The sequence below is a fragment of the Lygodium microphyllum genome, chromosome 24 (genome assembly GCF_053477565.2).
Source record: "Lygodium microphyllum isolate KBCC chromosome 24, Lygodium_microphyllum_v1.1.10, whole genome shotgun sequence".
Classification (NCBI taxonomy): Eukaryota; Viridiplantae; Streptophyta; class Polypodiopsida; order Schizaeales; family Lygodiaceae; genus Lygodium; species Lygodium microphyllum.
In genome coordinates this window covers 81,499,096-81,571,184 of record NC_141158.1, presented here as the reverse complement: position 1 = coordinate 81,571,184, position 72,089 = coordinate 81,499,096, and positions in this window count along the sequence as shown.

Below are 72,089 nucleotides of genomic sequence, written 5' to 3'. Positions count from 1 at the left end.
CTTATCACTAAAGGCGTTGCATCAATATTTACTTAGGCACGCTTATTTATTAAATCGCTTGACAAACATTTATTATTTTGTATGCACATAGGCACTCGGTTTAAATATTTCATTATTGGACATTGTATTTGGACACTCGTCTGACTTTTTGGATGCCCAAACACTTTATTCTTTATTTGGGTAAAAGAAAACACAAAAGCCAAAGCATGCTAATTGTAAATCAGGCTATTTTTTAGCTTGGAGATTAATAAATATATAAATACATGCCGTGTGAAGCACTCACACAAGGCATGGGGGGAGATTGTACCCAATTTGTCTTTTTGTCTCATGTCGTGCAAACCTCTCTTCTTGCTTTATGGGCTTTTGTAGAGTTCTTTGTTCTTGGGGACCTTCCGATGTTCACTACGCGTCCATATAACATTCGTCAATACCAGCATGTTCCTGGCGGCGAAAAACCCCCTACTGTGATGTTAGATCGTGAAGGACCACTCCCAGGAGGCGAAGGACCATCTCTCAAGCTCCTTTCTCAAAAAAGTTTTTTTTTTTCTTAGAGAAGCAAAGAAGGAAGATTGTGAATTTTATAATCAATAAGCTTTGTAAGCTTAAAAGAGCTTAAGCTCTTCGAAACGTGATGATCTGCGGCAGAAGGATGATGTACTCACGGTCGTCAAAGTCATCCACGACATGCCACCATCCTGGTCAATTAGATAAAAACCATTAATTTCACTCTTAAATCTCATTCTTAGCGGGTGTTCACACTGAGCTAATCGAACCCGTTTCGAACCTTTAACAAGCCTCTGTTTCTATCTACACTTTGGTAGAGCTGATTTTCAACAAGCAGGCTATCAGACGCAATCTATTTTTCGCTTGGAAGAAGACCGTTATCAATTACCGTACCTGCAAAAGAAGCAAGATCGCAAAAATCCATATTTAAAAAAAAAGTAAGCCTTGTAAACCCAAACTTGACCTACGCTCATCCCTCTAACGAGACTTCGAGTGTGTGAGGTTGTTTGAGATTTTACAAGATATCTTATCAAAACATGAAAGATTTTATGGCCGAAGGTGATTTTCCAAAACCAACCATGGAGTAAAAATTGAGCCTAATCATCATGCAACTTCAAGAAGAGCAAAGAGCACGTCAAAATTTGCAAGCACAACTGGCTACACTTCAACGATCCCCTATCAATCAAGATAGAGTGCAACTTGAAGATGTTATTCGACGTACAATTGATGCGACGCTCGATGCACAGTCTCTCAAGAAAAAATCCAAGATAAGTAAAATAAATTTCAAATTTCGTACTTTTAATGGGCAATGTGATGGAAAAATTACTCTCGCTTTTATCAGTTAGTTTGATGATTATTTCCATGAAGAGCAGTATGAAAAAGATAAACTTAAATGTGTCACTAACCATCTAGTAGACAGAGCATCGTTATGGTGGATTGTTGTCTGCAAGAGTGTTGATTGTCCCACTATTTGGGAGGCCTTTCAAAAGAAATTTTTGCAGAATTTTCTTCCAGGTCAATTCCATGAAAAGCAATCAAATAGTGGGATCTTCTGCAAAACAAAGAGATTGTGAATCCATACTACAATACATTGAGCGTTTCTGGTGTACCTTACCATAACTTTGAATGCTTGAAGATGTTCCTGAGACGATCCACAAGCACAAGTATATGTCCGGTTTGCTTGGTCACTTCTATGCGGAATTGAACATGTTCAAGCCAAAGACTTTGGAGGATGCGATTTCTCTAGCATATGAAGCTGAAGATAGAATTCATGGATGAGAAAAGTGACCGCAACAATTTCCGATTAATGGTAACTTTGGTACAAAGCAATTCAATTCTAACTTCCGAAGATTCAATCAAAATTACTTTGTTCCTTATTCTTTTCATAAACCATGGACTCGACCCCTTGCTTTACCATCAAACACAAATTCAAACCCTAAGCCTTCTCTCCAGCCAAATCCCAACATACCCAAATTTCCAGCCCTTACTAATAATGTTTCCAAAGCAAAGCCTATAGTTTGCTACAAGTGTCAACAACTTGGACACTTAGCAGTGAACTGTCAATCCAAGAAGCCAACTATTCAAATCAATTACTTGGGAGCGACTGAAGACGAAGACCATAAAGATATCCCAGATTTCACTAAAGGTGATGATGATATTGATGATGCTTCAGATACTTTACCACGTATGCCAAATCTTCATTCATTATTAATGATAAAATGTTTTGTGCATGGTCAAGAAAAGATTGTTTTGCATGATGATGGAAGCACGCATGATTTTATTTCTGCAAAATTGGTAAAAGAACTGAATTTACCTACTGTTCCAACTCATTATCGCATAACGGCTGCACTCTTAGGCACCAGATACAATGGTACACAAGAAGTTCACGATTTATAAATTAAAATTGGTGATTATGTTGAGCGCAAAAATTTCTTGGTTGTGCCTTTGCAAGCTAGTGATATTATTTTAGGAATGCCTTGGCATCACAAATATAATCTTGACATAGATTATTCCACACATTCCATGAAAATTTATTCTAATGGAAAACAAATCACATTACATGGAATCCACACCTTTGATAATTTTTCGTTGCTGAGTCACACACATGTTAAACGTGCATTGAGAAAGGGTAGCAAATCATACTTAGTATGGGTGAATGAAATTGATGCTAAGGAAAATCAGATGTATCCTAGGCATGCACAATTTTTTCACAATTTAAAGATTGTTTTGTTGCCCCCTGGTTTACCACCTACACGTCCTAAAGACCATAAAATAGACTTAATCCCAGGTTCTCAACTACTATGTAAAGCACATTATAGACACAATCTGATCTAGCAGAAAGAAATTCAAGCACAAGTTGAAGAATTGTTGAACCAAGGACTCATTAGGCCTAGTAGTTCTTCTTTTGGTGCACCTATCCTATTAGTTAAGAATAAAAGTAATACCTATAGGATGTGCATTGACTATCATGCCCTAAACAAGATCATTGTTAAGAATAGATATCCGATCCCTAGGGTATATGACCTCATAGATAAACTATAAGGAGCCTCTATTTTTAGCAAGATAGATCTTAAATCTGGATATCATCAAGTACGATTGGATAAACCTGACATTTTCAAGACTGCATTTAGAACTCAGTTTGGTCATTATGAATTTCTTGTTATGCCTTTCGATTTGACCAATGCACTAGCTACATTCAGTCTATGATGAATTGTATATTTTTGAAGTATCAGAATTGTGTAATTGTTTTCTTTGATGATATATTGGTTTTCAATAAGAATAAGAATGAGCATTGTGAACATCTATCTTTGGTTTTCAAATTGTTGAAAGAGAATCAATTATATGCTAACCCTTACAAGAGTGAATTTTTCCAAACCCAATTTGAATACTTAGGTCATATTGTTTCTTCTGATGGTATTCGTGTTGATCCTAAAAAGATAGAGGCAATTTTGAACTGGCCAATCCCTAAAAATGTGCATGAGCTACATTCTTTCTTAGGTCTTGCCAGCTTTTATAGAAAATTTGTCTGATTTTTTTCATTACTTGCATTATCTTTGACAAAAGTGTTAAAGAAAGGTGTTGTATATCATTAGTCTGATAACCAACAAAAGTCTTTTGATTTATTGAAACATGCTTTAACACATGCACCTATTTTGCAGTTACCTGATTTTAATCAATCATTCTTTCTAATAGTCACTGATGCTAGCGGATCAGGAATAGGAGCTGTCCTTATGCAAGATTCACATCCCATAGCCTATTCTAGTTGCAAACTTAAACCCTCTCAATTGAAGTATTCTATCTATGATAAGGAATTGTTAGCTATAGTTCAAGCCTTACGTCAATGGAAACACTATCTAATGGGATCTGAATTTATGATCAAAATTGACCAACAAAGTATCAAACATCTCCTTAGTCAGCCACAAATTTCTGACCATCATATTAAATGGGCTACTTTCATTCAAAGTTTCCATCCACTTATCCAACATCAACCTAGAAGAGAGAATGTTGTTGCCGATGCATTGAGTAGAAGACCAAGTATCCATAATATTTTCGTTCTATCTTTTGATTCCCTTATTCCTATGAAGGATACCTATGACTATGACCCCAGTTTTCAAGCTGATTGGAATAAATTGATTGCAAATAATTGGATTCCAATTGATTCATTGTCTTATTCTGATGGATTTATATTTTACAAGAAAAGATTTGTGTTACTATTCCATTTAGATAATTTGTGTTGCACGAAATTCATTATCCTCCATATCAAGGCCATAGAGGTATTATTTCTACTTTAAGAACATTGGTTGAAGATTTTTATTGGCCACGAATGGAATATGATGTTTCTAACTTTGTTTCTAAGTGTTTAATTTGTCAAAGAGTCAAGCGACACCATGGTAAGCAATATGGTTTGTTAATGCCTTTACGAATTCCTAAACATCCATGGGAACATATTTCAATGGATTTTATAACTAGTTTTCCTAACAAACAAGCAATCATGATATGATTTGGACTATAGTAGATCGATTTAGTAAACAAGCATATTTTCTACCATGTAAGAAAACATTAATTGCATCTCAAGCTGCACAATTGTTTTTGAAGACTGTTTTCACTAACCATGGTTTGCCAAAAATTATTATTTCTGACAGTGATTCTAGATTTTGCAATCATTTTTGGACTACTTTGTTTGCTAATTTAGGTACTAAGATTGATTTATCATTTGCATTTCATCTTGAAACCAATGGGCAAATGGAAGCTACTAACAATACAATTCTAGATCTTTTGCATGCATATACAATTTCAAAACCACAAACATGGGATACACACTTGCATCTACTTCAATTTGCATACAATAATACACCACACACAGCTACACAAAAAGCACATTTTGAAATCATTTATGGACATAGAATACCTACACCTGTTACATAATTGTTGAACAAAGTTAAAGTTGCTAATGATATTGCCAATACGCATGCTACTATTTTTGCTAAAGTTAAAGATATGATTGCAAAATCCCGGAAATCATACACTAAACAAGCTAAGAAAAGAAAAGCCATGAGTTTCAATGTTGATGATTATGTTTGGTTATGCATTGAAAAGAGAAGATTGCAAAGTGTTGAGAATCACCTTGTTGTTAAATTAGCATCTAGGTTTTATGGACCTTTCAAAATAATTCACAATATCAATGACAATGCATTCAAATTAGAACCACCCCAACATTGGAAGATCCATAATACTTTTCATATCACTTTGCTTTGACATTTTAGAGGCCAATTACCTATCCACCCTGTCTATGAAAACCCTCCTTTGTTAGAAGAAGAAACTGAGCTTTTATAGAGTTCTTTGTACTTGGGAACCTTTCGGCGTTCACTACGCGCACATACAACATCTGATTTACGCACCAAGTCCGTCCTACGGCAGGGTGGTCCTAGAGAACTAGGAGGCTTCTCACAATGTTTTACCGTCGTTTGACCCTTAGATATGGTTAGGTTAGAACCCGATTCCTATTGTTTTAGGGGAATGGAATGGGAATATGCCCTATGAGCAGAGAGGTTGAGCAGCGCATCCCTCTCATTTCCCATTCTCTTTGAACCAACTGCGGTATGGATCCGCTTCAGATTGGGTATCTCTGCATAAAGTAAGATGTCCAAAATCCGACGCTAGGATGTTGTTAGGAGACCTTGTCCACTAGGAACCCAAATTTTAGGTCAATCCTAGTGGGTTTGGCCGCGGACATTCCATTGCGAGGTGGACTCGAGAAACCCTAGGTGACAAACCATGTGACATTCCATGGGAGTGTTGGGTGGCGTCACTTAGATTGCTAAAAATGTGCACGGACAGTCGATAGGCATGCACATTAGAGAGGAAGGATGAGAATGAGAAGCATAAATATGGATAGTTTTAACTTTCATGTGGTGATATGAAGGTGAGTTCATTTATTTGTCATATTAAAAGTGCTAGCTATATTCAAAACTCAGCTATCTTACAACTATAGTAATGCTACATGTACTATTAAGTGTGAATGCAAAGAAAAAAATATGAAAGACGCAATTTTTGATCTTGTCAATTATCCACAAATTACCATTAACCAAGATGGAAAAAGAGAACTTATTTTCATTAGTGCTATAGGTAGTAGATGAAAAGAGGTTATTAAAAAAAACAATGTATATGTTGACTTCATACAACTAAAGAATAGGGGAAGAGCATTGTATCTAGTTAATAGTGAAAAGATACATAGAGGCAACAACGAAGGGGGTCGTACAAAAAGTACTATCAACATATTCAGTTAGCCAAAACACTTACTAAAGAAAAAAACTCATTTGAAAGTAGCATTATGCGTAGAGAAAACATAGAGAAAATGACTCAAAACCTTGAGGAAATGGACAATCTAGTTGTCGTATTAAATCGGGCACCATAAGAGAATAGGAAGTAGGTTAAGCACTATTTCCAAATTTGAGAGTTATGAAGGAGAAGGGGATGCACATAAGACCATCTAAAGGTATCAAAGAGCCTTGCCCAGTTCCCAGAGCTAAAAGGGATATGAATGGAAACTAATTTATGGCAAATTGCCTCATGAATATGTTGTTTTATCCATATTAAAGCTTACACAGCCTATAAAATGAGGTTGGAGCCATAGAAAACATCATATAATGAGAATAAGAGGGGATGAAAAGCATAAGTAACTTGATGCATCACCCTTTTCTTAATTTTGTTATGGTATAATGATATACTCAGGGATGGAGAAAAGAACTTGATGGAGAAAAGGAGCAACTTATATAGAGAGCAAAATCCTAGTGCCAAGGAGAGCCCAAAAATAGGATCTAAGGCCACTATTTTTCCAATCGTTCCAGTTCTAGTACCTATATCCATGAAAAATGGATAATATCGACTAAAATATTCCCAATTAATAGCGTTTGTGTGGAAAGACACAAAAATTCATCATATGAATATCACCTATAATGTATTAGACTTGCATTGTATATTTCAACATGTAAAGTAGAGAGAGAGAGAGAGAGAGAGAGAGAGAGAGAGAGAGAGAGAGAGAGAGAGAGAGAGAGAGAGAGAGAGAGAGAGAGAGAGAGAGAGAGAGAGAGAGAGAGAGAGAGAGAGAGAGAGAGAGAGAGAGAGAGAGAGAGAGAGAGAGAGAGAGAGAGAGAGAGAGAGAGAGAGAGAGAGAGTTCCAATCGTTCTAGTTCTAGTACCTATATCCATGAAAAATGGATAATATCAACTAACATATTCCCAATTAATAGTGTTTGTGAGGAAAGACACAAAAATTCATCATATGAATATCACCTATAATGTATTAGACTTGCATTGTATATTTCAACATGTAAAGTAGAGAGAGAGAGAGAGAGAGAGAGAGAGAGAGAGAGAGAGAGAGAGAGAGAGAGAGAGAGAGAGAGAGAGAGAGAGAGAGAGAGAGAGAGAGAGAGAGAGAGAGAGAGAGAGAGAGAGAGAGAGAGAGAGAGAGAGAGAGAGATGCATGTGTGTGTGTACATGCATGCATGCGTGTGTGCACATGTGTGTTTCAATGAGACAATAAACAAATAAAACAATGTATCATTAGAAAATTGAAGAGACCAAAGAGTAATATTTATATGTATTGACAAATGGCCATAAAGGAACCATTATCAAACTTAAGTTTAAACAATAGTTAGAATACAATGACATTAACAAGCTTGAGAGGAAACGACTGTCAAGATTGTGGGAGAGAAGGAAGGAGTCTCACTTGTAGCTTTCTTGCTTGCACAATGGGGGAATACACACAAAGGTGGAGGCTGAAAACAGTTTTCCTCTTCTTAGTTGTGTAAGCCAAAAAGAACTCTCATACAAAGAAATAGAAGAACCCTATATATGGGTCTCAAACCAAACTCAACTAACTAAGGTGGCATACTAACTAAGCCACGAACTAGAGTAGATAAGGATAGCTGTCATCTAGCTATTATTCATGGGCGGTGTACCAACCGCATCTGTAACAACTGACAAGTCGGTGACATAAATGCACAACGGTCACCCTGGCATATCACGAGTGGAGATCGATATCTCAACACTCCCCCTTGAGCTCAATCCCAATTCCTGCACACCAAGCAGGTCTCTGAACTTGCGCAGCTTCTCTGCGCCCAATGCCTTCGTAAATATGTCAGCTACCTGATCCTCTGTGCTGACATAAACTAGATCAATAAGACCTAGTAAAACCCTCTCCCGCACATAGTGATAATGCACCTCAATGTGCTTTGTTCTAGCATGATAGACTGGGTTATTTGCCAAGTGTATACTGCTCATGTTGTCAGAATAAATGACAACTGGCCCATCTGTAGGCTGATGCATATCATAAAGTAGCTTATGCAACCAAGCTACCTCACATGTAGCCATTGCTGCACCCCTGTACTCAGCCTCTATGCTCGACAAGGCAACTGTAGGCTGTTTCTTGCTACTCCAAGTGACTGCAGCACTCCCAAAAGAGAACATATATCCACTGGTAGATCGTCTATCAGAAATACTACCAGCCCAATTAGCATCAGTGTATCCATGCAACTGTATCTGAACCCCAGTCTCATAAAATAGTCCATACTGCAATGTGGACTTCACATATCTGAGTATGCATCTAGCCGCATCCAAATGTGGTTTCCTTGGAGCCTGCATAAACTGACTTACCAATCCAACAGCATAGCTCAAATTTGGCCTGGTAATAGTAATATAAATCAAACTTTCTACTATGCTTCTGTACATAGTAGGGTCCAGAAGCTCACCTGCATCTGCTATTCTCTCGGCCTCTTCCACCACAATTGGGTTTGGGCTAGGATTTTGAGGATGGTTAGGAAAATTTGCACTTAGGTGTCCAATCTTTTCGCACTGGTAGCATTGCCTGATTCCTATTTCATTTGGTCCTTGGATGATTGCATTAGCTCTATCATTTCCTTTGGCATTGATCATATCGATACCATGGTTTGGATAGCCCCTTCCATAGTTGTTTAGTAGATGGTTCTCATCTCATCAAAAACAACATCTCTGCTCACTGTAAACTTACGAGTAGAAGGGTTATAGCATCTATACCCTTTCTGCTGCAAAGAGTAACCAATAAAGATGCACTTCTTAGCTTTTGGATCCAACTTGGATCTCAACTCATCTGGCACATGAACATAGGCAATGCAGCCAAAAATCTTCAAATGAGAAATATCTGGTTTCCTACCAGTATACCTCTCCTCTGGAGTCATCCCATGTATTGCTGCAGTGGGAATCGTGTTCATTATGTAGGCTGCTGTAGCAACTGCCTCAGCCCAATAAAAATCTGGCAGGTCTTTTTCATTGAGCATGGCACGAGATACCTCTCCAATATGCCTGTTTTTCCTTTCTCCAATTCCATTTTGTTGTGGGGTATGACTGCATGAATATTGCTGCTTTATGCTATGCTCCTGCAGGAACCTTGCAAACGCATTTGAGAGGTACTCTCCCTCTCCATTTGACCTTAGGCATTTTATTTGCAGGCCTGTTTCTTTTTCAACCATAGCTTTAAGAGTTTTGAAATGCCCAAAAACCTCACTTTTCTTTTTCATAAAATACACCCAAACTTTTCTGCTATAGTCATCAATAAAAGTGAAAAAATAATGATGGCCTCCAAGAGATGCAGCTTTAGTAGTCCACACATCAGAGTGGATTAATTCCAATGGCTTCTTACTCTCTTGAACATGTCTAGGAAATGGTTTCCTTGCATGTTTTCCAAATTGACAGGCTTCACATCCCTTATGCATTTCTGCAACCTTGAATTTAGGCAATCCTGCAACAATATTTTGGGCCTGCATTGATTTAAGTCGCTGTACATTAACATGACCAATGCGTTTATGCCAGATATCAATATCTGCAACTACACCGGTCCCATGTGCAAACATTGCTGTACTCAATTCAGGCATGTCTGCATCCAACGTAAACATTCTGCCCTTCTTCTTTCCTTTTGGTATCAAGCAACCTTTATTTTTCATATCCTCAACAAAGCATCCATAAGGATTAAATCTGACCTGCAAGCCCTGCTAAACCATTTGACCAATAGAAACCAGATTCTTGGTGATATTCGGGACATGAAATACATCGGACAGGTATTTCTTTTTCCCATCCTACATAGACAAAGGAATTTTTCCAATCTGCACAATAGGGTGTGCAGTATCATCACCAGTCTCCACAAATCCTGGTTTTTTCATTTTCCTTGCATCCTCCATCCATTCTGCATGACCTGTCATGTGGTTTGATGCACCTGAGTCAACATACCATACATCATTGCTTTCTTCTGCACTTGTCACAGAATTGTTCATGTGCTGCACCATAAACAAATGCTCATTTCTGTCATCACCCTGTCTACTAGAAGATGCATAATCCCCTTGTTGCAATTTTCCATTCATGATGTCATTCTACTTTTTATAGCAGTCCTTAGCCATATGACCCATTTTACCACAGTAGTAGCATTCAACATTGCTGTTTGCATTTTGGCCTCTTTGCCTTCCACCATGACCTCTTTGGCTCCCCCTGCCTCTAGAGTTACCACATCCTCCTCCATAGGACTGGTTTTCTTGAGTTTGCTGCATATTCTGATTTCTACCACGGCCTCCAGATCGGCCTCCTCTACCTCTGCCTCTACCTCTTCCAGCATTTGAGTAGAAGATAGCTTCCTTTGAAGTTCCTCCTGAAGAAGATGCACCACCATTTCTCTGCTCCTCAGAAATTAGAAGAGTAATCAACTCCTCAAAATCAGGAAATCTTTCACGAACTGAAATGGATGTCCGAAACTGTGCATAATCCTTTCCTAGACCATTCAAGGTCACATAAACTAAATCATTATCTTCCACTGGCGACCCAATGGAAGCAAGTGCATCTACAATCTTCTTCACCTTCATGTGGTAGTCATTGATGCTCATATTTTCTCTTTGCACATTATGCAACTCTTGCTTGAGCTGCATTTTCCTGGCTTGCGTATTTGTGCTATACATTTTTGACAAAGTATCCCATGCCTCCTTTGGCGTACTTGCATCTTGAATATGCACAATCATAGAGTCTGAAATGCTGATAGACAGCCAATACATAACTTTCCTGGCTCTCTCATGCCATGCTTTAAATGCCTGCATTTGCAGTTGATTGGGAATATCAGGAAGAGCTGGTTCTTCTTCATTTCCTGCAACAAATTTCCAATATCCTTTTTCCATAAGGAAATTCGTCATTCTAAATTTCCATGCTTGGAAGTTGTTCTTGTCAAGCTTTTCAGTTACAATCTGTGAAAGAGAATCAGACGCCATTATAGAACACTGCAAAAAATTCTGTCACTGCAAAAAACACAGCTTCACCCTCACAAGGGCAAATCTAAAAAACTGGCGAAAGTGGTATTTGACCACACAGTCACTTCCTAGTGACGATTTTGCATATACAGGAACCAAGGATGATTTTGTAACTCCCAATGTCTCTGCACACAAGCATACGATGCAATTTCTGTGGTAACTTTTCACCAACCTGTAGAACAGTGGTCGCACAGCATAAAACATGGCTTTTTCCTGAGTGCGTGCAGAAAACTTCCGCCTCCAAAACAGGCCCCGAAATGGCCTCAAATAAAAAAAACAGGGTCACCGCGATGGGCGTCTCAACCTGAGACAATGCACTCTTGCAATTTCCGGTTGTGCTACCTGTAGAGATCTGCTCCCAAAATAGAAAATGAAAGAAACACTGCTCCTCTTACTAGAACACCGCGAGCTTGGCTTGCTTTCTTGAGCTCCTTACCACGAACAAGGCTCTGATACCATGTCAAGATTGTGGGAGAGAAGGAAGGAGTCTCACTTGTAGCTTTCTTGCTTGCATAATGGGGGAATACACACAGAGGTGGAGGCTGAAAACAGTTTTCCTCTTCTTAGTTGTGTAAGCTTAAAAGAACTCAAGTACATAGAAATAGAAGAACCCTATATATGGGTCTCAAAACCAAACTCAACTAACTAAGGTGGCATACTAACTGAGCCACGAACTAGAATAGATAAGGATAGCTGTCATCTAGCTATTATTCATGGGCGGTGTACCAACCGCATCTGCAACTGACAAGTCGGTGACATAAACGCACAACTTCCTGGCATATCACGAGTGGAGCTTGATATCTCAACAAAAACAAGGCAAGGAGAGCTTTGATTCCTACAATCAAGTGCATTCGGAGGCTATAGGTGAGTTGTCTTGATTGATGACACCTTGTTGTTTGATTTTGGAACTTGCTAGAGACTAGGAGGAAGCATCAAGTGTGATACGTTGAATTTTTGTTGTTTGCGCACGTTTTCGTCGTCCTAGTTGGGTAGTTAGATTCTCAGAATTGGACAATCCAGAATCGAACAGCCAGGATCGGACGCTATTGTAGAATTGGACAGCCAAAATTGAACAGCCATAATCGGACACGAATAGAGTCTAGAATCAGACACCTAGAATCGGAGAAACCCAAAATCCGATAGCCAGAATCAAACAACTAGAATCGGACATCCGATTTTGGGAATCAGATGGAAACACCTGCAAATTGGATGGGAAACACAACATCAAATTTTGACAAACTTTGACCTCACTAGATCATGTAGAGGCCAAGCCCTAGCTATAGGACACTCAAATGGATTCCAAGTGAATGAACGGGACAATAAATCCAATTAACTTGAGAGCTAAGATCCGACTGTCCAGAAAACGACCACAGCATTGACCCTTATCCTTGTATCCTGATAGAGACCTAGACTAATCAACCAAACCTGCTACCCCTCAAACCACATTTCTAGAATGCTATAGAGACCAGAACAAATTAGCTAGAGTGGTTGTTAAACCCATGAAAGAATCAGGAAAGTGTATGATGCATTGTATTGTTTTCATTGGATTCACACACTACATCAATTAAATATTTGACGTGCAAAAAAAAAAACCTAAAAGCCTGATTTTTCATAGCACATCTTGAAGAGAGCATACCACTAGCATACGAGTGCTCGTAACATTGAGGATTGCTTTAAATTACAAGGAACTCACCCAAGATAAGAAAAGCTAAACGAACCCACTAGTAGGAGGAGACACCAAACATTGAACAGTGGCCAATGACCCCAACCACTGAAGATCGAGAGACTTGAATTGTCAAGCCAATTAGGGAGCAACAACAACAGGCATGATTAGGGACACAACTCTATTTGACTTGATCATCAATTTGATCGATGCCCTAGTTGCTCAAAAAGTCAGCAATATGTCAGGAACCAACTCCAACTTGGAAAATAATGAGCTTGACTTGGGAGAATTCCCAGTCGACCAAGAGATGATCATCAATTTGATTGATGCCCTAGTGGCATCATGATAGACCAATTGAGGATATCTTAGCCGATCTAGAGGAGGAGAGAAGGTTGGCAAGGGAAGCACTACAAAGTATGGCTGCCTACAACCGAGACCAATGAGCTCAAAAAGTCGAGACAAGACATAGAAATACGTGGTCTAATGCGTCTTAGCTCTCAACAATAGAGCCAGGACAGGACCGAATGTTGAGAGGGAGAGAGGCTTAGAGGATGATCTTACACTAAGTGAGCTTCTCATGAAGTGACTCTTAGATGATACAGCTATAGAGCAAAGCATAGTAACTTTAGCGACTACGTTGCTAGTAGGACTAGGAATCACCCTAAACTCTAGGAGCCAGACCAAGATACCTGTGGTTGTTAAGAAACTTGACAAATATCATCCCGTACATATTTGTGGAGTAGTTTGAGAAAGTATGCGAGGTGGATCCATACATCTTTGTGGAGTAGTTTGAGCAAGTATGCAAGGTGAACGACCTCACGGACCTTGCTCAGCGTGCACAAGCTTTTGGACTTTGCCTAGGAGACAAAGGACGGATGTGGTACACTAGTTTAGACAATGCAAAACACAATGACTTTAATACCCTCAAGAGTCTCTTCATGAAGAGATTCTTTGAGGTGGGATACTTTGACAACCTCATCGTTAGATTGATGAATGTTAGTAAGAAGGAAAAGGAGGATATCCGAGACTATGTCACCCATGTGCAGAATCTCTTTAAGAGAATCCTAGTCACACAGAGCGACCTGATGAACGAGTGGTCTCCACCATGTTCATAAGTGGAATTTGAAGCGAAGAGCTTTACAAAGCCTTGGTGAGCAACTCAAACCTGCAAAGGGATGTGCAAGCTAGGGTCTTCGAAGAAGCCATATGAGTGGATGATCTACTCAAAGAGAGGAACTCAAGACCCACAACCCGAGACATCATTGCCTCTAGAACCTCAGAAAGAGCTCCAATCACTAGTGTGAAAGATCTAGAAAAAGCACCCAATACAAGGGAAAGAATGTCAATTAGAGCTAGGAGTTGGTAGACATGAAGCTAGAGTTGGCTAAGCTGCGAGATGATGATGTTGCAAATCAGAGTTGGAAGCATGAGAGAGTTTGCACAAGAGGGAGAGAGAGAGAGCTCAAGTACAAGAATAAGATCTTGCTTAGTCAGTTGTTCAAGGTACAACTAGTACACTCTCCTCTATTGTGAGTGTGTACTTTAGGCTGTTTATATAGCCTCTGGAAGATTTAAGGTTAGGGTTTTCCCTCGCTCCCCTATCCTCCGGTCCATTTACACCTAGCTACCCTTATCCTCTCCAGTATAAGGAGAGTTCCCATGCTTATTTCTCAACACCCCCCCTCAATGCTAGGTGGCATTGGATACAACATGATAGGATGTCCCCCCCTTAATCCATAATGAGATGCCTTTATAAATCAGGAGACAAAAGAAGGTTATAGGTAGAGAGTGTTACAAGACTCAAAAGAGTTGGTCATCTGTGGATTGGGAGAGGCAAAGTTGGCCTTCAATTCCTTAGGTGCTTCTGGAACACTGAGACACTTATTGGTGATATGCCTGGTCTTTTTGCATTTATTGCACTCCATTTTGTTAGGATATTTCTTCTAGCAATTGCTTACAATATACCATTTTTTGTGACAGAAGGAGCACTTAGTAGAAGCAGTATGGACTAACACTTGCTCATGGGAAGTAAATGCTGAAGTCCCTTCAATATGGTTTCTCTTCTCTTCATCCAAATATGATTGGATGGTACTTGCCAAGGTTGGGTTTGAGATATTAGTTAGGGTAGTCATAAGGGTTGGAAAAACCTTCTTTACAGACTTCAGAAGGATGGCAATGGCATCTTCATCATGAATGGGTACTTGAACGGAGGCCAGCTGTGACATAAGCCCCTTCAGATGTGAAATAAACTTGCTTAGATCTTCTCCCTGTTTATACTCCAAGCCAAAAAACTCAATCTTTAGAAAGATCTTGGAGTTCGTCCTTGTAATGTTGTAGAGCCTTTCAAGTTTATCCCACCTCCTTGGCAATGGAGAGTTGGTCAATATGATGAATTAAAGATTCATCTAAATGAAGCATGATGATGGCCTGAGCCCTTTCATCATCTTCTAAGGGGATTGGATGGGTCAATAAATTTGGTCCCTTTATGAAGGGACAGTAGTCTCGTTCCATCATTTTATATTTTACCAGAACTTGCCAGGGATGGAAATATTTTCCATTGAACTTGTGAATTTGAGGCCTTACATTTGCATAGGCCATGGCCATTATAGGAAGGTCTTACATTGCCTTAAGCAATGGTAGTGTCTAGTCCTTTACAGGTGGCCAAGTACAACCAAATAGTAGAATTGATAGCCTTTACAAATTATAACCAACTTTTAACGTTGTAGAGTTGAAAAAGGTTGGAAATCATACATATGCAATATCTCAAGATAGAATTTAGGAGGTCCCGTTCTTTGAACAACCCTTGATTTAAGCTTTACTATTTTCCTAGGTTTCAATGAGGTGAGCTTTGACTGGACTTTAGGCTCTTCCCCTCCTTGCACTTTAGTGTACGAGTATTTGGTTGAGCAAGGTCAATTAATGACCTCGACACTTGGTGAAGAGTCTGAGGAGATTTCAATCATATCGATATTCATAGGGCAATAGTACTGATGTCACTGAATGCATTTTCAGTGCCTAGAAGCACTTATCTCAAGATTGAGATGTTTAGGCATTACCTTGTCAAGCTTGGTGAGACACTTGACTTATTACTGGGATTGAATTCACGCTTCTTAGTGAACTTATGATATCCCTCGAGTGTTGGAGCTACTCACCGACTAAGAACACACTTCAGAGTATATGCTTCAATGATTAGAATCACTGTTAATGCTTAGAGATTGAAAAATTTGAAAAATGGAAAAGTTTGAAGCTTTCTGGCTATGGTTGCCAAAAACCCATAGTTAGGATTTGGCTCATAGCAAACAATAGAGGAAGAATTTCTTCAAACCTTCTTAGAGGGAGATGGCCCACTAGGGGGCTATGAAAGCCCTATGGTGGCTGGGAGGATTGCTCCGTCTACGGGTTACGCTGAGCTCTGGGAGACGCCACCTACAGATCTGTGCTGTTTTTTGTGTTTTCTGCAATGTTGCCCTCAATGTCACCTAATCCTGGCCTTTGATCCTTTGATGTGCCATGCAAAATTACCCTACACTGAAGAGAATATTTGTAGAAGAAACCTTGAGCTAAAATGCTCTCCTTTGGCCTCCCCAGGTCCTCCAACAGAGGTGGGTCAAGATGTGGCTATGGTGGTCAAGAGGCAAGAGGTAGAAATTCAAAGCTCATGTGTACTTACTAATGTAAGGAAGCTAAGTGAAGCTAAAGGATTAGAGATGGCTCTAATACCATGTTGCAAATTAGAGTTGGAAGCATGAGAGCGTTTGTACAAGAGGGAGAGAGAGAGCTCAAGTACAAGAATAAGATCTTGCTTAGTCAGTTGTTCAAGGTACAGCTAGTACACTCTCCTCTACTGTGAGTGTGTACTTTAGGCTATTTATATAGCCTCTAGAAGAGTTAGGGTTAGGGTTTCCCCTTGCTCCCCTATCCTCCATTCCATTTACACCTAGCTACCCTTATCCTCTCTAGTATAAGGAGAGTTCCCATGCTTATTTCTCAACAGATGAGAAGGCATGCACGACCTCACATGCAATGTGTGCATTGCGGAGGAAACCATCTTCTGACCAAGTGCATGGATCCTAGATCCACACCTTGTGCCAATTGTAGTAGGTTTGGCCATGATGCAATGAATTGCTGATTACCAAGGTAGTTGCCATACCCATAGCCATTATGTAGAGGAGCCGAATCATACATAAACCCTTACATCTTGTATGATGGAGAGGGTAAACCCAACTTGATGGATTTCAAACTAGTGTCAGTGATCGCATTGGGCAGGGGAAGAGGTAGAGATCTAGGATGACAGAACCAGGAACCCATCGCACGATGGGTTTCTAGACCCATGACACATCTCATCTCGATGTCCTGAAAGGAAGCAAGCTAATCAAGATAAGACTAACACGAGATGCCTTGAGTATGGAATCACACACTTGTATGCCGAGTGCCCTAAGCAAAAACCATCCACTAGTTTGGCTATCGTGCCGCGTGTACCATTGGGACTACTTGGAGTTGAAACACTTGATGGCGAAGCCACACCAATTCTGTTGAATGTCATGACCCGAACACAGGCAAAGTAAGTCGATATTTCATTACCATGATCTAGCAACCTCAATGTAGCTTCAATAGGGAAGAGAAGCCATAGAAGAAGGAAAAAATGGGATGAGATGAGGATTATGCTTAAGACAGATAGTGCCACCATGTTACTTGAAGGGAAGTAAGTCATAGACGCACAAGCAGAGACATTTGCCTAAGACAATAGAAAAGGAAAGTGTCAAGGTTGGAGAATATCTCGATCCGAGGCACCAATTAGAAGTGGTTGATAAGGTCAAAAAGTGGGTGAGAGAAGCCCAAGCTCACCTAAAAGATGCAAAACCCATCATGGAAGACAAGATCCATAAGCTCTCTAGCATGAGTATACCAGTCTCGCCTACTCGGTTCAAATCAAGAGACACCACATGTGGGAAAACTGCCCAAGATATTTGGCAAAAGAGTGTAGAGCCTAATGAAAAGAAGGTAGTTGGCAACTTGCTCACAACATTGATATCAGCCCCCCTATGACCCTCCTTGTAGGAGAGCTACTCAAGTAGAACTCATTATTATGGCAAGGGTTGAAGCAGTGGGTAGAATGACATGACGAGGTTGGCATGACCGACTTGCTTGACCACGATGCAGTAACACACATACCAAGCTTAACCTTGAACTCAGTGCCTAGGTCTTTACACGTGAATGCTTTTTTAGAAGGCACAGAGATGCATGTAGTCTTGCTTGTCAATGCATAAGGAGATGCTACAAGAAAGGGAATTGCAGACATAGGAGCAAGAGTTAGTGTACTCAGCCATGTAGTCCTACAGGCTTGGGGTAATCCACTTGTGGAGACTACAAGGTTTAATATCACATTGGCTAATAGAATGAAGGCTAGACCATTTGGAGTGCTAAAAGACTAGCCCTTGAGGATAGTAGCAGTTTAGTTCTCAGTGAACTTCATAGTCATGAAGGGAGTGGACTACGGCGTCTTGCTAAACCGACCTTGGATACAAAATGCACGAGTGATAGAAGATTGGGGCAACGGTCTCATATTCTTAGGCAACAAATTAGAAGCTGTAAGAGTCGAGATGGACAATTGAAAGACCACTTTGATCGACCTAGATACTACCTCTGCTATGTTAAAAGGAGACTCACAAGTCAGCAAATCCTATTGGCCACTAAAAAAGTATATCCCTTGCCCCGAGGACGAGCAAGTTTGGATGTATGTGTTTGAGATATCGAGCTCCACTTGTGATATGCCAGGGTGACCGTTGTGCATTTATGTCACCGACTTGTTAGTTGCACATGTAGTTGGTACACCACCCATGAATAATAGCTAGATGACAACTATCCTTATCTACTCTAGTTTGTGGCTCAGTTAGTATGCCACCTTAGTTAGTTGAGTTTGGTTTGAGACACATATATAGGGTTCTTCTATTTCTCTATACTAGAGTTCTTTTGGCTTACACAACTAAGAAGAGGAAAATTGTTTTCAGCCTCCACCTTTGTGTGTATTCCCCCATTATGTAAGTGAGAAAGCTACAAGTGAGACTCCTTCCTTCTCTCCCACAATCTTGACATGGTATCAGAGCCTTGAAAGTATGAGCATCAATGACTACGACATGAAGGTAAAGAAGATTGCAGATGCACTTGCTTCCATTGGGTCGCCAGTGAAAGATGATGATTTAGTTTCTGTGACCTTGAATGGTCTAGAAAAGGATTATGCACAGTTCCGAACATCGATTTCCGTCCATGAAAGATTTCCTGATTTTGAGGAGTTGATTGCTCTTCTAATTTCTAAGGAGCAAAGAAATGGTGGTGCATCTTCTTCAGGAGGAACTTCAAAAGAAGCTGTCTTCTACTCAAATGCTGGAAGAGGTAGAGGCAGAGGTAGAGGAGGCCGATCTGGAGGCCGTGGTAGAAATCAGAATATGCAGTAAACTCAAAAAAACTAGTCCTATGGAGGAGGACGTGGTAACTCTAGAGGCAGGGGGAGCCAAAGAGGTCGTGGTGGATGGCAAAGAGGCCAAAATGCAAACAGCAATGTTGAATGCCACTACTGTGGTAAGATGGGTCATATGGCTAAAGATTGCTATAAAAAGCAGAATAACATCATGAATGGAAAATTGCAACAAGGGAATCATGCATCTTCTAGTAGACAGGGTGATGACAGAAATGAGCATTTGTTTATGGTGCAGCACATGACCAATTCTGTGACAAGTGCAGAAGAAAGAAACGATGTGTGGTATGTTGACTCAGGTGCATCAAACCACATGACAGGTCATGCAGAATGGATACAGGATGCAAGGAAAATGGAAAAACCAAGATTTGTGGAGACTGGTGATGATACTGCACATCCTATTGTGCAGATTGGAAATATTCCTTTGTCTATGCACGATGGAAAAAAGAAATACCTGTCGGATGTATTTCATGTCTTGAATATCACCAAGAACCTGGTTTCTGTTGGTCAAATGGTTGAGCAGGGCTTGCAGGTCAGATTTAATTCTCATGGATGCTTTGTTGAGGATATGAAAAATAAAGGTCGCTTGATAGCAAAAGGAAAGAAGAAGGGCAGAATGTTTATGTTGGATGCATGCATGCCTGAATTGAGTGCAGCAATGTTTGCACATGGGACCGGTGTAGTTGCAGATATTGATATCTGGCATAAACACATTGGTCATGTTAATGTACAGCGACTTAAATCAATGCAAGCCCAAAATATTGTTGCAGGATTGCCAAAATTCAAGGTTGGAGAAATGCATAAGGTATGCGAAGCCTGTCAATTTGGAAAACAGGCAAGGAAACCATTTCCTAGACATGTTCAAGAGAGTAAGAAGCCATTGGAATTAATCCACTCTGATGTGTGGACTACTAAAGCTGCATCTATTGGAGGCTGTCTTTATTTTGTCACTTTTATTGATGACTATAGTAGAAAAGTTTGGGTGTATTTTATGAAAAAGAAAAGTGAAGTATTTGGGCATTTCAAAACTCTTAAAGCTATGGTTGAAAAAGAAACAGGTCTGCAAATAAAATGCCTAAGGTCTGATGGAGGGGGAGAGTACCTCTCAAATGAGTTTGCAAGGTTCCTACATAAAGTAGCAATATTCATGCAGTCATACCCCACAACAAAATGGAATTGCATAAAGGAAAAACATGCATATTGGAGAGGTATCTCGTGCCATGCTCAATGAAAAAGACTTGCTAGATTTTTACTGGGCTGAAGCAGTTGCTACAACAGTCTACATAATGAACAGGACTCCCACTGCAGCAATACATGGGATGACTCCAGAGGAGAGGTATATTGGTAGGAAACCAGATATTTCTCATTTGAAGATTTTTAGTTGCATTGCCTATGTTCATGTGCCAGATGAGTTGAGATCCAAGTTGGATCCAAAAGTTGAGAAGTGCATCTTTATTGGTTACTCTCTGCCCCAGTAGAAAGGGTATAGATGCTATAACCCTTCTACTCATAAGTTTACAGTGAGAAGAGATGTTGTTTTTTATGAGATGAGTAGCTGGTATAAACTAGTAAATGTGATTGATGATGTAGATGCACAAAATGGTAATGCTGCACAGAATTCATAGCAGCAGTCACAAAATATTAGTGGACCTAGAGTGTCCTCTAGCAGTGGTTCACATTCTTCGCCATGGACAGGCGATTGAGATCAGGAGAATCTCCTCAAAACAATGCAGATAGTGGTATGCAGGTTTTACAAAAAGGAAAAGAGAAGGTAGATCAGCCCATGTTTGATGTGAATGCAGGTCACTCTTATGTGGATGGTGAATCCAGTGGCTTAGAATAGAGCATTGATGATGAGTTGGGTATTCCTTCTATTGTTACACCTGGAGTAAGGAAGATCAGGGATGTTTTGAGAGCACCTGGGAGTGAATCTACTTTGCGCAGGTCTACCAGAGCTAGGTATCCTGCGGATAGGCTAAAATATGATGGATTTACAGCCATTCACTATGCCTATATGGTCAAAGTGATACAGGAACTAGAACCCACTTCTTTTGAGCAAGCCATGGGAAAAGAAAAATGGGAGAAATCCGTGGATGAAGAATTGGATGCCTTGGAAGGAAATGCTACATGGGAATTGGTACCTTTGCCTAAAGATAAGAATGCAATTGGTTGTAAGTGGGTTTATAAGGTGAAGCACAATGCAGATGGTCATGTGAATAGATACAAGGCAAGGTTAGTAGTCAAGGGGTATGCACAAACATATGGCATTGATTATGAAGAAACATTCAGTCCGGTTGCAAGGATGCCAACCGTAAGAGCAGTCATTGCTATGGCTGCATCAAAGGGATGGTCTTTACATCAGATGGATGTAAAGAATGCCTTCTTGCATGGTGATTTGCAAGAAGAGGTCTATATGGAGCAGCCACAAGGTTATGTGCATGCTGTTCATCCTGAGTTTGTTTGTAGATTGAAGAAAGCCTTGTATGGCTTGAAGCAAGCACCTAGAGCATGGTCTGACAAGATAGGACAGTATCTTGTCACTATTGGCTTTCAGATTTCCAAGGCAGATTTCTCACTTTATGTGAGAAAAACATAGGAAGGTATTATGCTACTTATCATTTATGTTGATGATTTGATTATGACAGGTGATAGTGATGAAGATATCCTTCATGTGAAAATGCTATTGAAGCAGAGGTTTGAGATGAAGGATTTGGGAGAGCTGCGTTATTTCTTGGACATTGTGATTAGATCACCAAGTGGGATATGGCTCTTGCAGAGGCAGTATGGATTGGACATGTTGTCCAGATATGGGATGACAGGCTGTAAGCCTATTTCAGTTCCTTTGGAGCAGAATGTGAAGCTAAGCACAAATGCAGGTGAGCTTCTGGAAGACCTTACTATGTACAGATGCATAGTAGAAAGTTTGATTTATATGACTATTACTAGGCCAGATTTGAGCTATGCTGTTGGATTGGTAAGTCAGTTTATGCAGGCTCCAAGGAAAATGCATTTGGATGCGGCTAGATGCATACTTAGGTATGTGAAGTCCACATTGCAGTATGGACTATTTTATAAGACTGAGGTTCAGATACAGTTGCATGGATACACTAATGCTGATTGGGCTGGTAGTATTTCTTATAGACGATCTACCAGTGGATATGTGTTCTCTTTTGGAGTGCTGCAGTCACTTGGAGCAGCAAGAAATGGCCTACAGTTGCCTTGTCGAGCATAGAGGCTGAGTATAGGGGTGCAGCAATGGCTGCATGTGAGGTAGCTTGGTTGCATAAGCTACTTTATGATATGCAATAGCCTACAGATGGACCAGTTGTCATTTATTGTGACAACATGAGTAGTATACACTTGGCAAATAACCCAGTCTATCATGCTAGAACAAAGCACATTGAGGTGCATTATCACTATGTGCGGGAGAGGGTTTTACTAGGTCTTATTGATCTAGTTTATGTCAGCACAGAGGATCAGGTAGCTGACATATTCACGAAGGCATTGGGCACAGAGAAGCTGTGCAAGTTCAGAGACTTGCTTGGTGTGCAGGAATTGGGATTGAGCTCGAGGGGGAGTGTTGAGATATCGAGCTCCACTCATGATATGCCAGGGTGACCGTTGTGCATTTATGTCACCGACTTGTTAGTTGCAGATGCGGTTGGTACACCGCCCATGAATAATAGCTAGATGACAGCTATCCTTATCTACTCTAGTTTATGGCTCAGTTAGTATGCCACCTTAGTTAGTTGAGTTTGGTTTGAGACCCATATATAGGGTTCTTCTATTTCTCTGTACTAGAGTTCTTTTGGGTTACACAACTAAGAAGAGGAAAACTATTTTCAGCCTTCACCTTTGTGTGTATTCCCCCATTGTGTAAGTGAGAAAGCTACAAGTGAGACTCCTTCCTTCTCTCCCACAATCTTGACATGTGCTAGCCACCATCGATCTGCCTTTTTGAGATGAAGAGAAGGATTATAAACAGGTTGCTAGGGCAGCTGGTGAGTCCCAAAAAGTCACATCATCTTAACTACCACCAAAGAATAGGGTCCCACCATCAGTACCACTCTGCATGATGGCTAGGAACTCTAGAATCGACCAATACCAACACACCTACCACACGAGCTTCCAATGCTAGAACCCCCTGTAAATATAAGAGTAGCCACCATAACTTAGATTGAGGAAGAGGGTGAGGAAGCAATGGCACCTGCCTACCTATGCATATTAGTAACTGCCCAGAAGACACACGTCTTTGATGCACTCATTGATGAGGAAGCTGAGTGTAACATCCGCATGATCATTGGACCCTCATTGTTGGTGGTCAGCCCCAACTGTAGCCTACCAACACTAAACTCAACCCATTTGGAGGACAGTCCTACTCACTACTAGGAAAGTGTAAAATAGTGGTCTCTATTGAGACTAGAAGCCTACCTATGATCTTTTATGTGATGCCTAACAACAAGACCGCTGGTAAGGAATCACTGCTAGGATGCACATTCAAGAAACAAGCCCATTGCAATGTTGATTATGACTTGCAACGCATTCGCCTTGCCATTGGCAATGTTCAAATAGTGAGATGACTTTCAGCAAGGGTAGCGCAACTCCATCAAAGCCTGCAATGCCACTAGTGGAGGAACCTAATGCACGGTCTAAGGAGGGGGGTCGTAACTTGTCCCATCCAGCCAAGACAAGTCAGCTGCAACCTAAAAGAGATACATCCAAGACCACTGAGCAGCATGAGCTCAAATGGGTGCCCAAACAATAACTACAGCTGCCTAGGAGCCAACCCTCACAAATCTATGACCACAGAATACCACGTCCTAGGCCTAGGAGGCAAATCTGGCGCTACCAAAGTAGACTAATAGTCAAGTCATGATGGGTGCCCAAAGACCTATTGCACACTTAAGGCCACTATGAAGGCAACAATTGGATTTGGTTACCCAAGACTAGAAATGGTACGTGTGCTCCTCAATCCAAGCTCTCTATCCCTCTCCACAAAGTAGTGAGCCAACTAGGGATGAGAAATCCATTGCCTCACAAAACACCAAATCCCTAGAACCTCACGGAGTCTATCAACCAAAGCTGCAACCAGCCGGCCCTAGGCCAACTCAACCTAATACTTCTAGTGTCCCAACTACTCCACAAGCCAAGAATAGTACATCAACTAAGCCACATGACCAATCTATCACACAAGTGGCTAATAGACACCCCATTGAACCACCCATGAGGTAGCCATCAGTAGCTGAGCTATCTAGCTCAACCAAACCCCAACCTTTTGTAGGTCTTAGACCCTCCTATAAGTGTAAATCTATCCTTATGTTTGGCGATGGACCTAGCCATGAATACGAGGGATGACTTAGTCACCTGCATCAGATGCTTGGTCGCCACATTCACCATGCAGCTAGAAACTATGAACGACTGGACTTAGGCATCCTCGATGAGACATTAGCAATGGAAGTGTTATCCTTGCCATGTACTTGGAGGGACTATGAGTTCATGTTTGTCAAGATTCCCAAGGTAGCCAAGGAATTGATCACATCAACTAATCACATCATATTTCAAGAGCAAAGTCTTTGCAAAATAGGCCAAGAGCTAAAAGAGCTGACAAATCTAGCCGACTTTGACTCTTCCTTTCTGCAAAAATGGTATGCTCTATGCCTCCAAAGAGGGCTGCCAAATCATGATCAATGCCGAGCAGAGACATGCAATCAAAACCACTGATGAGTACGACCCTACCTATGTAGCTCCTACCTTGTTTAGAGTCTTGGCCATCATGTGCAAATGACCTTTAGAGGAATATGTCATGGCCCACCCCTATTTCGATTGAATCCTGACCAAGGAAGAAGTGCATATTGATAGAAGCAGGATGAACTCTGGTGACTTCCTCACTGATGTCTTGACCTACATTATGTACATAGGCATTAGACCTCATAACATGGACTATCACACCCACTTGGAGTATAACCCAAACTTCTACCATTGGATCATGACAAAGTAAAGTACATCAAGCATGCGCCTAAATGCCCTTAACCCTTCATCCTCCAATCCTAGAAAGGATTTTCATCATTCTCCCAGAGGGGGGGGGGGGGGGTAAGATGGAAAAGAAAACATGACTTGAACTTCAAAAATTCAAACTGAATTTCAAAAGAAAAAAGGGTTCAAAAGCAAAAAAAAGGGGATGAATAAAGGAAACTTGTACTTCAAGAAAATCTTATATGGAATTTGTGCTTGGAATGTGTGGATTGCTTGAAGTAAAAAAAGTTCACATTTCTTATTGAAACAATTGCACTATTTCATAATGTTCGATCTTAAACTTTTTTCTTTTTTGCAAAAAGTACCCTTAAAGAAGCTAATTGTAAGCTATTGGGTCATAAAAGGAACTCGAGATGGCAGGCCAAATTCCATTCTCATAGGAAGAGAAATAGGTACCGATTGGTCATTGAAACACAAGTCTACAACTAACTAAAGTACTACAACGTCAGTGATTTGAGAGATTTGGTGAACAAGGAAGGTGTGATGAGACAAATAGTCAACTAGTGCAATCTCCACAGATACATGGAGAAGGTTGGCGACCACCACGGCAGATGCATAGAATTCCTAAGAACTTTCGACAAAAGAAGGAACATTAACAAAGTGGCCATTAAGCACCCCACCATTAGCCTATAGGTTAAAATGGTCCACATCCTTTTCTCAAGCCAGAGATGTAATGCTCTCATGAAAAAAATAGGTGTACCATTGCTGGAGAGTCTTGTAGCCAATGCCTTAGATGAGGAAAATTGAAATGCCTACATCTCCAAAAGACAATACAGAGATCGGCAAAGGTACTAGCCACATTGCCAAGGGTGGTAGAAAACAGGTCTCCGGCTACCATAGCGGAGTCCAAGAGGAAACAACTTGCCTCCAAGGCTTTGACTGTAGGCTTTGGAGGAGTGTTAATTGCTATCATTCAGAAAGCTCTGGGGGAGGCAGAAATAGAAGTAGTAGAGAAAACCCCAGAGAGCCATCCACCAATTCGAGAGGAGCATTGCTTTCCCACCCTAGCAAGCCCAACCATCTCACTTTCAGCCCCAGCAGGACAACATGGAGAGAGTTACTAATAAAAAGAAGAATGACCAACCATCTCAAGAGCAAGAGTGAGAGGACAATCAATGAGTAGTAAGGCTTAAAAATTATCAAGTCAATGGGAGATGAAAAGATCACTCTCAAAATCCCCATAAGAAGAACTCAATCCACCTCTAAAGGAAACTGAGAGATGCAAAGGGTGGAGGAGGAATTGAAGAGACTAAAAGAACGAGTGCAAGAACCAAGTCCCCTCCATGGCCACAACAAGTACAGTCAGAAGAGCAAAGGTCTCCATGACAAGCCATGCATTCCTTGGCAAATCTCTTAGGCCCCCTTAAAATGTAACGACTATAGAGCATCAGGATGATGTCTACCATGCTCCCTCCTAATGCATCTAAAAAAAAGAGAGAAAAAATAAGAAAAATAAAAAGAAAAGAGAAAACAAAGAAAAGACCCACACAAAGAAAAAGGAAAGGAACAACGAGCTTTTCCATGTATATGAGACTGCCATAAACACTACACCTAGGGGTCCTCAAGTTAGGCATGTTTGGTGGCCTTGGTCAGTTGGCTCCATGTCTAACTCCCTAGCCCTTCCTGTCCCCCCATTTCACACTTAGGGCACATCAAGGGAAAGACACACCTAGGGAGTTTGTGCTGGAGACTTGTCTCCCTAAGTCACACCTACAACACCTCCCCTATACACAAACTGGGTGAGGAAAGAAATAGGAAAAAGAGGTCTTAGGCTAAGATGGCCGGTCATGTAAAAAGGGATGGGTGAAGGCACAATGTAAATAGGAAAGAAATAGGAAAAAGAGGACTCCCTTGAGGATCGATCTTGCTTGAGCTTGGAGCTTGCTTGAGCTTGCACCTTGGATCGTGGAGCTAATGAAGTGCTTGAGGGAGGAGGAAACTCGATTGAGCATGGAGGTAAGCTCACTACACTTGTAGGTGTGAGAATCGAGCATAGAGCATGAAGCTTGCTGATCGAGCATAGAGCTTGAAGCTTTCTTGAGCTTGCACCTTAGATCGTGGAGCCATCAGAGTGCTTGAGGGAGGAGGCAACTCGATTGAGCATGGAGGTAATCTCACTACACTCATAGGTGTGAGAGCGCGTACAGCTATGTGAGAGAGATAGCCATTGCACTTGGCTTGAAACACTTGAAGAAATAAGTGGTCCACTATAGGTCTTGGCGATTGAGTGAAAGCTCCCACACTCCAAAATGATCCCAAACCTCCCCAAACTATTCCTTCCCTCTCAAACATCTCAAATTTAAATTAAAGCTACATGAGTTAATTACACACACACACACACACACACACACACACACACACACACACACACACACACACACACACACACACACACACACACACACACACACACACACACACACACACACACACACACACACACACACACACACACACACACACACACACACACACACACACACACACACACACACACACACACACACACACACACACACACACACACACACACAATGTGTAGAGTAGCAACACTATGCTCTCTTTCTCTCACATAGCAACAAGTGACCTAGGAGCAAGAAAGTGTGAGTTAGAGTGACAATGCATACACAGGATCAACAACATTGGAGAGTAGAGAAAGTCAAAGAATGAAAGGTGCGGTTCATCAGTAATAGTTTTGCTAGCAATGATTCTACCATAACCATCATTGGAAGTGGCCAGTAAAGCATGCTAATGGGGTGCGAGTTTTGGTGCTCAACAAGTCAGGTCTAGGGGCTGCACTAGTAGACTTGACAAGGCGGCACTCCTCTTGAGATTGGAGTCCTTGGACCTCTTAGAACAATGAGTTTATGGGAAACCTCACGATGATGACCGACTGACCAGTGGGGCTACAGGTGTTGGATTAACTCTATTGATGGGATCAAACAGTTGTACTCAATACTAACCTGATAGGAATCTAGAGTAGTGCTAGATGTGCCCTCAAAATGACGAGTTAGTAGTAGAACTATGCGTGACTGAGGCTAGCACTAGAGCAGACTAATGAGGTTAGTGAAGTTAATACATTTGATGAGCTAATAATGGTAAAAAACAACTTGAAGCCCAATGCATTCAAGTTTAAATGTGGTAGCTATGGCAAGTAGATTTATGTCAATAAACATTGTTGCAATGGTTGAAAATAAGTTCCACTAGTAGTTGTACACTGTGCTATACAATAGTTTACTAATGAGATTGTTCTCAGTGATCTTCTTGATTCTCATTAGAGTTTTGCATCTACTATTCAATTGATGAAAGGCAATCCAAATGCTTTGTCATTTGATGAGTTGGTTTTTGTTTTGCTATTAAAAAAAACCTTGGAAAAAATAGATCCAATATGTGTGTTGTAGATCAAGCTTTTGTGGCTAATCCAAAAGTTAAAGAAAAATCTTCCTTTTTTGCTACTAGTAAGCAAAAATTTGCAAATATTGTTTGGTCCAAAGAAGGCTGATAAGGATGAGAAGAAAAAAGATAGCAAAATATATTGTAATTTTTAAAGGCAAAAGATAATGTCATTAAGAACTGTCCTAAATTTGCAATGAAAGAGCCTAAGAGAGAGACTAGTATGGTTGTTATAAATGCCTCTCCTTCTATGTCAGAATATGGAAATACTATGTAGAATATAGAATGGGCATTTAGGATGCAATGTAGTTATGACTTTTCTTTGCATGATTCTTACATATTTGTTATGGACTTAAATGTATGCTACTTTGATAGTGGTGCCACTAAGCATATTACTTCTCTACATAGTATATTCACTTCTCTTAAGCTTGCTCCTAAAGAGAGTACTATCAGATGTACCAATAACTCCTCTTATCCCATAACAGGAGTTGGAAAAATTGTTTTGTGATTAATGGGAGTGCTTTAATAGTTATAAATGCCTCGTGGATTGTACAAGCTCATTCATTATGATAAATGTGTGGAAGATGTGGCATGTGCAATTCCAAAATTATAGACTGTTTCAGTTGCAAATTTTGGGGAAGGGCAAGGAGCGATCTTTTGTTGGCAACAACCTATTTTTATTCTACATGGTCCAGCTATTATCAGAACAACCACCACCTCCTTCTCCTCCACTACCACCACCATTGTCACCACCACTTTTCTCTTTCTCTTGCCCTCTCTCTCCAATTCTTCTACTTTCTTGTTCAAGCTCCCTTTGATCTCTCTCTCTCTCTCTCTCTCTCTCTCTCTCTCTCTCTCTCTCTAAACCAAATAGTTGAGCATGATGAAACAAAAAGAATTTATGTATGGTTTGCCAAAAACTATTTTTGGAATATATATATCTCTCTCTCAAAGAAGGAAAGAAGCTAAAAAAGATACACAAGAGGTTCACTCTTGATTGTAGGTACTGGAGATGTAGATGGAAGGATAGGTAAATCAAATGGATAGTACATCATGTCGTCCTCTTTATCATGACACCCTCTTTACCATGTTGCACCGACTTTTCACCAATTTGATAATATGGTTATCTATGTTGTTTAGTTCTTGTTTTAATTGGATATTATTATTGTTGTGATTGTCCAAGTATGCACATTCTCCTTTCACTTGCATAATATTGTTACTGCATGGCCCTCTTAAATTTTCTTTCACATGCATAGTATTATTGTTGCCTTCTCATTTCAATTGCATAACATTACTATTGACATATTTGATTCACTTGCACAATATTGCACTTGCATGGGTTGCTTTCTACTTTAATTACAAGTATATAACTAGCTAAGTTATTGCCATTATATGGGTTGCCTTTTAATTCTACTTGCGTGATATTATTATTATTGTCTAAGTATAGCTCACTCAAATCTTCTTTAATAGCCTACAACACATAGTTAAAAGGTGGTGGTGGCAAAATCACAATATAAGAGGAGCGTGGGGATTGACGATGTAAAACATGGTGAAGGTGGATGCTGAGAGTTTCCCCCAAGTTTCCCTCTTCTTTTGCCATGTTATGAGGTTTCTTAGTTTTTTACCATGTTTAGTTGCACACAGATAGTTTTCTCGTCAACAATAATAATACAACAACGCACCCACCTACATGATTTGATTCATGGAACACTTGGTTTATAACGAATCCTATTCAAAGTCTACAAGTAGAAAATTCTTTATAGCTACACATATAATGGCAATGTATCTTCAAAAAAAGTAGTACAATTCATGACAATGAGGCAAAATGAAGCAAATTCTATTCATTTTATTTTCTTGATTAGCTAGAAAATTGCCTCAAGTTAGTGCTAGCATAGAAACAACATTCAAAACATGCATACATTTGTTGAGCATCACATAGTTAGCCCTAGAAATACAAAGTCATAAGATCTCTCTCTCTCTCTCTCTCTCTCTCTCTCTCTCTCTATCTCTATCTCTCTCTCTCTCTCTCTCTCTCTCTCTCTCTCTCTCTCTCTCTCTCTCTCTCTCTCTCTCTCTCTCTCTCTCTCTCTCTCTCTCTCTCTCTCTCATACACATATGTAGAGAAGTAGATGCATGCAAGTTGTGGGGGAAAATATGCAAAAGACTATAACAAAGTGTGTTGCTCCACAACGGTTGTTTTAGAATTATGAATTAACATACATCCAAAATTATTTGCCTGAGAACATGGGATCAAGCACACAATTTGATTGCAACCTTGTCATTTCAATGTGTTGGCACTACACTTAGGTGTTTCTTCTAGTGCTCTTAGTATTGGGATACCATTCACAAAAACAATGCGTTTTCCCAAACCTCCATTTTTCTTTTGAGTTCATTAGAGTATGCATGGGCATGCATATGTGTGTTTTTCTATTTGTATTTTTTGATGTGTGAAGCTCTATAGGTGGTGTCTCAAGCTAATAGGCTAGGATAGGAGAGACCCATGCAATAGAAGATAGCAAACACATCATTACACTACTCTAGCAAGATTGTCCTAGAGCAAGACTTTATCTTTAAAGAAAAGAATCATTGAAATTGAAGGGATTTTAAAGAAATTTTGTTTTTTCTTTTTGAAGTCTTGAAATTTGAAAGATGCCTCAAATGATGTACCTAAGATTTGAGCTCATGCACCCCATGTACACACCCATATGCTAAAACCACTTGGGCTACAACCACATTGGCATTAAAGCAATGTTTTAGTTTGCTCAAATCCATAGGCTTTGAAATTTAAAGGGTTGTTCATATCTCTACGATTGAATTTTTCAAGATGAGGAACCTTACCTTAGGCTAAAACATAGTATTGAGCAACACACTGTCATAGCTACCCTCGTCTAAGGATACATATTAGGATGGGCATCATCAATGCAAACATGTTCACTCGATTCCTCAATGAACATGAATGGAAATCTAAAAGGCTCCTAAAAAGAGCATTGGTTTGATCACTCGAAGCATACTCCCTAAGATTGAATCTATACCCTCCCCAAGCAAGCTTAAACACAATTGTCACACCAAAGTCTACAATATTTGATAATAGTTATGCTAATTTTGCAACTATATAATGATATATATGAAAAGTGATGTGTGCCCCTAAAACTAGCACTTCTAGTCACATTATATGGAAAGCATGGGCCTTTCCACAAGCCCATGTTGATATCTTTCTTCAACCACCACTAGCCTTCACAAATAAAAAGAAAAGAGCACTAGGGCCAAAATGCTTCAAAAACGGCACTTGTAAGAAAATGATTAAGTTGCCAATTAGTTGATGTTTTAAAAGAATGAACCCTCCAAATTTGGCCATTTAGACATGATTAATGAGAGCATATATTATTCGTTTAAGAGATCGGCCATTAAATGCTTAAGGATGTTAACTCATGTTAGGGATTACTTTTCGGCCATTATTATTTCTTTTTGAATGGTTGAATGTTCTACTCCACATTTTCTAACAAAATCATGCTTGTTTTTTTGTCTACATTTATTTGAGCTATCATTCTCTCCTCCTCTTTGTTTCTTAGCTCTTAAAGCATATCATATTTTGAGCTATTGTTCTCTCAACCACTTTGTTTCTTATTTCTTAAAGCATATCATACTTTGTCGTACATTTTCTCACCAAAATCACATCCGGTTCTTACTACCAATCTACATCGGTTTCCATTTGTCTCCTTTTACAAACTCTTGAAAATGTGATCAACAATCAACATAGTCTCTACCCAGAGGTACAATGCCACTTACTTTCCAACTTAGCTATAGAGAAATGGGCCTCCATGGATTTGAAACAAGATGATCTGCTTGTCAATTTTTGACAGATCCAACTAGGTTGGGGCATCCAAGCGGCATCTTTACTTCGTCCCCTAAGTCCTCTATTCAGTGAGATTTTGTTTCAACCAAATCCAAGCTTTTTCTTCCATATCTTCAATTTGATTCATAAGAAAATGGTTAAGAGAGACTCATGGTGATGACACAAATTGGTAGGGATAGATGTACTAAGGATGAACCTCACGCTGATATAATAGAAAGGGAAAAGATTCACCTTGATCTTGGTACTTGAAAATAGAATATGTTCATTATACAGTGTTGTAATATCAACTTTTTAGCAAGCACTAATGGATAAGACAAGGGTAACATATTATAGTTAGAAGAAAGGAAGTACTTTGATTTTTGGGAGATAGAAATATTAAATAAAAAAATCTTTCTACTATTGGTAAATTTTTTTAAAAATATTTCTTATTTAATTTTAAATCTATTAAAAATTAACTTTAGGACTAAGAGGATTTCATGTGTGTAGGATGCTTCAGAGAATATGAAGGATACAACTTTTTACTTGATATTAGCTATTGGAAGTTCTTTTCTTATCATACCCTCAATTGTTATTCTTAATAGCACTATCGGGTATCAATATCCTCAATTGTGATTCTTAATAGCATTATCATATTTCAATACCTAAATGGTGGTTTGATGTCATGGGATAATGCTACTCATGTTATCCTATCCTTAGCAATATCTTAAGATCTCTCCTCTTGATTTATAGGAAGGAATAGAAAGAACTTGACTTTATTTCTTCCTCTCAAAACTGTGATTCTAATGCAAATTGATTTTATGATTGAAAGCATCACTACACTATTGATGCCTTATCCCTATATATCTTTCTTTGAATATAATATATCTCATATTTCACAAAAAAAAATCTATCAAGATAATCCTTGTGATTATAGATCTCCTTTACTCTATAGCATTCATGATCTTATTTGTTTTTTGAAAATGGTTTAAAGAGTAAATTTATATGATGTTATACAAAGTCCTCTACATGAAATAACATGAACTTTTGACAAGTCAATGGAATTAGATAAATAAATTATTAGTAGTCCTTTATATAATAATATACAATTTTGATAAATCAATGGAGTTAAATAAACGAGTTATTAGTAGTCACGTTCTTACAAGAAACTCACAATGATAGATATAATTATTCAAATCTCTTCAATTTTTTTCTGTAGCTCAAAATGATAGAATATATTATTTAGCAAAGATAAACTATATTTCATAACTCTTCAAAAAGATACTCTCTAAAATACAAATAATTTAGTGAACTGATAGAACGATTAGTGTAAAAATGTTAAAGAGAATATATTACCCCAAAAAATATAATTCTTCAATACCTTTATGTCTTTTTAAGCTCTTAAAGAAGATAACGTTTATATAGTAAAGATATACTAATGCAATATCTATTCAAAAAGGCAGACCCTTTTAGATCCAAATTATGCAATGATAGGTGGAAAAAATAGCAAAGAAATAGTCCATAAACTTCAAAGCCTTATTATGCTCTAGATACTTTGAAAAAGAAATTAAAAATCTTTTCAATATTTTTTATCTCAATTGCTATTTTTAGAATATTTTAAAGCTAAAAATAATTTTAAAAATGATCAAAAATCATAAAGAATAAGATTTACCCATATGGCGCAATTAGGGGGATTGGTGGCACCACCAACCTTTATAATTCGGCCATACAAGTAAGTCCTATTTCACGTCAAGTTTTCTTCAAAAATTGCTAAAATATTTAATTTTAAAAGGATATTTCAACTCTAAGGTAATGGGCACAATTATATATGATAATGCTATGATATTTATTTTTACTGAGATCCTAAAATTATTTAAAAAAATTAAATTTATATAAATATCTTCGATTTTGAAAAAAACGATTTTTTGGAGATCACAAAACAATGCAAATATGGGGGTTGGGGTCTTTTTTTTTTCCAAAGCCTAAGGTGTTTATAGATTTTTTAAAATTTTTAATAGGTTTAAGATCTCTTGAAGGCCTTCCCCAGTGGTGCAATAAGGGTTTCTCGGGCTCCATGAATTGCCTCCTTTGTACCATCATGACCATTCTCTTTAGCAACTTCCCAAGTTTCTCATCCAGCTCTTCTTACTTGTGAGAGCATAGATCAAGCATATTGCAAGAAAGGTCCTTATCCAATAGCCACATCCACAAGATTTTGATATTCCTTCAGAAAAAAATGTTGATTAGACTATCTTAGATCTTCCCACAACGCTTCAAGAGGTCCCCATTGAAACTCGAGCTAATGCCACATCTTTAAATGGCAATCAAACTCCAAGAGCATGGGTGAGCCTTCAACTATGCCAGCTCTCTGAGGAACCTTCCAAATGATCCCCAACCAAGAGGAAAAGAAAGTTAAGGTGGTTTTGTATATAGAGGTGCTTCAGAGAAATAAAAAACGCCCAGAAGGCAACCAACCATCTTATCCCAAAGGCCACATTTATCAAGGTGGTCAAGGATATCTCAAATAGATTGTCCAGGGTTGCCACAATTGATAGACTCCATAAGAAGTTGCTCCTTTTAGCTATACTTTGTTTATAGGAGACTGTAGAGGACTTCACCATTGATTTCATAAATGATGTTTACATTGCTACTACCCATGCACACTGGGGCACATTGATGAATGAGGACTTCAGTATAATGAGCAGACTTAGGTATAGGTTTGACAAACTATTGAATCCCTTGCCTACTACGAATTATAAATTTTAGCCTTTAAGATCCTCAATGTTTCCTTAAAGTTGAGAAAAGTAACAGAGCCTATCATTGAAGATGTTAGTCACTTATTTGCCCAAATGGTTGTGAATGCTTCTTGAGATCCAGATAAAGATGATTCCTTTGGTATATCTCTAGAAGACAAGAGTATATTAGAGAAGAAAGATATTCATCTATCACATTTTGTTGTTTATTGTTATTTGAGGTGAGGTTTGTCATTGGTTTTATTAACTTTTGCAAAGTTTCTTACACCTTCATTATCTTATTTTGGGCTTTATTCCTTTACAGGGCATACATTGCTTCTCCTAGTAATGAAATTGCTAAGAATATACTTATTGTTGATCCACTTCTCTCTATGGATATTTTTTCAAAGTCTAGTTCAAATATTACATGATTTTTTAACTTTTTTGATAGTGCGAGTAAATCCCTTGTACATACCTACTTTTAGTAAAAAAAATTCTTTACATGGGTCATTGAAGTCTAATCTACTTTGATATTCTTGCTCGAGAGATCATCCTTATGCATTCTCTTTTAACAATTCATGGCATGGCAAAAATGTATCATCAATAGTCTTTTCTTGTTTTCTAGATTTGTTGCATGTAGTCTTTATTGTTTCATAACAAGTTTTCATTTCCAATGATAATAGACTTGTTACTACCCACTTGGATGCTAGTTTTGAAGATATTGCTACTTTGAGAGATCTTTTAAGTTTCTCCTTTAAGAGGTTCGATTACAAAATGATGTACATAGTCGTCGATATAGAGTTATCTCAAATGTTTGCAGGACTATAGATTCAAAGTTGTTGAACATAGATGTGGTGAATGTAAGTCTTTTATCTTTTTCTTTTAAGTTAAAATTCTTTTGTGTTCTCAATTGGGTTGTTGTGTGCTTTGTTTCAGTACAAACATTACCTTGAGTCATATATGTTGTGGATAAGGGAGAGGTATATTGAGATAATTTTGGATAGGGAAATCACATTGTTGGACCTTGACTCCCCTCTTCCTCCTAAATCTTTAAGGGCAAAGCCAAGAGATAGGTGAAATCTACAAGTGGAAAGGGCACTACCAAGGCGACCACCAAAAATTCTTTTGTTGCCTCTACAAAAAAAGATAAGGCCATAGCCAAGTCAATTACCATAAAGATGTATGTCGCCTCCACAAAGAGAGATATGCTAAAGCTTTCTCCTTTGAAGTTTGATTCATCTCCTTGGAAGCCTCAAGAAAAGATGGTACTTGTGAATTCAAATTCTTCCAGAAACAAAAAACATAGCATGCAGTAAGGAACCTACTGATGATGAATGAAATCAATGAAGATGAACCTATGTCAAAGAAGGAGAAAAGTTCAAAGAAAGGAAAACTAAAGAGATCAGAAAGTTGATTAGCCTTGTATTTAAACCACGACAAGCATATTATTCTAGATATCCTTCTAGTTATCATGGGATTTTGAATGTCTTCAGCTATTCTGAGTTTGGAGCTCTTTACCATTACTTCATCAACAGTCTCCTAATTCAAGGATGTAAGGTTTGGCAATGGTAAATCCTCAATATGCCCATATACATCTTCTCTTGATGGAACCACTATTGTACATACTATACAAAAATCCTATGTTCACTAAAAAAACTTGTGGTTTGATCAATATAGGTAATGCTTGCAAAATCTTTATGAGTTGCATAGAACGTGCACTAAGACTCTCCATAGGTTGCCATTTAGAACTTGTCGATAGAAAGATAACACCAATAATCCACTATTTACGTAGTGCTTTAATGAAAAAATATATTTACATACAAGATTCAACTCAAAATTAAACTTATAATGGCTTTGCTAAGGAAAATGTTCGTTTGGAGGCAAGTGCATTTTCTTTGCCATGTAAACATGTTACACCCTAGAAAACCACTCATGAGCTATGATTTTGAAACTAGTGGTACATCCCTTCTAGTAATACTTGATATCCTCTTGTTTCATTTTCTTCACCTTGTGAGAGCCCCTACAAGATGGCAACATGGTAACCCAATCGTATATACTAAATATTTTGCGCTCCCATTTTCCATTTGCACTTTTGTTAAAGATGGTGCAAGAGCTTATATAATGAGAAGGACACCTTGTGAAAGCCATGGAAAAAGGGAGTGCAACCAATGTGCAAAGAAAGAAACTTAGAGAGAAAAGGTCGATGAACCCAAAACAAATGTCAACAAGGCTAATGAAGATACACTGGCCACCAAGACGAATATTCAAATGTGTTTTGAAAGTTACAAAACTAATAGTACTAATTGAATCTTGTTTTTATCTCATCTTTTATCACCAGTATTTATTATCTTTATAAGCTTTGGAACTACAAATATATATCAAATCTCACAGATTTTGGCCAAAAAAGAGGAAAAATCTCTACTATCTCCAAAGCAAAGAAGACAAGAATTTCATAATATTGCACACATGGCAAACTCTAATTGGCTCTTTCCTTAATCTTGTGATTAACAAAAGTGTCGCTTTGAAGCGTTTTGGCCCCAATGGGGTTAAAATTACTTCCATTGACACTTGGTGTAGCAGGGCTCCAAGGAAAGCACCTCACATTGGTTTTACATTCAACATGTGTGGCAAGTATATTTTGCTTCACATTGGATAAATATAAAACTAGATTATGTGAAATTCAAATTTTTCTCAATTCATTGAGGCGATGATTGAAAATGAGTTATGTGAGTGAACTCATAAGTAATCAATATGACATTGAAAATGAGCTCTATGATTGAGCTCATTAATGATGATTAACCAATTAGGAATGATGTACTATTGAAATTGTTGTGTAACAATAGCATCATATATGAATTTGTCATCAAATGTTTCTTGTGCAATTATGATGGTATATAATGTGGACTAATTACTTGAGAGGTACCTAGCCAAAAAGTCAGCTCAATAGATGCATGAGGTGGAAACGATGGCAAAGATCCAAGTGGTGACCATCAAGGAGGCAGAATTGCAATAATCCAAGGCGGAACTATAGTGTGCACAAGCAAAGTTGGATCAGTTGCATGCAAGCTAGCTTGCCTCAGCCACCATTAGGTGTGAGACCATGGTATAGATGCCTCGATTGTGCTTCAAGGAGAGAGAGAGAGAGAGAGAGAGAGAGAGAGAGAGAGAGAGAGAGAGAGAGAGAGAGAGAGAGAGAGAGAGAGAGAGAGAGAGAGAGAGAGAGAGAGAGAGAGAGAGAGAGAGAGAGAGAGAGAGAGGTCTACACATTTTTTTGCCTACAGAAGGTTGGCATCAATACCACCCTCCTAGGTGAATTTTTTTTTTTCCACCTTCTCTTGCATCTCAAGTTAGCATGCTCTCTCCCCATTTACAAAGAACACACATACACACACTCTCTCAAGTTAGTTAGTGAGAGAGAGAGCCTATATAATACACACACTCTCTCAAGTTAGTTAGTGAGAGAGAGAGAGAATACACATGCCCTTTCACACACCCTTTCTTAGACCTATATAGTACTATATATACATATGTATGTGTAGAGAGAGAGAGGGCCTACATATAATATTATATATACATATGTACGAGAGAGAGAGAGAGAGAGAGAGAGAGAGAGAGAGAGAGAGAGAGAGAGAGAGAGAGAGAGAGAGAGAGAGAGAGAGAGAGAGAGAGAGAGAGAGAGGATTTTTAATGCCTAAAAGGATGGGGGTAGTGCCTTCCTTTCTAGCATTGAAAATGATCAAAACACCCCCTCTCCCTCTCCCCATCTCTCTCTCTCTCTCTCTCTCTCTCTCTCTCTCTCTCTCTCTCTCTCTCTCTCTCTCTCTCTCTCTCTCTCTCTCTCTCTCTCTCTCTCTCTCTCTCTCTCTCTCTCTCTCTCGATTGGATTTTTAATGCCTAAAAGGATGGGGGTAGTGCCTTCCTTTCTAGCATTGAAAATGATCAAAACACCCCTCTCCCTCTCCCCATCTCTCTCTCTCTCTCTCTCTCTCTCTCTCTCTCTCTCTCTCTCTCTCTCTCTCTCTCTCTCTCTCTTTGTGAGTTAGTGTAAATTTTTTACAAACAATATGATATTGACATTATATGTCAATGTTAGTAGTAATGTTTATGCTAGATATTAGTGTTGGTTAGAGAGAGAGAGAGAGAGAGAGAGAGAGAGAGAGAGAGAGAGACAGAGAGATGGGGGTTTTGAAAAAATTTTGGGCCAAAATCCCCTTTCTATATAAAAAAAAGTCATAACCCACAATCTATCTATCATTACCTAGATGGGAGTTTTTGCAAACATGTGATGATGTTTCACTTGCCTAGAGATACTATAGTGTATAGGTTGCTTCCTAATGTTCCATTTTTCGAGGAAAATCCAATGAATAATATCCTTTTGATTTTATGCTAATATATCTCTAGCAATTAGATGTTTTCCCTAATGGTACCATGGAGTTTTTTACAAAATGTGGAGTGGTATTGGCATTTAGTAATTGTAGTATTTTGTTTAGTTACAAATTTCTAACAAAGTTGGATTCGTTGGAATCTATTGTAGTGTGACTTCTATCCAGCCAACACATACAAATTGGTCTTTTGCAAAGTACCACATGTTCTTTTAATTCAAAGTTGAACTATTATTATGTTTCAAGAAACACAAAGGATGTTTCATTACTTATTTAAGGATATGAAAGTAAGCACTTTGGGAAAACATGGTTGACTTGTGTGATTTTATTTATAAAAAAAATTTCTATTTTCTTGTAGAGTAAGGGGAAACAAAGGATAAGAGAATTCATGTTTGACTTTCAAATCCATGTGTTTATCACTAATGGGTATGAGGTTTCAATTCATGTGTCACTAATGAGACAGAGTGTGTGTTTTGCTTCACTTGTGTGTATAGTATAACAAGTCTCTCTCTATTGAAAGGAAAAATTTTGCAAGTCCCCCCTCATTGAGATAGGGAGGAAGAGGCCATGATTAATGGGTGGCCCTTTTTTTTGGCCAAGAAGGGGGTTTCTTTTGATAAAAACATTTTCAAACCCCTCAAATGATTATGCCTCTCTCTCTCTCTCTCTCTCAATTGTGGGGCTCTGAACTTTTTTTCTACCAAAAAGGGGATTATTGGTAACCCCCTTTTGGCAAAAGGAATTTCAAACCCCCAATCACACACACACACACACACACACACACACACACACACACACACACACACACACACACACACACACACACACACACACACACACACACACACACACACACACAGAGGTTTGAATTTCTTTTGTCAAAAAGGGATTGCTAGCAACCCCTATTTGGCAAAAACATTTGAAAGCTTCCCCTTATTGAGAGATAAGGAGAGGATATGATCAATGAAGGGCTTTGATTTTCCTTTTTGCTAAGAGTTCAAAAATCCCCTTTCGGCCCAATTTTTTTTTCAAAGTACCATCCCATTGATTATATCCTCTCCATCTCCTGAATGAGGAGAGGCTTTCAATAAAATTTTCCTTGAAAAAAAGGGGGTTGCTTCTTGGCAAAAAAATCAAAGTCCCTATTTGTAGAGAGAGAGAGAGAGAGAGAGAGAGAGAGAGAGAGAGAGAGAGAGAGAGAGAGAGAGAGAGAGAGATAACTCGATCCCTCTCCCTATTCCCCTCTCTCTTTTGCCTATAAAAGGACCCCCAAAAATCCATATTATATTTTAATGAAATTTGACTTCACCAATCAATATATATATATATATATATATATATATATATATCTCCATATTCTTTAATGTATGATAATTATGAAAATTTAGAGCCAAGTAGAGTGATACTTATTGTTTTTAAATTGTGCTTGGTAAAATTTGTTATTTGTATTTGAAATGCAACTACATGTAATTGAAATACTAGTCTACATGTACACAAATGTCAATTATGGAGGAAAAATCCCTCCCAATTTTTGACATATGATATAATGATGGATGATTGGGTGCAATGTATAACAAAAACTCCCATGAGAGGTTAGCATGTATTTCCTTACATTATTTTTGATTGAGAGACAATTTGGGTCTATAATATATTGTTAGCACCTTAGTATTGATTATGGATTTTTGATCAATAATGCATACTATGGGTGGCATGCAACGCAACATCACTTTTTGAAGGATAGCATTGCAAATATATTCAAGAGAAGGGGACATAAACTTGGATTGTAATGTGATTAATTGTGAGCTTATATCAATAGCATTGGATTTTTGTAGACAAGTCATCTACTTGTACTACTCTACTAAGGAGGGGAGATTTTTAAGAGAAAAGGTGCATAACTAACTAGATTTTCTATAATGGCAGAAGCTAAAGCACTATCTTCTTTCATGGCATTACATATATATCCTCACATTTCCCTATGTTCATCTATAGCTACCCCCAACAATAAGGAATCTTATTGTGTTTAATCTAAATAGGGTACTTGTTGCAGTCAGGTGAAGCAATCAGGGTCATTACCAATGAAACCTTGGGAGATGGGTAGATATTGGGCCATCTTGCAAAGGCTAAGCCTTGAAAAGTTTCTCGAGATTATACATGGCTTGTTTGATATTTCTATATTGAGCTTAATAAAGGAGGAAAACTTGAGGGAATTGCATCATGTCATAAGGAATGAGAACATAAAGTAAACAACACGAGCACCAATGTTTGTCTTTTAATATGGTTAAGGCAAGTGCAAGATAGTTGCTAAAGGTCAATCTAAGGGAAATAAGCAAGCTAAGCCACACTTCATAAAATATTCCAATAATATTGAGTGTCAACACATTAGCCTTGCAACGGTACTACTTTTGGGTGATAGAATGAAAAAGATGCACAATAATCCGCCTAGCTCTTCCATATGTCTACTTACATTTGAGTAAATCCTATTGATATTGTCCTCTTGGAATATATACTCCTTTATTTGCAATAACTAGTAAGTTTTCATGGGGGTGTCCAAGACTTTGTTAGAGAACATCCATTTTAGCCACCATCAATGGAGCGGGATTGAAATTGGATATTTGTAATAATTTTATTTATTTACTTTATGTATTACTATTTTTTAACCTGTATAATTCCACCCTTTCAATTTACTATTGTGTACTATGCCCGTGAGTACGTATAATATTTAATTTCTAAAGTTTGGAGTATGATAGCACACATTGTTGGGAGGAAAGATTGATACATGTTATGAAGCAATATGAAGCTATTATTTATGTGTTTCTAAAGCAAATACGAGGGTCTATTGCCAATGGATGTATGAGTTTGATTCATATTTGAGCATAATGTGTGTGTGTGAGTGTGTGTGTGTGTGTGTAATATTTCCACACAATAAATGTTAGTTGGTTAGTTAGTTAATTAATAAGTTAGTAAGATTACTAACTAAAGACTAACTAAGGTAAAAACTAACTAACATTAATTATTAATATTTTTTATTTAATTTAAAATATTTTATTTAGAAAAATCAAGAGTCGTAAATTTGATATTTTTTTCGAATTAGCAAGGACCGTGGCCACCCTTCACGTAAATTACAACGTGAACGAAACTTATGAGTTATATTAATCACTAGGATAATGTGTATAGTTTGGATGGTCTAAAAATATTAGACTTTTGGACAAGACTAGAATATTTTAGATATTTTAGAGATTATCTTAATTTAAAAAAAAAGAGATATGGAGATTTCTAGAACTAGATGTCATTTAAAAGAAAAAAACAAGTGATGTGTTAGTTAGTTTGAAGATTTTATAAAAAGAAAAATAAAGAAAAGTGACTGTAAAATCGCGCGCGCCGCGATCATAGTTTACAGGCAGTAGATAGCACTTCAAACAGAGAAAAGAAGAAGGAGTGAACTGAGAGCTTTCTAAGCAAGTGTCTTGGGGTTTTACCCCCCTTTCGGAGCCAATGGGACCATCAGATTTATGATCTGAGCATCAGATCACTGATCTTTCTAAGATCCCCCTCCACAAAGAGCTCCACTTCTCAACCACAAGCCCTCTTCTCCAATTCACTATAAATATGAGGCATGGGAGAGGCATAAGGGACATAGGGAGACCTCGAGAGGCTGCGAGAGAGAAGAAGAGAGAAAGAAGAATACTCCTTCAAGAGGCTGCGAGAAGCTAGAGAGAGAGAGAGAGAGAGAGAGAGAGAGAGAGAGAGAGAGAGAGAGAGAGAGAGAGAGAGAGAGAGAGAGAGAGAGAGAGCTCAAATCCCTTGTCTCGATCTTTAACTAAGCCATATTCTCTTACCCTCTCTCATCTAAAATCTATCCCACCTTCCCTATCTCTCAAACCACTCGTGGACGATGGCTCCAAAGCGATGAAGTGGAAAAACCATGGAGATCAATGCAACCGGTCAAGCAACAGGTATTGCCAATGATACGGGAGTGCCCGAGGTTGCGGGAGTTGCTACTACAAATGGAACATCGGGTGTGGCTAATGCGAGCACGGGTAAAGATAAAGTTCCTAATGTCGTCATGCCGCCAAACCAGGTTATTCATTACTAGATTATCAATTTTCAATATAAGATAATTACATAAGATATTAGCTTCCATATTCTTCACTTACACATTAAACTGATAACTCATCTAGAAAGACATATTAGTACAAGCATAAAACGATTGATCACTATGATTTGTAGCTAGAATAGTTGAGATACTAAGGCATAGAATCAGGATAGAATTAATTGCCAAAGGTTATTGTACATATGTCTTTATGCGCATTCAATATAGTTATGATCAAATGCGACATTGATTAGTGAAGGTTATAGAAACTGATTGTCTATTTAGGAATCCTATAGATCATCTCGTTGAATTATTGACACAATATATTTCCTTAAGGGATTTTGCTTATGTTGGATAAGTGAATCCAAATGGAAAACTCATGCCTTGCTTAACATGTTATAAGAGGTGTACTCAACACTTCTTTATGGGGAGAAGAATCCTCATTAGAATGTAAGGTTACCTTAGGATAAGGTCTACCTTGGCTATGTGAAAATGTGATTCACATGATGGGATGATTGTCATTGCATTATTTGATACATATTTGAAAGGACTGTTTGTGTTTGCTAGAATCTAGATTTTTGATTGAAATTATTGTCAAACAGAATAAAAGGAAGGATCGCGCTAGGCTACCCCCAAGCTAGTGGCGAGACCCTACTCCAAGGGGTCATGATTATCGCTACGAGAGGCTTGGACCGGCTCCGTAGGTGAAAGGTCTATCAGTAGGGATAGTCTCGGGCAGTAGGAATTGTAGGTGCCAGAGGGGGCCTTGGCTATAAATCCTGCATTATTCCAAGAATCTGACGAGCCCCTTCGTGACCCAGGTTGGGATCCTGAAACCCTAAATACTAGTTATGAGGGTGGAATCTTGGTGGACAGAATGTCCTTATGGAATTCTGTGTATCTTCCGTTGGGACGGAATGATGGAATTTGTAATAAACTTCTAATATAATAAAGAAGTTTGCTTTACTGTTCAAATTGTATGCGTGTTAGTGAGATAAATTATGTGAAGGAACATGTGACTTAATTGACTAATTAAGGAAGCTGGTTGTATATGTTCCAATAAATATGTTGTAGGTAATTAAAAAACTAAAGATGACCTATCATCAGAGGAAAGCGGGTGGGCGTAACCCCCGACGGGTCTGTCCAATGGTAGGGTGGTCCCGGTTAGCTGGGCGGTTTTCTACATCGGAAAATAGAAATAGGAAGATGATAAATTGACCAAGTAGTCATTAGATAGAACCGACTTGCATTGTTTTAGGGGGCCGGAATGGGATTTTGCCTTATGGACAGGAGGGTTGACGTACCGCACTTCCCTCCGTCTCCCATTCTCTTTGAACCAAGTGCAATGGCAAGTCCGCTTTAGATCGAGTAATCCTCTAAAAAGTGGAACTCGAAATTACTGACGCTAGCTGGCTGCTAGGAGACCCATCCGATTTTAGGAACCCAAGTCTTCAGGTCGATCCTAGTGGGTTCGGCCAGAACTCTCCCGTTGCGAAGTAGACTCGGTCGGGCCTAAGTGACAACCCCGTGATGTTCCAAGGGAGCACCGGGTGGCATCATTTATGGGAAAACCTACTGATGGACTACTAAAAGGTGTGCCGTGGATTGGGACTAGTGGACACCTCACAGAGAGAGAGAGAGAGAGAGAGAGAGAGAGAGAGAGAGAGAGAGAGAGAGAGAGAGAGAGAGAGAGAGAGAGAGAGATGTGTGTATGTATGTGGTTGCTCTTGCATGTGTGCAATGCAAGTAGTGCTTTCTAATGATACATGTGTGTGTGTGTCTTAAAAAGCATACAGGCTAACATTTAATGAGGTAACACAAAACAAGTTTCAAATAAATTTCATAGGGGCTTTGATCTTGTACAATATTCTTATAATATGAAATATCTTACTATTGAGAGTGTAGCTCTAAAAGTCATGGTTGAATGTGTAGCTAGTGAATGGGAGTTTGGATCTGTTATGGTCACACACACACACACACACACACACACACACACACGCACGCACGCACGCACGCACGCACACACCATTGAATAGCTCTACTCATTGGGCTCTCGTAGTGTCTCTTATGCATCGAATTGTTATGGATTGGCTATCTAGTTTGTATGATGAGGACAAGACTTTGTCTTTTGAAGAGGCACAAAATTCATAAAATTGGATGGTTGCTATACACTCTGAGTATGATTCTATATAAAAAATGGTAGTTTTTTCTTATGTGATTTGCCTCTTAGTAAGAAGGCCATTGGGAGCAAGTAGATTGACAACTTAAAGTGCAAGCTAGATAGTAGTATTGATCGTTACAAAGCTAGACTTGTGGCAAAAGCTTATGCTTAGTAGAAGGGCATCAACTTTGATGAGACCTTTAATCCCATTTTCCATATGGAAACTATTTGCAACATTTGTACATTAGCAGCTTCTTATGATGGTTGGAAATTTGCATCAATTGAACATCAAAAGTGCATTTTTGAATGGTGATTTACATGAGGAAGTGTATATTTTTTAGCCTCATGGTTGTTTGTGGAAAGGGAAAGAAAATAAAGTGTGGAAATTAAAAAAGGCATTGTATGGTTTGAAGCAAGCACCTCATGCTTGGTATGAGAAGATACATGCATACTTGATTGCACAGGTTTTCAAAATAGTCCAAATGAGAGAACCTTATATGTCAAACATGAGAATAATGTGCCTTTGATAATTGTGGCTTATATTGATGACATCCTGCTCATTGGTCCTAATGAGACACATATTGTTGATTTTAAATCCGAGGTGAATTTTGTGTTCAACATGTCAAATTTGGATCTATTGCATAATTATTTAGACACTTGGTTCAAGCAATGTGATAGAGGTATTGCTTTTTGTAAACAAACTATGTTGAGACATTATTGCATATTGCTACTCCTATGGAGATAGGTTTGAAGTTGAGCCTTCGTGATACCAAACACTTCTTTGATGTTAGTCACTATTAGCAAGCTATTGGATGTTTGATATATGAATGCATTATGAGGCCTAACATTCAATATGCAGTCTCACATATGAGTAGGATTATGCATTGCCCATGCACTAATCATTGGCAGGCAATGAAGTGTATCTTTTGCTACTTAAGTGATACTCAACACCACTATTTTATCCCAAGGGGGGATCATTACGACTAGATTTACATGCCTTTTCCAATTTCTACAGGGTTAGTTGTTATGATACTCATGTATCCACAAGTGTTTTTTGCTTCATGCCTAGCAACTCATGCATATCATGGTTGTTCAAGAACCAATCAACTGTAGCTAGTCCTAGTTGTGAAGCTAAGTACAACGTAGCTTCCACAACTACAGTAGTTGAGCATGTTTGGGTCACATGACTTTTCGTTGATTTGGGTATTCGACAACCATCTTCACTGATAATCTTCTATCATCAGCTCTTCTCGTTTTCTTCTTTTCACCTTATGGGAGCCCTTGCAAGATGGCAGCATGGTAACCCTATCATTTACAGCAAAGGTTTTGGGCTCAAAATTTCCATCTACTCCCTGGCTATAGACTGTGCAAGAGTGTATTAAACGAGAAGGGCGCCTGGAGGAAGCCATGAAAAGAATGAAAGCGCAGAGAAAGAATCTCAAAGAGGGGTGAATGAACTAAAAAGTAGCGCCAAGAACCCAAATGAGTATGTATTGGGCGCCAAAAACAATATTGAAAGATCTCCCGTTGATAGTCTTGCATATATTTTCACAAAATCTTTGGCTCGTAAGAGAAGTTTGAAGCTTTCTACAAAGCTTTTGGCTTCCTTCCCTTTGTGGATTGATCATAGTCCAAATGATCATAGTCCACTAGGCTTGGCATTTTCATATGTATGAGTGCCAACACTTATTCACTGCATCACTCCAGTGAGAATTTGTTACCATATTTTGGTAGCAACCTATGTGAACATACTTAGGAGTGCGAGGCACTTTTTTTCCTCTTGAAGGTTTTTTTAAATAGCTTTGTATATACACCTATTCACTTTAGGGCACACTTAGTCTTGTAAATCTTCTCTATTGATATCTGTTTACTTTGAATTGTGCTCTCTCAAGCTTCTTCTTATCCAAGTAGTGTATGCACATTCTCGCAACCTTAAATCCAATAGGAAAACATCTTCATTATCAACTTACAAATTTCTTGGATATTTTTTTCCATGTAGCAATCTTAATCCCTTAAGGGAAATTTATTCACGATAAATATAATTCATCCCACCAAAACGAGATCAATTTTCAAGTCCTTTTCAACATCCAAAAATTTGTGTTTGAGGGCCCAACTTGCTTCGCTTTAAGAATCTGAGGAGAGCTAATAGTGTGATTGTCTTTCTCAAACTTGCTCAAAGGGATAGCATAATGAAGTAAAAAGATCACGAGACTAGAAGTAGATATGTAGAATGTGGTTCTGACTCTATTAAAGTTTTAATTATCCTAACACTTGACATAGAGTTGACTTTTTGTTTATGCCATGTAAATTAGACTAAGATTGCTAATTTCCCATATCTTATTTTAAGTCTCTCTCCCTTCTCATAGCTTTGTACGAACACTTGGTATTTAACAAAATGGAGAAACATTTCATTAAAGACAATAAAATTATACTAAAAAGATAGCTTTTAGAATGATGAACTTATGAAATCATCAATTTGAATTGCATCCTTGAGTAGACATCCCCATGCATTTAGTAAATGGATGTTTTGGAGGCCCTTATCTAATTTTCAAGGTTGCATCATAAATGTTATAAATCAGATATCATTTTTTATATAATAGCCTTGTTATGGATCTTGACATCCTAATGCCTAATATAAAATAAACATATGGTTGAAAGATTTGAAGCCATTTGAGGCTATGTTTCACTAATCTATCCTAGAGGAATAGAAGGACAAGACCAATCCCTACTTTTGAAGTAATCATCTACTACCACCCAATTCCATGCCTTGCATGATGATCCTCATCTTTCCAAAGAAAATATCTCAACAAGTCTCTATTGTCTCTCCCAATAGTATTTAGTAAAGGAGGAAAGGACAATAAACACTAAATTAATCATGACTTGAAGTACATGCTTTGTAATCAAATGTTTGCCAACTCAGGGAGCAACAACAAATACTAAATTAATCATGGGTTGAAGTACATGCTTTGTAATTAAAGGTTTGCCACTTAAGAACAACTAGCAACTGACCCCTTTCCTCAATTTTAGTTTGCTCATTTCAAAAAGTTGAATAAACATTTGTTTTAAAGAAGTACCTTTGAGGGTCACCTAAAAAATATATAAATGTATCACACTCATATTTTAGGTACAAAAGCACATCGTTTAAAGAGGATGTTTATAATTAAATAGAAAACATATGTACTTTATTTATGAAAATTTGATATATAATAGTATATTCCTTGAACACATGTGAGGCAAGGGTTTGCACATGCTAAACCACACAAGGTGAGGCTTAAGCCAATTTGACAACCCAAATATCTTGTTGTTCTACCCAAAGAAACATCTTTTGAATTTAAATCCCTCAATTTTAAGGCCCAAGGTTTCATCTTGTCAATACCATTGCAAAATCTAGATACTTAAAAACTATAAAATAACAAATAACTACTAATAATTTCAACTTCTTGTTGGATAGCACTTGCATTATCATCTACTAATATTTGGTGTGGAAAATAAAACTACTCAAGAATGGATTTCTCTAATATTACCCTTGGTCATCAAGTGATCCATGTTTCTTAAGAGAGGATATGAGACTACTCCAAAAGAAGAGGAGGACTTGGGCAACCTTGCCTTATAAAATGCTTCAAAGCAATTGACTCTTACACAAACCTAGTGATGCTTATGTTGGCTATAGCAATAAAGAAGATAACACTTATCATGCCATAAAAAACCTCCCCCAAAATGACAAAAGACTTCCCTAGAATCCATTTTCTTTAAGAACAAAGTTATAAAGTCCTATATGACAAGATCAGATCCTTATCTTGGTCAAGGTTGATCATTCCATAGAGTGTTTTTTGAAAGAAAAATCCATAGGCAAGTACAAATGTAAAACTATGTCATGAATCCTTCCCTTATAAACCGATCTATATTGCTTTTTGTGTAGAATACCTATCCATATGAATTGAATATGTATCTTTAATGCATTCACAATGAATTTTTATGAGGTGTTGAACACTTTGAGAGGGCATCAATTTTTATAGGCTTGCCTTCTAATATTTTGTAATGTAAGCTTTGAATACTTGCATTAACATCAAAAGACAAGTAACAATTTATCTAGGCCTCATTAGTTATCATAGACAATTAGAGTTGTAGTAGTCCAAAAATATTGAGAGAACTCCATAATAGAAGTTCATCCCTATAGTAGGTAATGTAATAGGAGAAACCCACAAGTTTAAGTCACACCCCCATGAAAGGATTTTCAAGGGGGGATTTTTTATGAGATACTAACTTGGGTAGAGATTTAGGAAACTTCCAAACTCAGACTACACATAGATCATCATAAGGGGATTCAAACCCCACTATTTCAAACATGACATAAAAAAATCATTGTGCAATAGAGTCCTCACTTATGTGTAAGATAACATGCTCATTAATCATCATGGAAGTTCTTGTGCATGCTACCTATTTAGTTGTTTGAAGAAAAAGTTGGAACACAGTCTCAACAATATTGAGATCAAGTCCAAACTCCATATGGTTTCTACTTTCCTTGATTTTTCAAGAAAAATTCCACATTGCATAAGAAGGTTACAAAAGTAAAATCATAAAGAGGAATCTAGCATAGTAATAAAAAAATCATCCCATACCCTACATGCTTACTTGCGTCCATACATTTTTTGCCATCTAAATCACTTGAGAGACTTTCCTATACCATGCACGTGCAAATGTGAGTCTTTAGGGCTCAACAACCTTCCATGTGGTAAGGAATTTACATGAATATCACATTGATTTGCAAAAGAGAGGGGGGGGGGGGGGGGTGCACATGTGGGTTTCACTCTAACTGCTAGCTACAAAGAAGAACTTACCTTCAAAGAAGAATAATAAAAGAAGAAAACTTGATGGATACTTCTATATAATCAAGAAAGATGAGCCACCATTCCCCATTTGATGCACTTGTTTCTTTTCTTGCTTCTTCTTTTTTTTTTATAGGGGGGGGGGGGCATATGGGATTTTAGTATAATTTGCTAGTTGTAACAAGAAAGACTTACCTTCAAAGGGAAATAATTAGAGAGATAAATCTTGGTCAAAACTTCTATATAAGCAAGAATGACCAGCCACACCATTCCCCATTTTGAGGCACATAGTCTACTCTCTACTAGCAACTTTTTAGGAAGATTCATATGCTTATTTCTCAAAATGAACTCATCAAGAGCCCCAACACTTTCAAATGTAGTAAGGTTAATAACATCATGTGAAAAGAAAAATTCCTCCCTCGGCTAAGATTCTTCACTAGATAAACCATTGTAAAAATGTGATCTATCTTTCATTGATGTAGCCATATTCAAGAAACTGTTGAGATATCGAGCTCCACTCGTGATACGCCAGGGTGACCGTTGTGCATTTATGTCACCGACTTGTCAGTTGTAGATGCGATTGGTACACCGCCCATGAATAATAGCTAGATGACAGCTATCCTTATCTACTCTAGTTCGTGGCTCAGTTAGTATGCCACCTTAGTTAGTTGAGTTTGTTTTGAGACCCATATATAGGGTTCTTCTATTTCTTTGTATTAGAGTTCTTTTGGCTTACACAACTAAGAAGAGGAAAACTGTTTTCAGCCTCCACCCTTGTGTGTCTTCCCCCATTGTGCAAGCAAGAAAGCTTCAAGCAAGACTCCTTCCTTCTCTCCCACAATCTTGACATGGTATCAGAGCCTTGTTCGTGGTAAGGAGCTCAAGAAAGCAAGCCAAGCTCGCGGTGGTCTGGTAAGAGGAGCAGTGTTGCTTTCATTTTCTGTTTTGGGAGCAGATCTCTGCAGGTAGCACAGCCCGAAATTGCAGGAGTGCATTGTCTCAGGTTGAGACACCCTTCGCGGTGAAGCAAGAGGCCAGTATATGCTGCGGGAATGGGCTTTAGCCCTCGGCGACCCTGTTTTTTTGATTTGAGGCCATTTCGGGGCCTGTTTTGGAGGCGGAAGTTTTCTGTACGCACTCAGGAAAAGGCCCAGTTTTATGCTGTGCAGCCACTGTTCTACAGGTCGGTGAAAAGTTTATGTAGAAATTGCATCGTATGCTTGTGCGCAGAGACATTGGGAGTTACAGAATCATCCCTGTTGCCTGTTGATGCAAAATCGTCACTAGGAAGTGACTGTGTGGTCAAATACCACTTTCGCCAGTTTTGCAGATTTGCCCTTGTGAGGGTGAAGCTGTGTTTTTTGCAGTGACAGAATTTTTTGCAGTGTTCTGTAATGGCGTCTGATTCTCTTTCACAGATTGTCACTGAAAAGCTTGACAAGAACAACTTCCAAGCATGGAAGTTTAGAATGACGAATTTCCTTATGGAAAAAGGATACTGGGAATTTGTTGCAGGAAATGAAGAAGAACCAGTTCTTCCTGATGTTCCCAATCAACAGCAAATGCAGGCATTCAAAGCATGGCATGAGAGAGCCATGAAAGTTATGTACTGACTGTCTATCAGTATTTCAAACTCTATGATTGTGCATATTCAGGATGCAAGTACGCCAAAGGAGGCATGGGATACTTTGTCAAAAATGTATAGCACAAATACGCAAGCCAGGAAAATGCAGCTCAAGCAAGAGTTGCATAATGTGCAAAGAGAAAATATGAGCATCAATGACTACCACATGAAGGTGAAGAAGATTGCAGATACACTTGCTTCCATTGGATCGCCAGTGGAAGATGATGATTTAGTTTCTGTGACCTTGAATGGTCTAGGAAAGGATTATGCGCAGTTTCGGACATCCATTTCCGTCCGTGAAAGATTTCCTGATTTTGAAGAGTTGATTACTCTTCTAATTTCTGAGGAGCAGAGAAATGGTGGTGCATCTTCTTTAGGAGGAACTTCAAAAGAAGCTGTCTTCTACTCAAATGCTGGAAGAGGTAGAGGCAGAGGTAGAGGCAGAGGTAGAGGAGGCCGATTTGGAGGCCGCGGTAGAAATCAGAATATGCAGCAAACTCAAGAAAACCAGTCTTATGGAGGAGGACATGGTAACTCTAGAGGCAGGGGGAGCCAAAGAGGTCGTGGTGGATGGCAAAGAGGCCAAAATGCAAACAGTAATGTTGAATGCTACTATTGTGGTAAAATTGGTCATATGGCTAAAGACTGCTATAAAAAGCAAAATGACATCATGAATGGAAAACTGCAACAAGGAAATTATGCATCTTCTAGTAGACAGGGTGATGACAGAAATGAGCATTTGTTTATGGTGCAGCACATGAACAATTCTGTGACAAGTACAGAAGAAAGCAATGATGTATGGTATGTTGACTCAGGTGCATCAAACCACATGACAGGTCATGCAGAATGGATGGAGGATGCAAGGAAAATGGAAAAACCAGGATTTGTGGAGACTAGTGATGATACTGCACATCCGATTGTGCAGATTGGAAAAATTCCTTTGTCTATGCAGGATGGGAAAAAGAAATACATGTCCGATATATTTCATGTCCCGAATATCACCAAGAATCTGGTTTCTGTTGGTCAAATGGTTGATCAGGGCTTGCAGGTCAGATTTAATCCTCATGGATGCTTTGTTGAGGATATGAAAAATAAAGGTCGCTTGATAGCAAAAGGAAAGAAGAAGGGCAGAATGCTTACGTTGGATGCAGACATGTCTGAATTGAGTGCAACAATGTTTGCACATGGGACCGGTGTAGTTGCAGATATTGATATCTGGCATAAACGCATTGGTCATGTTAATGTACAGCGACTTAAAACAATGCAGGTCCAAAATATTGTTGCAGGATTGCCTAAACTCAAGGTTGCAGAAATGCATAAGGTATGTGAAGCCTGTCAGTTTGGAAAACATGCAAGGAAACCATTTCCTAGACATGTTCAAGAGAGTAAGAAGCCATTGGAATTAATCCACTCTGATGTGTGGACTACTAAAGCTGCATCTCTTGGAGGCTGTCATTATTTTGTCAGTTTTATTGATGACTATAGTAGAAAAGTTTGGGTGTATTTTATGAAAAAGAAAAGTGAAGTTTTTGGGCATTTCAAAACTCTTAAAGCTATGGTTGAAAAAGAAACAGGCCTGCAAGTAAAATGCCTAAGGTCAGATGGAGGGGGAGAGTACCTCTCAAATGAGTTTGCAAGGTTCCTGCAGGAGCATGGCATAAAGCAGCAATATTCATGCAGTCATACCCCACAACAAAATGGAATTGCAGAAAGAAAAAACAGGCATATTGGAGAGGTATCTCGTGCCATGCTCAATGAAAAAGACTTGCCAGATTTTTATTGGGCTGAAGCAGTTGCTACAGCAGTCTACATAATGAACAGGACTCCCACTGCAGCAATACATGGAATGACTCCAGAGGAGAGGTATACTGGTAGGAAACCAGATATTTATCATTTGAAAATTTTTGGTTGCATTGCCTATGTACATGTGCCAGATGAGTTGAGATCCAAGTTGGATCCAAAAGTTGAGAAGTGCATCTTTATTGGTTACTCTCTGCAGCAAAAAGGGTATAGATGCTATAACCCTTCTACTCGTAAGTTTACAGTGAGCAGAGATGTTGTTTTTGATGAGATGAGTAGCTGGTATAAACTAGTAAATATGATTGATGATGTAGATGCACAAAATGGTAATGCTGCACAAAATTCACAGCAGCAGTCACAAAATATTAGTGGACCTGGAGCGTCCTCTAGTAGTGGTTCACATTCTACGCCATGGACAGGCAGATTGAGACCAGGAGAATCTTCTCAAAGTAATGCAGATAGTGGTATGCAGGTATCACGAAAAGGAAAAGAGAAGGTTGATCAGCCCATGTTTGATGTGAATGCAGGTCACTCTTATGTGGATGGTGAATCCAGTGGCTCAGAACAGAGCATTGATGATGAGTTGGGTATTCCTTCTATTGTTACACCTGGAGTAAGGAAGACCGGGGATGTTTTGAGAGCACCTGGGAGTGAACCTACTTTGCGCAGGTCTACGAGAGCTAGGTATCCTGTGGATAGGCTGAAATATGATGGATTTACAGCCATTCACTATGCATATATGGTTAAAGTGATACAGGAACCAGAACCCACTTCCTTTGAGGAAGCCATGGGAAAAGAAAAATGGGAGAAAGCCATGGATGAAGAAATGGATGCCTTGGAAGCAAATGCTACATGGGAATTGGTACCTTTGCCTAAAGGTAAAAATGCAATTGGCTGTAAGTGGGTTTATAAGGTGAAGCACAATGCAGATGGTTCTGTGAATAGATACAAGGCAAGATTAGTAGTCAAGGGGTATGCACAAACATATGGCATTGACTATGAAGAAACATTCAGTCCGGTTGCAAGGATAGCAACCGTAAGAGCAGTCATTGCTATGGCTGCATCAAAGGGATGGTCTTTACATCAGATGGATGTAAAGAATGCCTTCTTGCATGGTGATTTGCAAAAAGAGGTCTATATGGAGCAGCCACCAGGTTATGTGCATGCTGTTCATCCTGAGTTTATTTGTAGGTTGAAGAAAGCCTTGTATGGCTTGAAGCAAGCACCTAGAGCATGGTCTGACAAGATAGGACAGTATCTTGTCACTATTGGCTTTCAGATTTCCAAGGCAGATTTCTCACTTTATGTGAGAAAAACAGAGAAAGGTATTATGCTACTTGTCATTTATGTTGATGATTTGATTATGACAGGTGACAGTGATGAAGATATCATTCATGTGAAAATGCTATTGAAGCAGAAGTTTGAGATGAAGGATTTGGGAGAGCTGCGTTATTTCTTGGGCATTGAGGTGATTAGATCACCAAGTGGGATACAACTCTTGCAGAGGCAGTATGGATTGGACATGCTGTCCAAATATGGGATGACAGGCTGTAAGCCTATTTCAGTTCCTTTGGAGCAGAATGTGAAGCTGAGCACAGATGCAAGTGAGCTTCTAGAAGACCCTACTATGTACAGACGCATAGTAGGAAGTTTGATTTATATGACTATTACCAGGCCAGATTTGAGCTATGCTGTTGGATTGGTAAGTCAGTTTATGCAGGCTCCAAGGAAACCACATTTGGATGCGGCTAGACGCATACTCAGGTATGTGAAGTCCACATTGCAATATGGACTATTTTATGAGACTGGGGTTCAGATACAGTTGCATGGATACACTGATGCTGATTGGGCTGGTAGTATTTCTGATAGACGATCTACCAGTGGATATGTGTTCTCTTTTGGGAGTGCTGCAGTCACTTGGAGCAGCAAGAAACAGCCTACAATTGCCTTGTCGAGCACAGAGGCTGAGTACAGGGGTGCAGCAATGGCTGCATGTGAGGTAGCTTGGTTGCATAAGCTACTTTATGATATGCATCAGTCTACAGATGGGCCAGTTGTCATTTATTGTGACAACATGAGTAGTATACACTTGGCAAATAACCCAGTCTATCATGCTAGAACAAAGCACATTGAGGTGCATTATCACTATGTGCGAGAGAGGGTTTTACTAGATCTTATTGATCTAGTTTATGTCAGCATAGAGGATCAGGTAGCTGACATATTTACGAAGGCATTGGGCGCAGAGAAGCTGCGCAAGTTCAGAGACCTGCTTGGTGTGCAGGAATTGGGATTGAGCTCGAGGGGGAGTGTTGAGATATCGAGCTCCACTCGTGATACGCCAGGGTGACCGTTGTGCATTTATGTCACCGACTTGTCAGTTGTAGATGCGGTTGGTACACTGTCCATGAATAATAGCTAGATGACAGCTATCCTTATCTACTCTAGTTCGTGGCTCAGTTAGTATGCCACCTTAGTTAGTTGAGTTTGTTTTGAGACCCATATATAGGGTTCTTCTATTTCTTTGTATTAGAGTTCTTTTGGCTTACACAACTAAGAAGAGGAAAACTATTTTCAGCCTCCACCCTTGTGTGTCTTCCCCCATTGTGCAAGCAAGAAAGCTTCAAGCGAGACTCCTTCCTTCTCTCTCACAATCTTGATAGAAACAACCATAATTTATCTATAGTAAGCTATAAATCCATGAGATCCTTCCATTTCTCCCTTTAAAAACTTTAACTAGAGGGATTGAGATAAGTGTAAAGGATTAGAGCCACATAAATATTTGCAACAATAAATCCATGTGTACTTGAGAATAGGCTATGGTTTTGGACCAAACCCTTGTACAATATTTAGAATCTCATAATGATCAAGAATAGTTGTAATTTTAAACTTTTAAAAGTGTAGCTTGTACAATCTAACTTTCCTTTGATGAAGTTTAGTGGATGAGTTCTCAATATCTAAATCATTGGTGCAACAACATTACTTCCTCGAGGGATGTACCTTAAAGAATGTAAGTGTACCACATGGTTGAATAGAAAGGTTATCTTACTTAAGAAAATTTATAGGATCATATTTACAAAAGGGAGATGTTTATTACATTAGGAAAACAAAATTAAGAAAAAAGGGCCATTGTATTATCTTATACAATGTAAGCAAATGGTGTTTTCTAATACCCTTTGAATGCACACAATATGGATTTCTTATAGGTGCGCCCCCTAAGATTGCTTCTTATGTGTTAGGACCACTTCCTAATGTGTGCTAAAACCACTTCTTCATGTAGTCATTGACATGAAAGCAATGGTGGGATGAGAGATAGAAGTTATGGAATGCAAGAGGATTGAGAGAGAGAAGCCAACAAGAGAGTTTAGAGAGTACAATAAGTGGTACCCTTATTCTTGGTTATCTTCACTTACATAGGTCTATACAGTGTGTATTTACACAAGCGATGCTCATCCATCTATTGGTAGTTGGCCTTTACCCCAAAAAACCTCCCACTTAAGGGTAATGCACCTTTATGGGAGTTTAGGAAGAAAGTGAAGATACTATCCAATGCCCATCAACAATCTACATTATGCAAAGTGCTCAGAAGGAAGACTCTTTATGAGAAGATCTACATGGTTATCATCTATGTGGACTTTGGCAAGCTTGATGTGCTTCTCCTCAAACAACACCCTAATGACGTGCTACATCACCTCAATGTGCTTTGTCTTTGCATGAAAGGTAAGGTTTCATGTCAACTGAATGGAACTTTGACTATCACAATGCAATATATGCACCTCTCTACAATGCCCAATTCTCCCACTAGATGAGTAACTAGATAGCTTCCTTGCATGCCTTAATGGCTACAAATAGACCTAACTTGAGTGGTAGATAAAGCCATGTATGGTTGCAATCAAGAGACCTAAGAGATTGCACCACTTGTGAAAGTAAAGACAAAACTTGCAATAGAGCTCCTAAAGTTTACACACTTTGCAAAAACACCATATACATATCCAAGAATAGATACATCCTTCCTTCCAAATGCATATCACATAACTCTAGTGCCATTCAAGTATCTCATAATAGTCTTTATAGCCTCTCAATGCTCCTACCAAGGTTTTCTATATACCTGCCAACTACTTCCATTGCATAGGCAATGTTTAGTAGACATATAGCTACATCAAGCTACCAATTGCCATTTCAACCTTCTGCTCATTTGAATTGGGGCTATCCTCTTAACCAAGTTTCAAATATGGAGGCAATGGAATATTGATTTCCTTTCCCCTCTCCATATTGACACACTCAAATACCTTCCCAATATATTCATTTTGAGGCAAATAGCATGCTTTGTCTCTATCTTGCATAATGTGCATGGAAAGAATGTGATCATTTCCCAAATCCTCCATCTCAAAGGCTTTATGCAACCTTTTCTTTAGTAGTGTATGTTTTTGTCTTTATCTTGCATAGTGTGTATGCCAAGAATGTGATCAATATTTCCCAAATCCTCCATCTCAAAGGCTTTATGCAACCTTTTCTTTAGTGCATTCACATCCATGATTGATATCCCAACAATTAGCATGTTATCCACATAAATAACATCAAAGTTGGTCCCCTTGTTTGACTAGAATCTCTTGGCTACCAATATTACCTTTGTACTTAGGCAATGCATCAATTATAGATCCACTTACATGGCGATGCATGCTTACCCTTGGTCAAAGGAACAAACTATCATGTAGTACTTTTCACAAAAAAATTCATCTCTGACTACACAGCCTACTTTCACTTATGACTATTACCCCTAGTCATAGCATCAACATAACAAGAAGGCTCACTATAATCCATAACCATGACATATTCTAGAGATGGAATGTATTTGTTACATGGTCTACAAACCCTTGTAGACTATCATAGAATAGGCTCAACAAGAGCCTATGGCTATCCCACCTATCCATCCTGTAACACATGAGGCTATTCACTTGCTTGTGGTACTTCCATCTAAACATTAGCTAGCTTTCCAAGCCTCGCATCACATGGAATAGGCTGTACATACTACTCATATGATGGCTGCCCATCATTTTAAAACACTACCTTATGGATCTTAGTGCTTCAATAGGCTACCAACGCATCTTATCCTCATTAAAAATGACATGATGGCTATGTATTACATTCTTAGACTCAGGATCCCATAAGAAATAGTCCATTTCTCTTGAGTCTCCATATCCAAAGAAGATATGCTTCTTAGACTTAAGATCAAGCTATTTTACTTATCTCTAGGTATATGCATAAATGCTCTTTCTAGACTGTAACTCCTTTGGAATGCTGCCATCCAATGGCTAACTAGGATACCTATTGATAAAATCTATTGCTGTCTTTACATGTTTAGCATAAAAACCATTTGTAGACTAGCACTAGAGAGCATACTAAGGACCCTTTCCTGAATGGTCCTATTTATCCTCTCAGTCACACAATTTTGAGTAGGATTTTCAAGAGCTCTCAACTCTCTTTTGATACCACGACTTGCAAAATTTTTGTAAAGGCATGAGAAGTGTATTTATACCCATTTTCAGTTCTTAAATATTTAAACATTTTTCTTGATATGTTATTTGCAAATACTAAGAACTTTTAAAACATAGCACATCGCTCATCTTACAAAGAGGGTAAGGCCAAATTTTCTTAGTGGCATCATCTATGAAAGTGACAAAATACGAAGCTCCACCCAATGAGGCCATGGGAATAGGCACACACAAATAACTATGAGTCAAATACAAGCACTTTGATTTTCTAGAACCATCACCTCTCTTAGGCAACAATTTAGTATGTTTGCCAAAAAGATAATACTCACAAAAACTAAGCTTAGAAAAGTTCAAACACGGAAGATAATTCTAATGACACAAGGCTTTCATTCTAGTAATTAATATGTGCCTCAAACAACAATACCATAAATATACTAATGGCTATTCAATGATGGCTACACCACAGGTCTTTAACCGTAGAAACATGAAAAGGATACAAAGTACTTGATTTAGACTCTTTAGCAACAACGAGAGATCCTTTGCAAAATTTTCACACATGATCTCCAAAGATCACATTATAATCATAGTCATCAAGCTATCTTGTAAAGTACTAATTAGACTCTTAATCAAGTCTAGAGCGTGCATACATTTTGCAAGACAAAAGAAGATCCATTAGGCAATGATAAGAGTATATTCTCTAAACCAAAAATGCCATGTGCATAGTTATTACCAAGATAGACACATCCTTGTCTCCCAACAACATAAGTACTCAACCATGCTCTATGCAAAGTGATATGAAATGATGCTTCTAAGTCAAAAAGCCCATTTTGTGACATGCAATTATCCATGAAAACCAAGAATGCATTACCAAAAGGGGATATATATGAGACATTTCCATCATCACCTCTACATGCATTAATCTCTTCTATCTTTGCCTTACCCTTCTCTTTATTTTTGCCATCATTCTCATTATGCGTTTTACCATTTTACTCATTCTTCCACTTGTAGTAATCCTTCTTTATATGTTCCTTCTTATTATAAAAGAAACATTCCACATCTTTCTTGTTGTGAGATTTACTCCTTGACTTGTCTCTCTCATGAGAGTTTCCCATGGCATTTCATCTTCCTCTTGCAATGAGCGAACTTGACCTCTTTGATCCTACATTATTATTTCTATTCACCTCCTTACTAAGCAAATTGCTCCCAACATCAGTACTTGTAAGACCACCTGCAAATGTGGAGTTATTAACGGTTGTCCTAAAAGTATCCCGCCTCTCGAACAAGTTGACTAACAAGAACACAACCTTACTTAATCATGAAAAATAATCTTCTATGATGTCAATTGGCTGAAAAAAATATTAAACCTATTAAGATGGTTGGATATAGATGCCCCCTTCTCCATGTAGAGATCAATGAGTATTTTCAATTAATAACTTGCAAAGAAATACTTTTTTTCTCATACAAATCACCAATATTTTTGCATATGCCGTATGCATCAATTTTGCTATGTCTTTTACATTAAAATACATGGAGTTTGAGAGTGTCAACATAATAGTGAAACATGCTAACTTGTCCATTTCTTCCTATATATCTATATCCATGTCCTCAAGCTTAACCCCATTACATTTGATTGGCTTTACCTCCTTCTGAACGAATACTTTATAGATGTACTCTTTTAAGTAGGAAAAATTGGTCCCATCCAATGTTTCAATATTAAATAATGAATTTTTAGAAGTGGATGAAGAAGCCATAATAGTTGTAAAATGTCTTACACACCAAAATACTAAGATTTTCCAATATTGCAAGCTCAAAAGAGATCAATTGACTGCAATACTAATGTGAATCTGATGTTCCAACATTGCCAAAAGCATATGATTTTAAAACAAATTTTTCTTAATGTCTTGACTATTTTCCAAGCATCAAATAGCCACTCGAGACCAAATGCATATAAACTACATTTATCTATCAAGCACAAAAATCCTCAAAGATCATCAATCTTACGATGCTTGTGTGAAAAAAGTGTCACAAACTAGTTCGGGTGTCTTCTAGTGTGAATGGCCTCAATTAGAATAAGGTATAAATCTTAGACAAAGTTTAATAGTAAAAGGGGAGGCTTAAACTCCCACCATGTCATTTTTTCAATGCAAGCCCACATCATGTCATAGGTCTTGTCAATTGTGATACAAACTTTCTCTATGAATAGATGCTTGAATCAGGGACCCCAAGAGATCATAAATCAAGCTACAAATAAATGAAAAATCAATATCTTCTCTTCTCTACTATACACTCAAATCCACTACTTAAAGGCCCTTCTTGAGCCCTCTACTTAAACCCCCTGCTTACAACAAGTAGACCCCCTGTTGTCAAATGACAAGTTTCCCCCTACTTAAGATGCATAAAACCTCTTTCTAAGTATCTAAAGACCAGTTGTTTGATTTGATTTCTAGCCACTAATGGCTATCCAAATGCAACCAAATCAAGTAATGAAAGCCCCTGAAACGAGCCTCAATGGCTCCTCAAGATAGAACACCTATTTGACTTAGATGTAGAGCTCAAGGATGAGAATAATACCTCTATCAAGATGTGGAGAGCAAGTAGAAATGTCATAGAAGTGGCTTGAATCATCGATCTTCACAACAAAGCTTCATTCCTCATGCTCCTTGCTCCAAGTAGGAGTTTCCATGAATGCCCCTTTGATACTAGTTTTGTGAGAGGGAAGCAATGGTGTTGTAAGAAGCTGAGAATAAGGAATTAGTATAAATAACATTGATATTATGCCATGTCACACTGACATTGGTATAAAAGGGGAGGACATGTAATTTTACACATCTTTTTGACACATTAATACAATTACAATCTTTCTCTCCCTTCTTGCTCACAGCTTCTATGACTTCCCTTTCTTTCCTATCTTTCTCTCTCTGAATCTAGTCTTTCTCTCTCCTCGTCACTCTTCTTCTCTCTCTTCCTGCAGTCTTTCTCTCTCTTCTGCAGTCTTCTCTCTCCTCTTTCTCTCTCCCTGGTTCTCTCTCTGACAAGTGGCCTGTGAGACACCTTGCTTGTTGGCAGGTTATCTGGGAGACGCAAGGCTTCACATCGCATCAATAGCTCGATTGCCATCCATCGACAATGCAACCATTGAGATAGCAGTGTAAAACAATTTTTTTGTGGCTATTAATATACTAATATCAGACATTGTATATGCCTCATCTCCGAGTCATCTGCTCATGAAGCACACTCCTTCTTGATCCGTTCGGGCCAGTAATATGTTGCCCCAGTGTAAGTCTCGATGCTCCAACTCGCAATTTTCCTCTGCAACAGCTAAAGCAACCACCTGGCTTAGAAGACTTGTTGCTTCTTCATAGGAGGAAAGAACAAAGCTTTCCAGATCTTTGCCCCTGTCTGATAAAATAAAAGGCATGTACATATGTCTCTCTCGAAAGATACTAGGATGATCATTGTCACATGCATGCTCAACATCCCATGTTTCCCATGCATTTATCAACTCCTGTCCATATGACCCCTAGCATATCTTTACCGTTTTTGTCTCTATGAAGTTGTTGCATAAACTGGGATTTAGTGCAGAAGCATTAAAGACCAAGAAGCCTTGAAGACTAGTGCAATTGTCTGCCAGCTTGCGGATCCGATCAAGGCAGAGCTGCCTGTAGGTGCCAGTGCGAACTTCATCGATAATAGTGGGCTCCAGATCTACAAACACTGCTCTAGGAACATGCTTCCCTACTTCAGTCTCATTGAAGAAGGTATTAAACGCATCATCACCACCTCCAATTGTCTTGTCACACGGCATTCTTGACGCCTTCTTTGCCGGAAGCATAAGGCAGAACTGTAATGTTGGCATCATCTTCATTCAACGGAGGCTCTGACCCATCAGATTCAGCCTCCTCAACTTTGGAAGCATTCAGATCCGTATCATTTCCGACTTGTGCTTCTTCTTCACCAGGATTCTTTATAATCTTCCTCCGCAACACCAACATCATAATTGTCATCGTTCCCATCAACCTGTGGAATGGTTGGTACCAATCTACTATTCTCTTGCAAGTCACCAGCCCCATCTTGTTGAGGGATATAACTTCCAGGACCAGGTGGTAAAAAGTTGTTAAACACCACTGGCTCATGCAATGGAGTCTGGACAGGAGTCGATGGGAAAAGTATGAAAACAGATGATCCTTGTAAAGAATCAACACTATACAAACTATGATCATCTTGGGAATGAGATGAACTCAACAAATCATCTTCTAGGTTGCTGCCATTACCTTCGGCAGAGATGATACATGATCTTACCGCTGGCTGGTCTGATTTTGGAACATCATCAACCTGCCTCTTGGCATCCAAGATTGGGCTTTCACCAACACTCGAGTGCCTGCTATAACCTACAGAATAAAGCTTTGCTTGTGAGGCACGAGAAGTAAGAGTCTGTGCATCTGCAGGAGCAGAAATGGATGGTGTGGAAGACGTTGATGCTCCATCTGTAGCATTGAGTTTCATACAATTTGTTCCACTGTAATTGTTTGTGAAAGGTGATTGCACAACTTGCTTACCATTGCATGTTGCAGAGATCGTTGCCGGTTACTTTGGCACCTGTGGATCTTGTACCAGATCTCCCCACAGTAGGGCGTGAAGTTTGCCGCATTCAGTATTCTGAAATGTCTACAGATTCTCCTGCAAAATTGATGTTCAGAAGTCCTGTTTACTTCGTCTCATACGTTGGAATCTCTCTTGATGTTTTAGTATGCATGCCTTGGTGGCAGATCTTGAAAGCCTTTTGACTGGGTTTGGTCTTGGTGCTCTTCAGTACAATGGGATGGATCTGATTGTCTCTTGGCTCACTGGAGATCCAGATTCATACATTGCATTAGCATCATCTATGAACCATTTCTTGAAGGCTCAGCAATGATCTATTTGAAGAATCTTGTGCCACTTGACTCCTTGTCATCAACCTAGTGCCTATGGAAGACCGAAGGAGCATTCTCAAGGGTATGATGCTTTGGGGATGCAATCTTGTAATGCCATATTCATGGAATGCTCTCTCCTACTCATTTGAGTGTATCGGTATTGGCTATTGACTCAAGTTGGATAAGAAGTACTCAAAACACTTGGAACAGGACCAAAATAGGGTGTTGTAATAACATGACAGATTTGGTAATTTTGCTACTGAAATTTGTCAGCTCATTCTAACGAGAAAAGAACACTTGGAGTGGATACTAGGCATCACAAGCTTCAAGCGGAGCTATCAAATGCTTCATTTGGACACATATCTCTCAAATTAGAGCCAATTTTGTGCCGGCAGTTCACTGTGGACAGTTCTGGAAATTCTTAAATAGAGAGGGGTATTGCTACTCCTAAATTCAAACCAGGATTTCTACTTGATACTAGACATCCTAACTTTCGAGTCAAGCTATCATACACCTTATTTGGACTTATATTTTTCAAGGAACAACATATCTCTTCAACTTGACTGCAATGGCAGCTGAGATCCATAGCTTCAGCTCTAGTGAACAAGGTTGGCTTTAAACATAGGCTAGAATTGACAAACTTGGAGTTTTGACTGATCAATGTATTGCTCTTATAAAGGCGGTTAAGAAAAAAATAGCAAGACCTGAATCAAATGCTTATGCTTATGGCCAACATCTATATGCTGATGGTACACTTGAATCAAATGCTTATGCTTATGGACAACATGTATATGCTGATGGTACACACTATGATCTACATGCATCTTATGAATATGAACAGCAACAACATGCAAATGAATATGAGCAGTATGCAAGTACATCTGGACAGCATGTTAATGCTTATAAATATGATGTACCATATCATAATGCAGAGTATCATTCCATTGAACATTGGCAACAGAATGGCTATTATGGTCAACATGCTTATGCTTATGAGCATCCACCTCTTCAACAACAAGATTTGGATAATGAACAACATGATCAACAAGAGGATGAGCAAGAAGAAGACCAAGAAGATGTACAAAAGGGAACAATGAAGAGCAAGATGTACAAGCTGATGGTATCTTCGTTGATGAATTACATGAGGCACTTGCAGATGAGCAAGATGTACAAGCTGATGGCATCTTCGTTGATGAATTACATGAAACACTTGCAGATGTAGATGGTCATGTTGAAGGTTTTAGACTCTTAGAGAAACCTCATGATGATATTTTTGGGCATTAGTTTACACTTAATCAAGGTCTACAACAGCCATTAAACGCATTTGATAATGAGTACCTTGATCATGGTTATGATGACTGGCACATGTCTGATGATGATATAATACATTATTTGGGCATACATGAATATGAAGATGGCATTGTGCTTCCCTATGATCCAGGGGATTATGGATGTGATCATGGATTTGATTATGGGGATATTTCAGCGTATCCATTTGATCCGAGTGGATTGGAGTTTGTGGTTGAGAGGCATTCTATTCTCTTGGACAATCATTACGACGGAATACCTTTTGATCCAGGAGGTTTTGAGCAAGATTTTGCACCTTCATTAGGCCAACATCCATATTGGGGTTCAAAATTTTCATCTTTGAGGGGCTTATTTGGCTGAAAATTAGTCCATTTATCTCTGGTTCTATTGCAGACAGTTTCTGGACAGCTTACCGTTTTGGTTCAGCTTCAATTCTGGTTTGATTACAAAACAAGGATATCTATATGGGTTGCAAGTATGTCTAATGAGTTTTCTTTTGACTCATATCACACTTGATTTGGATATGCCCATCCCAAGATATCTCCAATTACTACAGCAGGTTCTGTAGTAGACAACAAGTTGTCTATTTCTTGCAGGTGTCCTTTCTGGGAGTTATGATGGTTCAGTTTTCAGTTTTATCATTTCAAAATGGATGTTCATATGGCCTATTCACTTTTCCCACTTATGATCCTCTCTATTACTTAGTATAAACTAGTGCTTTTCCTATTTTTGTAGCCCTTGTATCAGAGTAGTACTCTATTTCATCTATCCTTTTCTAGTCTTTCAGGTCTGTTTTTGAGGACAAAAACTTTTGGGAAGGGATGGATTGTAAGAAGCTGAGAATAAGGAATTAGTATAAATAACATTGATATTATGCCATGTCACACTGGCATTGGTATAAAAGGGGAGGACGTGTAATTTTACACATCTTTTTGACACATTAATACAATTACAATCTTTCTCTCCCTTCTTGCTCACAGCTTCTATGGCTTCCCCTTCTTTCCTGTCTTTCTCTCTCTAAATCTAGTATTTCTCTCTCCTCGTCACTCTTCTTCTCTCTCTTCCTGCAGTCTTTCTCTCTCTTCTGCAGTCTTCTCTCTCCCTGGTTCTCTCTCTGACAGGTGTGGGATGTGGGATAAAAGCTATGGAATGCAAGAGGGTTGAGAGAGAGAAGTACACAAGAGAATTTAGTAGGTCCAGTGAATGATATCATTATTCTTTGTTATCTTCACTTATATATATAATTATATAGTGTGCACTTATATAGGGGGCAGCCACTCGACTATTGGGCATCAATATTTACCATAGACATAATTGTTTTTTATTATTGAATCCCCTACCACTCTTGCATTATTTGATTCTTCAACCCCCTTGCCTTTGACACTATATGGTGCAGTAAATCTAATTAAACTAAGATTGCAATGAATTAGAGAATGATGAGATCTTGGTGAGCGTGTAATTGCACTTGGTGGTCATGGGGTTCTTAATGAATTTATGTCAACCCTAGGTGGTGCAAATCATTGTTCAATTGCTATAAGTAGTGTAACATACCCAAAAATTTTACAATAAAATATACTTAATTTAGCCTTAAATGTCATCCATTTTGTTAAAAATAGATTAAATTCAATCGATTAATAGTTTTCTAGATAAAAATAAATTTTAATAAAGTAATTATGATTTTAATTAAAATAAATTATTTTCAAAATTTTTGATTTATTTAAAAATTTTATGGATCCAAAAACTAATTTATCAAGTTATTTTATCAATTAGAAAAGTCGCCTCTTCATCTTTAATTTCATTAAAAAAAGACAAATATTAAAAAATTATAATAAAGTAATTAAAAATCTCATTTTGTATAAAAAATAAAAAATCTTTAATAAAAAAGAAAAAATAGTTCTCCTTTGCCAAAACCTCACTAAAAAGGGAATCTCCCTTTAAAAAAAGCTATTTAAAGGAAGGTTCCTCTTCTCATTTTCAACACACAATGATGAGACGAGTCAACTCTTGAGAGAGAGAGAGAGAGAGAAGCGATAATCATGAGTTAGAGGTATGGAAACTATGTACAAGGAAACTCTATATGAAGGAGCTAAAGGTAGTTTGTGTATCGTCTCTCTACCTCAAAATCATTTCTTTATCTTTTCCATCCACAATCTCCTCTCACAAGCACATTGATATTGTAGGACCCTCTAGCAACCATAATGTTGAAATTGTGGCCATTCATATGGTCGAGATATAATATTTATTTTTTATTATCGATAATTAACTAAAATAATATCTAGATTTCCTAAGAAATTGTTCTAAAATTAAATATAATCTTATTTCTCATTTAAATTTTAGGTTTTTATTAACTTGAATCATATGATCTCCTTTAAAAATAATAATATAATCCTTATCTTTTTTTAATTATTTCTATATTTAAAAATTTAAAAGTATAATTGAAAGAATGCTAAATATCTTTTAAAAATATTTTACAAAATAAAATATAATAAATAAATTATATTAAAAAATTAAAATCAATTAATTATTATTAAAATATTAAATTAAAAGTTTTTTAATAATAAAATTAGATTAAATTTCTTATAAAAATTAAGCATTAATGTAAATTTATTTAAAAATATTATTTAGTATCTAAGATAGTTGGTTTATTAAATTATTAAATCATGAATTTATTCATTCTCATATATTAAAAAATTCAACTCAATAATAAGTGTATTTTTCTTGAAAATTATTATTATCATTATATTATTTAATTACTCACATAAATTGGAATAAATACTCAATTTACTTTAAATTATTGTTTTTTTTTACTAAAAAGAAAATAGTTATCATTATCTCATTAGAGTACGTTTGCAAACATTGAAATACTCGATTTACTTCGTGAATGAAAAAAAAAAAGAAAAAAAAAGTGTTCATAAGCATGAAACAAAATATATGTACAAACACACGATATAAACTTTCTATGATTGAGAATTCATTGAAATTTTCTATTTGTTGATTTTTGATTTATTGTTTTTTTTGAAAAGGAATGATTAGTAGAAAAAATAGAAACTAATTGTGATTGCTTTTATAAGACACGAAAGAATTATGGTAATTACATCAAGATTACATCCATGGTTTGAGTAGTTGGTGGATGGGAATGAGATGTAATGCCATCCCTAGGGCCATCTTGATTACTCTTCACCCAGGGTATTTGTACACTAATGCAATTGACCACCAATAGGTACATTTTGGTCTTACCTATAGGAAAGTTCACCCTTACGGCGGGTAAGAACTAGCAAGGCTTTGGTGTGAGTTGTAATCTTGGTCATGGGACCTAAGATAGGGTTGGGAATCTATACAAGCCTAATGTGGTTTAGCATTGAAAGGCTCAAGATGAACAAGGCAAGGGCGGGAACCCGGTTTTGGATTGTTTCACTTTTGAAGCAATTGTATGTATGAGAATAAAAATCAAAATAACTTTGTTTTTAAAATGGATTGCTTTGTGTCCATATCTTAAGGCATGCCAATGAACCATGTAAAAAGACTAATTAATGAAGCTATTTGTGTATGTCTTCACAACATGGTAGCATGCCAATTTAAAACATTAAAATATACCTTAAGACCATGGGAAGTGGGTAGATGATTTCCTGACAAAATCATCCTATGGTCGAGGGGACCCAATCAACCGTGTGGCTGTCCTCAAGTTTAGAATAAAGACTAACAAGCAAGACCTTCCTACAAGTCAGTCTTAGAACTAGTAAGCATAGGGGGTATGTGTGAGACTATGCATGATGGGTAGAGGGATGGACACTTAGCTCCCCCTCATTTCTCGCTCTTATTGAACCAAGTGCAATGCTCACCTACCTTGATCTTAGATGATTCACAAAGTGTATTCATTTTAAGTTTGATGTTGGATTACTACCAGAGACCATATTTGTGTCTTTAGGAACTTGTAGGTCAATCCTTATGGGATGAGGTTGGACACTTCATATGCAAGGTAGATCTAGGGAATGCCTAGTCATCCGTTTGCACACTCAAATTTAGCATCAATGGTGGTGACTAGTATTGAACTACCCTCTCTAAAATAAATTAGGGATGGGTATGTTTCATGTAGGAATAAGGTGTTCATCTTCCATATGAAATCCTTGTATCAACTAGATAAGGGTTGTTTGTATAAGGATTTGGATATAGGAATTTTCTTGAGGAGATTCGTAGATGGTTGTGTCATGATTTTCCTATAGTTGCTACATACTCTACCCCTAGGCTTCGGACATTTTGATGGCAAGTGATTGCCACCATAATTCCAAACAAATTATTTTGGAAATAGCTCCTATGTTTGGATTCATGCATTTCTCTACTTTCCAGCACCCTTGTGATGATTGACCAAATTTCTCCAACTTCTTATAAATATATTTCCACTAAAAGTGTGTAGGATGAGTTAGGCCCTCTCCTATCCTATACAATCTCCTCTTGTTTTTTCTCTCTTATTGTTAGATATGCATGTTCCCTGCATAAGATGCACTAAGAGGATGAGACTTATACAAACCCCTACATCATATATGACAATGAAGGATGCAAAAAAAAAAACTCCATCATCATAATCAATAGGAAAACTTGAAAGTGATAAGATAGGCAAATATCCTAACTTGAAACACTAATCATATGTGGTCAACAAAGTCAATAATTGGATGCCCAAGTGCATTTCAAGTTCTCGAAGTGGAGTTAGACACAAGAGTGCTAGAGTATAGTATCTCTGCTAACCCATAGGACCATGTAAACTTTGGGAGACCAATGCCTAACCAAAAAGTAGAGGAAGAGTTATTAATAGTGTCCTCCTAAGGGACAAAGTTAGTTGACTTGAAGGGCCAAATGAAATGGGTTCAAAGAAGTGGATCCTAAGATGATTGTAACATTGGCCTCCAAAAATGTTTCTATGCCATTATGACTATTGCTTAACAAAAATGTGGAGAGCCTTTAAGACATGGATAGAAGGATCCCAAGACCATGCAACAATTGAAGTTTTCTTCCAATATACAAACTCAAGCACATACATTCTCAAACTTAACATCTAAGATGACCCTTGAAACCGTAAATACCTTTTAAGAAGGAGGTTAGAGTTATGTTGTCCTACCATTGTTAGCCTTAGGTGACATACTAAAAGGGGAAACATAAAGACATGTATAAGAATAAGTATAGTCTAATATTCAATACCCCAAGCATGGGGTATCCCACAAATTGAGAATGTACACCTCTATCTAACAATGGTTGATGGATCGAGGGTAAAAACAATTGGAAATGTGAAATTAGGATTGGAAACATGAATTATTAGCAAAATTTGTGGTCACAAAAGGCATGACCTATGGTCTCTTGCTATGATGATAAGAAACACAAAGTTGATATAGGATTGGGGCAATGGGTTGGTAGTCTGTGGAAATTGTACAATGTAGTCTTAGGAGGGATGGAGACCTAGAAGACTTCAAAGGTTAACCTAAAGGCTACCCCTACAATGCAAAAAAAAAGTTCACAATGGTCAACTAGTCATAGACCATTGAATAAATGCATCCCTTACCAAGAGGATGAGAGAGAGGTTGGATGCATATACTTGTAACCATTGATCTATCCTTTTTGAAATTGGACAAGTACAGGTAGGTATGATGATGATCCATTCACAACACAATCTACTACCAAGTATGCCATATGAGACATCTCAATGTCAAAACAAGCTAATTAGAGAACTTGGATTCTGAGGAGGATGGAAACACAACCCACTTGAAATTCTTAAAGGGGATCTTGGAAGCCAGAGAGATTGGATGCATATACTTGTAACCATTGATCTATCCTTTTTGAAATTGGACAAGTACAGGTAGGTATGATGATGAGCTATTCACAAAACAATCTACTACCAAGTATGCCATATGAGACATCTCAATGTCAGAACAAGCTAATTAGAGCACTTGAATTCCAAGGAGGAGGATGGAAACACAACCCACTTAAAATTCTTTAAGGGGCTCTTGGAAGCCATGAAATGGAGCTAGACTAGTTTTTATGACCTAAACCTCATGTACAATTCTACACAC